This window comes from Sorex fumeus, unplaced genomic scaffold (assembly GCF_029834395.1).
Source record: "Sorex fumeus unplaced genomic scaffold, SorFum_2.1 ptg000002l, whole genome shotgun sequence".
Lineage (NCBI taxonomy): Eukaryota > Metazoa > Chordata > Mammalia > Eulipotyphla > Soricidae > Sorex > Sorex fumeus.
In genome coordinates this window covers 61,850,657-61,922,745 of record NW_026606059.1, presented here as the reverse complement: position 1 = coordinate 61,922,745, position 72,089 = coordinate 61,850,657, and the positions used below count along the sequence as shown (strand labels likewise).

General features: G+C 38.4%; 1 pseudogene; it reads left to right on the top strand.

Annotated features, from left to right (window-relative positions):
- The first annotated feature begins 42,461 nt into the window (after positions 1-42,461).
- LOC130023329 (uncharacterized) lies at positions 42,462-42,570 on the top strand (annotated as a pseudogene).
- The last annotated feature ends 29,519 nt before the right edge of the window (positions 42,571-72,089 follow it).

Genomic DNA, 72,089 nt, shown 5'->3' with positions numbered 1-72,089 from the left:
TATCCTTCTCCTTCTGACTAATTTTAAACAGCATGATACTCATCATGTCCATCCATTTATAGTGACCTTCATGATTTCATTTTTCCTAACTGCTGCATAGTGTTCCATTCTGTAGATGTACCATAGTTTCTTTAACCAGTTGTCTGTTCTCAAGCACATACATAGGTTGTTTATTAATTGTATTCAGTATTGTGAATAGTGCTGCAATTTGACTACCTCGGTGCAAATGGCATTTCTGCAGTCTGCTTTTGGGCCCCTGGGGACCCCCTACTAAAACCAGAAAAGCAAAGTGTTAATTCTAGTTATGAAGGATGGGGGCTTGCATGTGAATCCTTGCTGCCTAGCTCCATTTACCTTCATTGTTTTTCGTTCCTCTGCTTCAGCTTCTAGGTATGTACAGTGGAGACATTAACAAGATTAGTCACTTCTTAGGATTGTTCTGGATTCTAAATGGATAATTTGTGCTACACACATTTGGAAAGCGATAGTATCAAATAATGCTAATCTAGAACTTCAAAAAGATTACACCTTGTTCTATGTATCTGGAGATGGCTAGTCATTTTATAATTTGAAAGAATGTTCATGCTACAGTTACTACCTACTTAAAAGTATAAACTAGTTACTCAAAACTGTAAATTCCCCAGCACCAAATCTATCAGAATATGTATCCTAATATCTGCAATGTTTTTGAAACTTTGCTAACATTCTAAGCAACTGCCAGTGGTGAATCTTCCTTTTGATCCAGGAAAATGTTATCTAGTCTTATAACCATAGCCCCACTGATAGAGTTACATGTTTTCATTTTTGTTTTGTAAAGCTATAAGTAAAAGGATATGTGAAATCAGAAGGACTTGATAGAAGGATGCTATGAAGTCCTTAGAAGTCCTTAGGAGTCCCTAGAAGTCCTTAGGATATAGGAAAAATGCATTTTAAATGGAATTGACAAAGTATTTGGAAAGGCTTCCTAAAACAGAGGAGCTTTGAAAATTTGGCAGGACTTGAAAGGCAGATAGGAGAAAGAACTGGAATCTAGGTGAAAAAAATAAGGTGACCAAAAGGCCTAGAGGTGGGAAAGGATGAAATGTGTGTGTATGGTGTAGCTGCTATAAAAACAGGTACCTTGTGGTGTGTGTTACCAGAAGATAGAAGGTGAAGTACACAGTTGAGAGAGAACTGGGTCATTGTGCTAAAGATACAAAGTAGAACAGGGTTGAAGGAAGAATGTGGATGGTTTTTGATTCCTAGTGTTATTAGATGAGCTGTGAAAGCTTAAAAGGATTTCAAACATGACAAAACTATGCTTAAAGTACTGTCTATAAACCACATTATTCTTTCAAAGGTGCTTTTTAATGCCTTATTTTACTTTGTGCAAGTGTAAAGCAGTGCAACATTTTAATGGGACTGTTATTGCCTGATATTTGCCTAGCTCTGTCATAATGTTGGAGATTAAGCAATAAAATCAATAAATTGCCCTTCTCACACCAAAGAAGGAATTAAAGGAAGAGGACACTGTAATAAAAAATTGTTTGGAAGCAGAATCCACTTTTGTTTCAAATTGTATTAAATTTTTAGAGCAAGAATGATGTCCTTCTACATAAAGCATATCTATATTATGATTTTAAAATATACCACAAAGATTTATAATTGAAGAGCAAGATAAAAATCAAGTATTTGTCTAATTCTTTAAAATCTACAAAGTACTATTTGATTATTTAACGTTTCCAATAATGCAAATGTACATGGTTTAAAATATTGTAAACATTTTTCTTTTGTTAAAATTTTTTGATTGAATAGCCATGAGATAAGCCATTAAAGAGCTGTTTATTGATTGGGTTTCAGTCATACAATGATTTAGCACCCATCCCTTCATCAGTGTACATTTCCCACCACCAATGTGCCCCATTTCCCTCCCACCATCCCCCAACTTTCTACCCCAAGCCCCAACTTTCCTCTATTTTTTTGCATTATGTTTTGCAATATGGGTACTAGGGGGTCATCATGTTTGATCAGGGCTTTCAGTATTTTTATCGGGACAATAAGGCTAGAGTAACTTTTTAACTGGCTGTAACTGGCTGACAGCTTTGGGGTATGGATGTGATTGCTGAGGCTTCTGGAAGTACAGGGAGGTGGGGGGAGGTAGCCCATCTTGACCTGAAGAAAGCCTGGAGATTTTTTTTTTTTTTGCTTTTTGGGTCACACCTGGAGTTGCACAGGGGTTACTCCTGGCTCTGCACTCAGTAATTATTCCTGGCGGTGCTCAGGGGACTATATGGGATGCTGGGAAAGGAACCCGTGTTGGTCGTCGGCAAGACAAATGCCCTACCCACTGTACTATCTCTCCAGCCCCAAAATCCTGAAGATTTAATCACAAAACCCATATACCTGAATTTTTAGCAGATTATATCTTGGTGAGGTCTGTTCTGAGACAGTGGAGTCTAACCCAAGGCATGGTGGTGATTTTGGATTGTGGGAGCAAGTGGCTGCCAGGGGCTCTTCTTGGCCAGGGACCAGGATGACCTGCCCTCCTCTGCTTTATCCTGGTTTGCTTAAGATTAAGGATCCAAAATTAACTGTGACTTTTGATCTCTTTTGAGATTTATTTATGGGTCTCTGAAGCAAGACCAAAAGCTGAGCCGGATGTGGATTGTGAACATGACTCCCACATATCTAACTTTTGGCCATTATATTTCTCAGGAAATTTGGTCCCAAGTTGTTTGGGTTTGGCCAAAGGAATAGTGGCAATATTAGGGTATCAGGCTGTTGATGAACTCTCCCTGCAGATACAGGTTGACCTGCTGGTGGCACTGTACCCCCTCAATATTTTTCTATGGTGAAAATGTAGCTCTCAATTGTATAATTGACCAGCCTAAAGTGGCACAGTTAACAAGGAATGAAATAAAAATTAAACAAAAACTCTAATTCTTCATTCTATTAAAAGTTTTCATAATTCATTTTATATTATCAGATGTTTTTTCTTAATTCAAGCCATTATCCATCATTTATTTTTGACTGCTATTAGGACTCTATCTGGACTTATATTTAAGACCTGTAGTTGAGTGCCAGGATGAAAGACTACAAATGTTTCATGTAATACAGGCTCTGGCTCTCACTTCATATTGTAGAAACTTATTAACAGCTTGACTACATTGCGCTTTGTTGATTTTTGGCCTGCCTCCTTTCTTCCCATCCTCCTCGTCCCTCAATCCCAGGCAGGAGAATCAAGGGAAGTCTAACACTGAAGTTCTATTGTTTCTGGCTGGCTGCCCATCTGCATCAAAGTGGTGTTGGGTTTGGTGCCCGTGTGGATAAACAGGAGACCATCCTTGAGCAGCTGAGATGATTTCTTTCTAATGGTTTCTTGACCTGTGAAGCCAATGGAAGGTTATTTTTGGTTGAGGGCAATGCCCTACTTAGCTCTTGAGAAATGAAAAAAACTAAATCATTTTCAGAGAAGTTACTTTGCAGGCTGGTATGGTAGCTTTTGTGCTTATAGCTGAGCTCAAGCACTTTACAGTACACTTGTCTAAATTAAGCTGAGAAACCAATCACCCCTCACCCCTATTGATTTGTATCACCTAAAAGATCACTGTTCCATGGGTCATTGATGGATATAAATTCTGGCTCCCATACAAAATGTTGAGAAATATTTGCAGTCTCTTTAGAACCTGGCAACATTAGCAGCTTACTACTGTAGGGAATGCTGGAGAGGCATTCTCTAAGAATATCTACCTGCCTACCACAGCGGTGGGAGGTGGGAAGGGGTAGGGGTGGGAGGAGGATACTGGGAACGCTGGTGGTGGAGAATGCACTGGTGGAGGGATAGGTACTTGAACACTGTTTGACTGAAACGCAATCTTGAAAGTCTCTAAGTTTGTAAATGTATCTCACGATGATTCATTAAAATAAAAAAAAATAAAAGAGAATATCTATCTGTAGTAGAGAAGAACTGTGATGTGAAAATCTAAGTCCAAGTCCAAGCACGTGACCTGCATATATGAGTTATTTCCCCATCTTTCAAGAAACAACAATCTTTTTCTCTGAAATTTTGCCAACTAGCACTTAAAAGATTTGTTCAGTGAATGAACTAACACACACTTAGTGCATGTGTTAGCAGGGTGTTAACAAAAACTTTCCTTTTCCCTAACCATTTAGTCTTATATTTTGCCACACAATATTATATGGGCTTTCTGAGTAGCAAATCCTTACTATGAGAATGAAAAAGTCAAAATTTTTGTGCTTAAACAGCTTGTAATCTACTAGGAGAGACAGATAAGTGACAAGTTGAAACAAAAGGTTCAAAAGATAAATACTGAGTTCCATGAGATCTCTTAGAGGGGTAGGAAAATCCGAAACTCTCAAGTAATGGTCAGGGTTTAGTCCTTAAAAGCAACAGAGGAGGGGACCAGAGCAATATTACACCGGGTAAGGCCTTGGACGTGGCCAATCTGTGTTTGATCCCCACACACCTTAAGTTTCCCCTGAACACCACCAGGAGCAATTTCTGAGTGCAGAGCCAAGAGTAACCCCTGAGCATCACAGGGTATGACCCAAAAATCCATTTAAAAAAACCTTGAAAATTAGCAGGCATTCAAAGTTTAAGTTACAAAATGAAATGATAAAGGTAATGCAAACTATCATATATTTAGTATCATCTTCACTATTTATTCATTAACAATGATTTCTGAGTCTTGGCCGCTGATGGGATTACACGGCGCCAGGGGGCCAGGTGGTGGGTTGACCCCCGCCTACTGGAATTTGGAGGATCTGGGTGGAGGATGCTCAACTCCAATCCGAGTAGGCTTGGAGATCTCGGCCCCAGAACCCGCGTGGCTTTGTCCCTCTGCCAGTACCTTCATGTGTGCGGAGAGTGGTCTCGGCATGGTGGTGGCTGGTCCTGGAGGTCTTCCGCTGCCGGAGCCCTGGTCGGGGCGGGGAGGAAAGCTCAACCCGCTCCCCTCCAAGGGACCCCGGCGAGGAACAGCCAGGCTCAGGGGCAGAAGACTGCACTGGTCTCGTCCGGGAGCTGGATTTTGTAGATTTATAGCTGGATTTTTATTTTATCCTCCCTGCCCCGACCAGGACTGTGGCAGCGGAAGACCTCCAGGACCAGCCACCACCATGCCTGCCGAGACCACTCTCCGCACATATGAAGGTACTGGCAGAGGGACAAAGCCACGCGGGTTCCGGGGCCGAGATCTCCAAGCCTACTTGGATTGGAGTTGAGCATCCTCCACCCAGATCCTCCAAATTCCAGTAGGCGGGGGTCACACCCACCACCTGGCCCCTTGGCGCCGTGTAATCCCATCAGCGGCCAAGACTCAGAGACTACAAAATCCAGCTCCCGGACGAGACCAGTGCAGTCTCCTGCCCCTGCGCCTGACTGTTCCTCGCCGGGGTCCCTTGGAGGGGAGCTCCCGGAACCGCGCGGCCGCAAATGCGGCCGCAAATGCGACATATTATCAGGGCATCTTTTTATGACATCTTATTATCTCATTCCTACTTTGGACAAACTTGCAGGCTATCCAATGTAGCCTGCCCACAGGGCAGAGTCTGGCAAACTCCCCATGGCGTACCAAATATGCCAAATACCAGTAACAATGATGGGTCTCATTCTCCTAAAGAGCCTTGAATATAATCTCAGGGCTAGGATGAAAGAGACGTTACTGGGGCCTGCTCGAGGCAATCGACGAATAACAGGATGATGGATGAATGAATGAATGAATGATGATTTCTAATATCACATTTTATAGAATCTGTCTTCCAATTTAGGAAACTGAGACTTCAGACTTGCTCTAACCCACTCGACAAACAACATTCAGGGCTGGGGTAGTGTTCTATTTGCCACCAAACTTACTAAATATCACAAAATAAAATGTTGGTTCTTGTTAATATAGCTGTTCTTTATAGCCACAGACTTAATAGTCTTCTTCCTTCATGGGTAATTTTAAACTATTTCATTCATCTATTCAAGGAACTGTCTCTTTATACCCATATGCCTTTATATCCCTTATACCTTTATTTTTATTGTATTACTTGTCATTATCTTGTACATATTATACTATTTATAATTTATACATTGTACATATTATACTGTATAATATATTGAAATATGTACATATTATACTGTTTCATAATTTCTAAGATATATCCTATTCATATTGGTATATATCTCTGAAATATAATATATTAAAAATTAATAGCATAAAAATGGAACTTTTCATTTTTATATAAATGTAGGCATTTATCTTCAAATTGATGGCATCTAAAATTTATTCAGTATGGAGCATTTTACTTATTTTGTTTATTTTATGTATCCCCTGGATGATTATCATATTACAGACTGCATGAATTTTGCCTGTCTTTTCATCTTTGTAAGCCCATCAACTAGAACTTTATTAAATAAATGAATGATTGACAAACTGTTGGGTATATTTTTATGTCAGTAGGATGTGATCTTCTGAATATAAAGTGAGAAATAAAAGTAAATATTACCTTTACTTTCCTAAAAGAAAGGCAAATTAAACAATCTAATAAATAATCAAGCCCATAAACTAATATGTATCGTAATGTGAGGTATTGGGCAAAGTGAAAATGTTAAAGATACTGTCAAGTGAAAAAATGGGAAGGCTTCCTAATTTATCAGGGAGGATCTCTCCCAAAACTGATCTTAAGAGGGCAAAAGCAACATATCCAGGAATCCTGAAAATCTTGTTATCTGGAATTTGTAATGGCAAATCCATTTTTATTATTTTTCCTCTTGATTCATTGAAGTGCTGTGAGCTACAAGGTTGTTGATGGTAGTTTCATGTGTATGTAATTCTAACACTTCGTCAGTCACCAGTGTACCCACCTCTCTCCACAGGGTCCCAAAGCGCCTTCTCTTTTAACACCCCCTCTTACCCACGAACTTGGTTCTGTAGATCAGCTCTCCTATTCTTCTACCTTTAGCCCTTTATCGAACCCTTGCTGTATCCATTCCTTTCCTTCTGACTCACTTCACTCAGCCTGATAACCTCTATAGGAAATTGTATGATTTTGTTCTCTCTGAGAGCTGCATAGTATTACACTGTACACATATTCTACAACTTCTTGATCCATTCTTTCATAGTTGGGTGTTTACTCATCTTTGTTCTAATAGTCTTTGACATCTAAGCATTTTCCCTTCTTGCAATATGCATGGCAATTATTTTACTTATATGAACTTTAGTATATATTCTGAGAGTTCATGTCCACTAAATTACATCTGTATTCAACCACCTTGCAGAAAGAAAAAGAGCATCAGATTAAAAGATAATTGGCCTGGGTGAGAAACCTAGTTTGGGCCCTTTTTTACAAGTTGGAGTAGTTATGTAAATTGTCCAGAGTTTGATATCTTTACCTGTAAAATTAACAGTTTATACTAAAACATCATTAATGTGTCATTAAGCTTTAACAGCACATTCAATCTCTCATTCTATTTTAATCAGCATGTATTGAGAAGTTGAGAGAATTTTGTCTATAGTAGTAGGGGTTTACACCAAAGAAAAGAAAAAGAATATGTTCATTTGAGGAGCAAGTGCTTTTGAAGAGGACAGTGATTCATTCATGATTTTAATATAATATAATGCATCATAAATTTTCTTTCCCTGTGTCTGAAGTTTCACTGTATCTGCCATTTATCTTGGTCTTTCTTGCTCTCAGCAGTCTTCACCTTAGTCCAGATCCAATACAGTCTGCCACCAACAGATGGGGCAAGTGGCCACACTGACAGCTACCACTGGGTTTAAGAGGTAGAGAGATGAGTCTTGAAATCCTTTGTTGGTTGTAGGAAACTCAGTCTCTGTTAGGCCTACATTACAAGGGCATTGAAGTAAAGATGGATTTGTTCCACCAGAGAGGAGATGTGAGTAACAGTGCAGATAGGCAATGGCATCAAGGCAAGTTTTTAAGGCATTAAATCAGTTGCATTTTGTTGTTGTTACAGTTTGTTTCCATTTTTTGTTTTGTTTTGGGGTCACACTCAACTGTCCTCAAGACTTACTCCTGACTCTGTTCGGGGGTCACTCCTGGCAGTGCTCAGGAGTCCACATGTGTGCTAGTGATCTAACCAGGATGGGTCATGTGCAAGGCAAGCACTGAATTCCCTGTGCTATCTCTCCTGCCTTCACTTACATTTCAAAATAGATTTTTAATTTAAATTTTACTATTAGATCGGGGTTATTATTTTCAAATTTCCCCTTTCCATTGTTGTGATGTCAAATAAGATAGTGATTACACATTTGGTTGCCATGCTGGCTGGTCATGCATTTCAGTTTTGGTGTTCTCCCATACTTCAGTGTCTGGGCTCATCAGTTGTTAGGCATCTTGGCTCTGGAGCTCACATGACCACTTTCTTGTAGATATAGTGTTTGTAAACACTTGGTTGTGGTGCACCAGGAATTGGACAATTTGTTGCTAGGTCAACCTCCAGCAGTGTCTTCAAAACAGAAAACACAGTGAACTGTGAGAAATTACTCATGGTTTAGTGCTCTCCCCTCGTGTCTCTTTCTTTCTTAATTGTTGGGTATTCAAGCAATATTTACTGACCATGAGACCATTGTCCCAGAAATGAAAAATCAATGTCAGGACAGGCAAGTGAGTGGCAAAGTTAGTCATTTGTTTTAGCTCATGGCAGGATAGAAAATAATTTTTAATTTTGTCACTTGAATAAGTGACTGTAGATATTTCTACTAATGGCTAAACTAAAACACCAACTCAACATCAGAAAAGGGAGTGTTGATTTTTTTTTTATAAAAAAAAACATGTCTAATTTGGCAACAGTTCTATAATCTAAAAGCAAAAATCAAGAGGAAAGTTTGGGTTAAATGGAAAAAGACAAGCTCCTAGAAATGAAAGTTTACTGAAAATTCCATGGGTTCTAATGAAAACACCAGTGTTAAGGTGACCTCAGGGTTGTGGGGGGAAAGTTGAATAGGTCCGAATAAAGCATTCAGTGTCTCTAGATTACACATGGCAGCTCACAACAGGGACACAAGAAGATTACCAAAATATTCCATTTTAAAACATTAACTACATATAAAAACAGATGTTAACTTTTTTTTTTATTTCGGGGTCATACCCAGTGACACTCAGGGATGACTCCTGTCTCTGCACTCAGGAATCACTCCTGATAGTGCTGGGAGGCCATATGGGATGTTGGGGTTCAAACTTGGGTTGGCTGTGTGCAAGGCAAATGCCCTACTCACTGTATTATTGTTCCAGACCCCCAGATGTTAACTTTTTAAAAATTTCTTTTGTCCTTGTTACAAGTACAAAAAAAAATACCAGAAAGTCAAAAAAGTTATTTTCTGGCTATAATAGCATCAACAGAAGGTGATTACTAAGTAACTAGGAGATCTAAATCATCGTGTTGGAGGCTTGAGAATTATTTTAAATAATTCATATGAAGAAATGCAGAGAGATTTTGAAATCAGTATGAGCACATCACAGTACACTGATCCTTTGAAATTAGTTTGTTCCATGTCTTTTTTAAGCCAGTTAAGTCCTTTTGCAGATTTGCGGGCACTTGCCCGCAATGGAAAACATTAGAGATGAATTAAAAGGCATGGGGTTATTTCTTACTGCTCATCATTGAATAGCATCGCTCCATTTTTATGTGATTGGGGTTATTTAAATTCCAGCCACAATATGTTTTCAATTTTTTTTAAATTCTGGAGTTTTATTCTTTTGTTGTCTTCTAAATTTCTTTGCAAAAAATCATGCCATTTTATGGAAAAAAAAAAGTACCACGAAGGATTTAGGCAGGTTGACTCCTCCTTAAATGTGTTCCCAGTTTTGTAAGGTTTGTTATAATGTATCAAGCTCAGCATTTCTCTGATGGTGTTTTTTTCTGGACTAGATTTAAAATCATTTTGGGGTTGTACTTTTTTTTAACCAGTCAGCTAACGCCATTTGGAATTCCTAGGCTCCTCCAACTTCTTGAGGGTAATGGTTATATTTCTTATTTCTCAGCGGGTAGGGCGTTCGCCTTACACGCGGCCAACATGGCCGACCCGAGTTCCATTCCTCCGCCCCTCTCGGAGAGCCCGGCAAGCTACCGAGAGTATTCGATATGCCAGACACAGTAACAACAAAGTCTCCAATGGAGACGTTACTGAGCCCGCTCGAGCAAATCGACGATCAACGGGAGGGCCTTTACCTTTACCTTTTCTTAAATTATCTAAATGAACCTGGTACAATGGTAATTCTTACTAGAATTACATAAGTTTTTTTTTTTTTTTGGTCTTTTTGGATCACATCTGGTGATGCTTAAGGGTTATACCTGGCCCTGCAGGCAGGAATTATTCCTGAAGGTGCTTGGGGGACTATATGGGATACGCGGGACGGACCATGGTCGGCAGCATGCAAAACAAACACCTTACTCACTATAATGTCACTCCAGCCCTATAAGGTATATGTTTTTACCTATCTTAAGGGAACTTACTTGCCCTGGCATACTGAATAAATCCCCAGGGTAGAAAATGGCCTATAAACATACCTGGGATCACCTTTTTGTGCTAGTCTAGTGTACTATTTCAAACAATTAGTATATTAGAGATCATTAAATTTACCCTCAAAGACAAAAATCAAAGAGAGGGAAAGGAAAATTGGAAAGAAAATCAAAATCTGTATAGGCAGCATTTGTATTTGGCACCCATGATTCCCAACTGTTTGGTAATACTGGAACTGGCATATTATAATGGTTAAGAGACCAAATCTCTAGATTAAAATTTCTGCTCTGCTCTGCGACCTGTATCTACTATGTCCCAAGATAGTCATTTTTATAATGAGTATAACAATAATTCCTGCAGTAATTTTGGAATTAAATTATATATTACACATAAAATTAAAAATTTACTAAATGTACACTACTACACTGGCATAAATCATGTAAACAATGTAAATTACTATTATTCTCAGGCTGCTCAGAGGATCATATTGGAAGTTAAATAGTATATTTAATTTAAAGAACATGCATAATTATAAATAAGACATTTTATTTAATAGAATATTTGAAAGCCTTAGATCCATAGTGGGATTTATTTCAGGTTCTTAGTGTTATAGATGTTGACTCTGTATTTTAATTCAAATAATTATATTAGAATTGAAAATACCAGAGTCTTTTTTAATAGAATTAGTAAAACCCTTAACATAACTTGATATCGCCTCTAGAAATTTCTGGCTTGGACAATTAAAGGTGGTGTTCTTTCCTGCAGGTCAGGAATATTTGGGCCTTATTACTCCATAAAATTAAGAATGTAATACATGTATTCACAAGAAGATCTCCTAAGAAAATTCCAGTTACTAAAATGAAGTTATTTGACATAGAGATGGATAATTAGTTTGAAAGAATAGTTTAAGTAGTCACCATAGATAAAATTAAATATCTTTTACAGATTTTATATTTATTTTGTGTTTTAGATGTTGTTTTTGTTTTTTTGCTTTATTTTTTTTAATGGAAGCAAGGTACAATATTCTTGTAAGTAGCTGGAAGATTCGTCAGGTTTTAAGCCCTGTCCTAAGTTAGACTGGCTTCTGAGATGTCTGAATGTCATGTCACTCACTCAGGATCCTATTGAAATGCCATTTTAAGAGTAAATAGAAGCTATAACAGACATTATGCTTGTTATCCTCAAATATATGTCCTAAACATTTAAGCATTTATTTCATCCAACAGACAGGGATCTCTGGCACAAATTATTTTTCAGCCACTCTAATTTAAGATAGATATACAAACGTGGTAAATTTTACAGAAAAATGACACCAGGTACTGAGTACCTAGCATCAACAAGAGCACTGAGATCATTCCAAAATTTTAGAATTGACAGGGATCTTATAGTAAACCAATAATTTTCCCCTATACCCATTCACCAGAGCCTGTGAAATGTTAATCTTACATGGTAAAAGGGTCTTGGAAGACTTAATTAAATTAATTATATGGAAAGAGTTATTATCTTGGGGGCAGAGCAATAGCATAGTGGGTAGGGTGTTTGCCTTGCATGCAGCCTACCTGGGTTCGATCTCCAGCATCCCATATGGTCCCCCAAGTACCGCCAGGAGTAATTCCTGAGTGCAGAGCCAAGAATAACCCCTGAGCATCGCTGGGGGTGACCCAAAAAGCAAAAAAAAAAAAGAGTTATTATCTTGTACAATCTGGAAGTTTCAATAAAATCACAAAGATTCTTTGAAGAGAAAGTAAGGCAAAAATGTCAAAAAAAGTAGGAGGAATTAATTATCCAATAGAAACAGAGGTGCAGTGATGGGGTCACGAGCTGGTTAGAAGCAAATGTAGTAGCCCAAAGTACCAGCCCAGACATTGATTTCTAAAAAATCATAAAAACTCATTTTGGCAAAAACTTTGTGCTGAGAGTAGGTAAAGGGATATACATGATAACTTCTCAGTACCTATAATGCAACCATAATGCCCAGAAGGAAAGAGAGAAAGTGAGAGAAAGAAGAAAAGTGCCTGCCTGGGGCAGGCTGAGATGGTGTGTGTGGGGGGGGGGGGTGCAATTGGGCAGGGTGCAGGAGGGAAAGTGGGAATATTGGTGGTGGGAAGTGTACACTGGTGAGGAGATGGGTCTTGGAACATGTATGACTGAAACCCACTCATGAACAACCTTGTAACTGTGTATCTCATGGTTATTCATTAAAAAATGAAAGGAAAGGGAGGAAGGAAGGAAGGGAAAGGAAGGAAGGAAGGAAGGAAGGAAGGAAGGAAGGAAGGAAGGAAGGAAGGAAGGAAGGGAAAATTTCATTTTGAACATGTGACCTATAGAATTATATGAAGATTAGATTTTGGATTAAAAAAAAACTAACATCTGCACTTGTATGTTCATTGTAGCACTCTTTACAATGACCAGAATCTGGAAAACACTCAAGTGCCCAGAACAGATGACTGGTTAAAGAAACTTTGATACATCTACACAAAGGAATCCTATGTAGCTGTCAGGAGAGGTGAAGTCATGAAATTTACATCCAAGTGGTACTACATGGGAAGTATCATACTAAGTGAAATGAGTCAGAAAGAGAGGGGCAGACATAGAAAGATTGCACTCATTTGTGAACTACGAAGTAACAGAATGGAAGACTTACACCCAAGAATAGTAGAGATGAATACCAGGAGGATTGCTCCATGGCTTGGAAGCCAGCTTCACATGCTGGGGGAAAAGGCAGCTCAGATACAGAAGGGACCACCAAGTATGGGGTGTTTGGAGGGTTGGCACGGGATGGGAGATGCGTACTGAAAGTAGACTACAGACCAAATATGGCCATTCAATGCCTCTATTGCAAACCACAACACCCATAAGGAAAGAGATTTAGCAAAAGGGAATGCCCTGCCACAGAGGCGGGGTGGGGTGGGAGTAGTGGGAAGGATACTGAGAACATTGATGATGGAGAATGGGCACTGATGAAGGGATGGGTACTTGATCATTGTATGACTGTAACATAAGCAGGCAAGTTTGTAAGTCTGTAACTGTACCCCACGTTGATTCATTTAAGAAAATAACAACAAATTAATTTAAAAAAAAGAATACAGATGGAAAGTCTGAAAAAAATGTTTTGAATTTAAATAAAATAAATATCAATAGCTATAACTGACATAAATAAAAGTCCTTGGGTCTTCAACAATTTTTATCATGTTGTGGGGATTCCAAACCTATGTTGAGACCAACAATTCTATACCTGGTAGTATTCAGGTGGTCACATGTAGTCTGAGATTAAACTCAGGGAATCACACACACAATACATGTGTTTCACCATTTTTTCATTGGTAATTTTTAAAGTATTTAGGGGTACATTTTCCATTCTTGTATTTTCTCACATCTCAATTTGGGATGAATACTCTTGGCTTTCTCCCCTCTAGAGGCCCATGTTCTCTCATAATATTTATATATTCACAGAATAAAAATATTTTACTTCATTAAAAAAAAAAAAACTACTGATGTTTGGTGCTGACAAGTTAATACAGATAGTGGGACCTTTACTTTGCATGAGATCGTCCTGGATTCAGTCCCTTTTGGTGCTCTGTGTACTGCCAGGAGTGATTTCTGAGTGCAGAGACAGGAGTAACCCAAAGTGTCATTGAGTGCGGCCCCAAAACAATCGACTAAAATAAACTACTAACATGTGACTACTTTAAGTAATAGGTTAAAGCAGTTACTGACATAGAATTCATAGAACATCAAATTTGATCTTTATTTTTTTTGATTGTATGATACAGAATCAAATTAATTTATTCACTCAGACACCAACTTACTGAGCTGATAACATCTGCAAGATACTGTTAGAAGTAAGCATATGATCCATACTATGACTTTGTGAACCTTTCTCTCAGGACCTTGGGACAGAATCTGGAAAGACTCCCGTACTCCTCCTCCCCCCCCCCTCCCAAGGAGACTCATTTGGAGCCAACAAATTCTAATGATGGTATACTTGATCCCCACAGATGAGCCTTTTGTTTAATCTAGAGGCTTGATAATGTTCTTTAATTTTTTTTAACTGTACAGGACCTTATGATAAATCTTTTCAGTTATGGAACTTGGTTACAGTGTATTTCTGCGGCTGTTATACCCCCTTCAGTAAATGATCTAAACAGTAAGTTGATAGCGTTCTCTGATAACCTCAAAATTTTGTAATGATATTTTAGACCAAAGATTTGTTTTTTGGAAGCTCATATTAGTATACAGAAACAGTCTGCAGACCATTAACCAACTGATGTTTCATCCCCAATAAGCTAAGTTCACATCATAATTTCAGCTTTTGGAAAATGTTTTTGCTCTGTCTACAAGGAAAACATGAGCCACAGTCTGAATTGGCAATCTTCTGATGGACCGAATTGTTAAAATTTGTTATAAAAAGAATGATTTTGCCACCAATATAAATTTCCCAATAATTCCTATGAATATCATCACCATTAGAAAATAAGAAAATTACCTTTGCCAAATACTTTAAAGTGTAGTCACAGAATGGATGATGGCAGATGTATAATGCTCTAAATAAATAGCCATCATTCTTCTCAAGGAATAACAAGATTTTCCAAGACAAAAGATAAATAATAGAGCAAGGATACTGATAGGGCATAGGGCTAGATGTTTGACTCAGTGATTAGGTACAGAACTTTGACAAATCTCACCCGGATCACCTGACACTTCCATATATCTCTTCTTCCAGACTTGTCATACTCTAATAACAGCAATATCTGACAGTTTGACTAACTGTGTACCCAGCCTCCATTATTCTGTTTTCTTCACAATCACTTTCAGGTTCAAAATATTTGACTGAAAATGGAACCAATAACATAGTACCTATATTATAACTGTACTTAAAGGCTTGTATGTACTAATATGTGGTGAGATTTTTATATGACTGACTTTGGTTGATGAAATGTAACCAGAACTGATATTTATCACTTTTGGAAGTCTTTGAGGACCAGTATTGACTTACTTCAGTAACATCAGTGTTTCAGATGATACCTTCCCCATCCTAAGAAGTTCTCAGATAAACCTAATATGGGAACTGAAGCAATAGTACAGTTGATAAGGGTGCTTGCCTTTCATGCAACTGACCTGGGTTTGATCCCTGGCACCCAATATGGTCCCCCTTCTGCAGCCCCACCAAGTAGTGATCCCTATGTGAAGATCCAGCAGTAATTCCTGAGAACCACTGGGTGTGGCCCATATCTCCTCCCAGTAAAAAGCAATCCAGTGCAGTATCACCCTTAGACCACAATGGTCCTGAAGAAAGCCTTTGTTGTTTTATACCACTGATCTACTTTGGCAACTCTTTATATCTGCCACATTAGCCAGCCTTCTGGGAATCACCTGCAAAGTACTTAAAGTAATAACCTGTAAAACTGGATGAGGGTTGAGGTTTCGGGGATGATTCATTTACTCATCAAACAAAAATTGTCTGCTCACCCTTTCTTTGCCACATAGCTAATGTGATGGTGAGAAAGCAGATAGAATCCTTAGCAACATGGGGTTGGCATCTAGTGCTAAGCTTACTGCCATTTCAAAATAAGAAAATCAATCAGAAAAGTTTCCCATTCCTGCAGGATCATAAAAGCTAAGAAAATCAGCTTTCCCAAACTCTTCATATCACAGCAAAAGGGCAAAAATAGATAGTCCTAAAAAAGAATCAAAGATTTGCTGGATACAATGGATGTATCCTGATCAAAGTGTGTTCTGGGCATGTCCAAAACAGTGATTTATACCTTCTTGTGACACCTTTATTGATGATTCAGTTACTTGATTTATTATGTTTCTATTTTACCTAACAAAATTGTCCTGGTTTTTAAGAATCCATGTGTAATTCACCCATATGAACAGGCATTCTATCTAGCCACTGTTGTACCAATTAAAACCAGATACTATGTCATCCATCTATTCTGTGTGTGTTAGACTCCTTCAAGCTAAAACACTGGGATGTTTTTCTTAAAAAATCAAGAAGCAACAACTTAAATGTTATTTACTTAGCTCCCATTATGGAAACAAGTAGCATAAGTAATATGGGGATAATTCTCACTAGATTCCTGGAAGAGGATTTAGGCTGAGGATTAGGGCCTTGTACAACTGATTTGGGAAACCAGAGATCACAGAGTTCTACCAGCTCTCACATGAAGAATAGTGTTGGCTCCAGACTTTGAAAATCAAGGCAAAATAACCCTTTGTATAGAATCTGAAGCACAGCAATGTGTGATAGTCAGAGATTCCCCAGTTCTGGATATTACCTAGAAGAATGTGATGCGGTTTTCAGGTTTTCTTCTTGGCATCTTCAGAAGAGAGAGAGATAAGGATTATGAGATAGTGAGGGATAATCTGCTTCTTTATGATCAGGAAAACTCTGAAATAATGCACAGTATGTTTCTAATTTTGATATAATTTTAGGCAAGATTAAGATGATAGCAAATCATTAGTTTGGGAGTCACACTGCTTCAAGTAGAAACCTTGCCTACCCAAGTATAAGATGTAGAATCTAATACAAATGATTTGATCTCTCTGAAACTCCATTTACTTATATGTAAAATCATAATATTGAGATGTATGCTACGTATAGCTTTCAAATAATAAGACCATATGCATTAAACATGTTGCAATGTCTAAAGGCAGAATGGACTCTCAAGATATATGCTTCTTCCCATATTTCTCTGAGCCTACTGTCTTTAGTAAAGAAATAATGGAATTTTTGCCCCTCGGTTATAAAGACTAAAAATCCAAGGTCAAGTTACCATCAGGATTATAATCTGGGGTTGCAGATTGTCCCTTCCTTGTTTTATTCACACAAACTCTGGCATTTCTCCCTCATCTGATAGGAGCACTAATTCTGTAACAGGAGCCCCACATTCGTGAATCATCCCAAAGCATTCACCCCCTAAGGCCATCATATTGGAGATTTGAACTTCAAATTATGAATTTTGGAAAGCATGAAGACATTTAGTTAATTACAGTAATATTATGAGAACAGTAGATTCATATCAACTGAATTGAACATCTCAATTCTACTTCTGGTTCCAACTAGTTCCCTTAACCCCATTGCACTTAAATTTCATTTATTAAAAATAGATGTTTTCCTAGTGGTGTTATCATAAACATTAAATAATTTAATATATCGAGAAGACATTCCTAAAGATGATGTTTTATGTGAATTATCTCAGGAATCCATGGGAATCTAATAAAACATCAGGATTCTCTGTTACTAAAATGAACACGCAGCACTCACTTAAAATGATATGGAAATTGTAGACACTTTGTCAATATGTTAAAGATTATGCAGTATTGCTTCACAAAACATTATACAAATTGTTCTCAAGTGACTTGATATATCTTTGTTCCTATCCCATTTTCTAGTAGCTTCTGCCTGAAAAATATAACACTCACTAGGGAATCTCTGGGTGCCTTATTTAGTAAATAAACCCCAGCATGTCACCTTCATTACAATAAAAACTCTTTATGGAATTGTAACAGGGATTTCAGACATCTCTGTCTCACTCCTCCACAAGTAAAGTGATTTTTGAGTTCTATTTTCTTCATATTAATACTTAAGCATTTCTCATGCCCATTACTAGTTTATCCCTATTAACTAGTTTTTTTATCCCCACTGCTAGTTTGTCCATATTAACTGGCCTGTCCCTAGTGAAATGTATTTCTATCTTGCTAATACAATTTGTATGTTCTCCTCAAACCCATTTCTGGCATCTAGTAGGTGATTTGAAACCAAATTTTGACGCTGCTATTCATTTGTTTATCTTCATTTTACGGTATTTTTTGTTGTTGCTTTATATTTTATTTTTGATTTTTAGTCATCAAAAGATACAATTTTGCAGTTCTGTCAACGATGCGGTTTCATGTATACAACATTTAAACACCACATTCTACCAGAGTGTCCCTTTCCCAACAGCATTGTTTCAGGGTCTTCCATACTCCTCTGACTCTCTCCTCAAAACCCACCTCACAGATCTCTGCTGTGGTAACCTTAGTTCTGCAAAACACTTGCTTTGGACCTTGTGTTACTTCCCTATATATAGGTCCGTAATGGAACTCATGGGCTTCTCTGTAGCATCTTCTGGTTTTATTCACTCTGAGGGAGTCTAGCAAAGTAGTCTGTCCACGCTTTGCTTTGTTCTTTATCCTTCAGAGGCTGAGAGCATTTGCTGTTACTATCTCATACAAGGAGAAAGGCAGGGTTAATCAAGTCACTTCCAAATTGGTGCATCCAACTTGCATCTTTTCCCTAAACCCTAGACATAATGTACTTGGAAGTGGTAAATTGGAGTTTCAACTTGTCATATTCAAAAATCAAACTTCTTCCCCTTACCACCTACCTCTTCATTTCTCAAAAATGGTAGAAATAAGAAAAATAAAACAAAATAAAATCCTTCCCTGCTGGGTTTCCCTAAGTCAATAAATAGTAACTCGACCCTCCTAGACTTCCCTACCTCAAAAAACAGTAACCTGAGTTGTTCTGGCTGGAAATGGTGCCACTCTCCTTGACTTTGTGTTTTATATTCTCCTTGTGATACATCAACAAACTATTTGAGAATCCATTATTTCCCAGAATAATCCCATCCCAGGCCATTCTCTCTCTAGTTGCAACACTACTTTTCTAGTTTCTCTCCCTGCTTCTACCCTCATTTCCTGTACGTCTTTAGTCTGGGTTTTTCTTATTTGTGATTCTCAATTCAAAGACACCTAAAAAACTGTAACTGTTGATCCAGGGCTAAGGTCTCAACTGAAAGAAAGAGTGAAACAAGAAAGGCCTCCAAACTAGCATAATCCTATTCAAGGCCCCAAGGGCTGCAGAAGGGGGGGGGGGGGGGGCGCGGGAGATGCTAATTTTACCAACATTGTTATTCAGTTTTGCTAATGAAGTTTCTAGTTGCCCCCATCAGAGGGCCATTCCAAGTCAAATGAAAGTTACTGCCTTGCATATCTAATCTCAGGGAATCTGTCCTATCACCTTTGCCACAGCTATGCATTAAATGCAAGTCAGAAATCCTATCCACACTTAGGGGGAGGTACTGCACATACACATGAATAGCAGAAATCAGGATACCTTGGGCAGCAACTGAGAAACCAATCTCAAGATATTTACCTACAATTTATTTTTTATGCATTTGGCACAGAGATTTTTTAAAATGCTATTACCATACATCAGCTCTGATTTGCCATTCCCTTAATGCAGGCTTTTGTAAAGGAAGTACCAGTTTTAAAAGCCTTTCTGGGTTATGCTATATAAAACTATATAACGCTATAAAAATCATCATATTTCCTCATTCTCTGATTTTTTTACCATTACTTATTTTTATTTTGGTGTTAATTTTAACCACATAAAATATTATCTATCACTTTATTTCAAATATTTCTCAACATTAAGTGGAAAGTTCTGTGGAGCAAAGACCCTGTGCGTTATGTTCATTTACTAAATATAGAGTCATGTATTTCTGTATACACACATATAGATATTGTATTTAATGAGCTATCTGGTAAACTTAATGAGAAGTTTGTTAAATGCATGCAGTACAGAAATAAAAAAGAGCAGGTACATATTTCTTATAATTATCATCCAAAAGACTGACGGAAGTACTATATTCTTCTAATCACTGGAGAAAGGAATATCTTCTTTAATTAATCTGAAAATTCCTTCAAGAACATTTAGTTCCCTTTATTTCTGTCTCATCAAGCAATTCTCTTGTCATTTCTCAGTTTTCTAATTGTCTTATACCTAAGAAAGAATTGGAAAGAAGGGCTACTGGGCATGAGATTTTGATCACTAGAATTGTTCATTCTCACTGTTCTCAGTATTTCCCCTGGTAAATGGGAAAGTAGATTTTCTGTGCATAATGGACCTCAGAGCTAAAATATAAGTGAACAAAAATTAAGGTTATGAATGTGGTAAATTAAGACCTATTCATTGTCATTTTCTCCCAATGCATGGTAGCCAGGATGAAACATAACTGAAAATTTATCAAACCTGTTTATTGTTATCATCTGCTGTTCCAGAGAGGATCTGCATTTGAGGATAGTTAAATTCAAGTTTACATTTTATTATATGAAAGAATTGTGGATCTTCAAAATAACCTTAACATGCTTAAGATTAATTTGTGGGTGGAAAAAAGGGAGAGATTTCTATGACATTAACCATAATTTTACCTGGAATAGGTTTTCATTTAGTGAACTGCAGAAAAACAAAGCATAAATGCTGCAGATATTTTTCTCTCAGTAGCTACCTAATAAAACTAAAATGGCCAACTTCCATGCCCTTCAGGGTTCCAGAAATACAAAACAGGAAACTAACATTTCCATAGCAATAACAATTCTGTAATGAAAGCTGAGGGGAAACAATAAAACAGAAGGTCAGAATAAAAGCAATTTACATTTTATTAACATCCTAACACTATATCACAATAAGCTTTAAATATTAAAATAGAGAAGAATATAATTTTAAAAGCATCTGTAGTCAAATGATATTTTGCTGTTTTCAGATACAACTTTCCTCTAGTTTTATCGCAACTTAGAAACATTTCTAATTTCCCTTAATTTGTAACTTCTACTGTTCATGGATAATTTTTTCCTGAGCAATTTTCTCTTTTTCTAGTGTAGATTTTCTTTTCAAAGAAAAGTCATGTGATCCATTATATTTACTCATATTCGCTACATTATTGTGAGACACAATGAATATAATCTAAAATAAAGCCTGCACTCTGTGGCATCAAATGAATTTTTTAAGACATACGTAATAAGCCAACACAGTGACAGGCTGTCCTTTGGAAATGGACAGAACTACTAACCTAATGTGATGCAGGTTTTCCAATACTTGGGTGTTTTTTTTTTCTCCAAAAGATTAAGTATTCTTTTTCACTAACAATAAAAAATTGAGGTGATTCCCTAAGATAAAGATCAGACAGATATTTCAGCATTGTATAGAGGGTAGATGAACTGAATGCCAAGGGAAGAGAAAAGGGAACATTTCCACACCTCAGCTGAGATGAATGACCGTATTGTGAACCAATTTAAGAAAAGTGTTTGGGTCTATAAACTGAGTTTTTCATTATAACCTTGTTAAGTAAGCTTTTACAGCCTCTGTGTTTATCATTTGATGGGTACTATAAAGCATATAATGTAACTAATAACTTGGATGTTGATTGCAAAATAATTGTAACACCTCTCATTATAGGAGAATCTGTTTTTGAGCAATTATTATTTATAGCTTAAAAAGTATATGTCCAGGGGACTGAAGAGATGGTACAGTGGGTAAGGGCATTTGCCTTGCACATGGTCTGCCTGGGTCTGATCTTGGCAATTCATACGGTCCTCCACGTCAGCCAGAAGTGATCTCTGAGTGCAGAGTCAGGAGTTAACCCTGAGCATCACCAGATGTGCCGCCCTCCCCTGTCTCCAAAAATGAACATATTCAGTTCCCTTAAATGTTTGTAAATATCATAAAAGTAGTTTCTAAACCTTTCACTTCTTTATCAATACATTGAGTACCAAATAATAAACAAGTAATTCTAGTTCAAGGATAATTTTTTTTCCTTTTATTTCTCCGTGACACCTCTTATGAAAATACTGTTCTCATGTAGATGCAACTTTTAGTTGCAATTGTATTCATTGTAGTTTACGTGTAATCCAGATATTGTAAATATATATTCCAGCCCATCAGTTGAATTGATAAGTGTGTTTTATATCACAATACTGATGAGTACTACGGAGAGTAGTTTTCATTCTTCAAATAAAACAAACCTGAGAGCCAATATTTTAGTAAAGTGACACTCCTTTAATTATATGTGTGATAAACTTAAGTAATAATACTTAAAATATACAAAGTCATTTTCAAAGTAATCCTAAGAGGTTTGAAACTAGCCAAATGTTATAGCAACCTCAAAGCCTTGTAATTTTGATGAACTAGGCACTTAGAGGAACTTATGTAAGAATTTGTGTGAATGGAATGCTGCCCTCTTATGGTTCCATAAAATCTCCTAAAATCAAACAGAAAATCTAGTCTTCAGTTTGGTCAACTAACAAAAGGATTTAAGAACTTGAGGCACCTAAAAATTGTGACACATACTTTTAATTTTACAAATTTAATTTTACAACAAAACATGGAAGTTACTCATTTCACACTCATATTTCTATGTAGCACAGAACCATTCTAGTGTCTATTTAAATTAACTTTAATTTCTGGTTTTATAGTTCAGACACTTACAGGGAAATCATAGAACATCAATTTTAATTAGAGGAAGTTTTAATAGTTACTTATACCAAATGAAATAGATGAAAACTCTCCAAATGTTAGAAAATTGCATTTTGTTAAATAATATGATTTGGATAGTTCTCAAATATCCAAAAGTGTTCTGGAAACTGGAACATTTTTGACTAATATCTCCAAAAATATTTTTATTTCCCATTTGTGGGATCACATAGCAAATTGAATATTTCTCCAACATGGTTTATTTGTTTTTAATATGTGAAAATGTGACATTCTACTGACAAACTCTTTGCAGTGTTGTGTTGTACTCTTTCAGTTCTTACTGCAAGTACTTTGTGCTCAATCTTTTTTTGGAGACTGCCAAACCTGTTAAATCTCAGCTCTGGTTCCTAAATTGGCCAACCATGCTTTCCAGTCAACCCACGTGGTACTGTCTAGGGTCAGTCCAATGCCATCCAGATTACCAGATTGTTTTCTACTTTTGTGTCCAACAAGACAATTGTAATATAGATTTTTATTACTGTTGGTGGTTTTTTCCCCAGCCTATTAAAATCTTAATATGGAGCTATAGCACAATGGGTAGGGCGTTAGCCTTGCACACTGCCAACCTTGGTTGGATTCCTCAGCCCCTCTCGGAGAGCCCAGCAAGGTACCAAGAGTATCTCGCCCGCATGGCAGAGCCTGGCAAACTCCCCGTGGTGTATTCAATATGCCAAAAACAGTAACAACAAGTCTCACAATGGAGATGTTACTGGTGCCTGCTTGAGCAAATAGATGAACAATGGGAGTATGGTGCTACAGTGGATTCTATTAAAAAAATTATATAAAAAATTTCCCTAAAACCTTCCATTACTTGCAAGATAATCATTTGCATTTTAATTTGTTCTCAAGTTGTTGTTTTTATTTGACTAGACACATTAAAATATATTATATTAAAAAATACATACATTTTAGTGTGTGACTGGAGGCACTTTGATAAATAATCTACACCCAAGTAATCACCATCAAAATCAGATACAGAACCCACCCAAGGAAGTTTCATTGTGCTTGATCTCAATCTTCCTCATCAATTTATCTATTTCCAAATAGTGAAGAAAGGTTTGTTTTACATAGACCTTCATACATAACAAACTACAAACTCGGGACCAGAGCAATAGTACAATAGGTGGGGCACTTGTCTTGCATTTGGCCAACTTAGTTCAATTCCTAGTACTGCATATTATTTCCCACCCCTCCAGGAATGATCCCTGAGCTCTGAGCCAGGAGTAAGCCCTGAGTAATGCTGGTGTGGCGACAACAACAAAGCAAAAAACAAATTATAAAGTTTTTAATGCCTGGCTTCACAATAATAGTTTTGAATTTCAGTATTCTGTTTTATGTCTCAGAAATTTGCTTGTGCTTATTTCTGGACAGTATTTCATAGTATGCACGTATCATACCGTAATAGTTATCATCTCACCAGTTATTGGTTATTTGGATCTTTCTCTCTCTTTTTTAAATACTGGTGTGAAAATTATTGTAAAGGTAATTATGTTGTAAGAAGTCTTTATCTTAGGCATATACCTAAAATGCAATTTCTGGGTCATATAAGTTTATGTCTAACTTCATAGAGTTCTGTTAAATTGTTTTACAAGACATAGCTATAAGTAGTTTTCATTTGTGCCAGAAATATTTGAGAGCTGTAGCTGCTTCAAATTCTATCACTTGGCATCATCAATATTTTTATTTATTTTTTATTTTTTTTATTTTTTTTATTTTTATTTTTTTATTTTATTTTTTTTAATCATTTTTTTTATTAGTGAAACACCATGAAGTACACTTATAGACTTATAAATTTTTGTGCTTGGGTTTCAGTTATACAATGATCAAGTACCCATCCCTCCACCAGTGCCCATCCTCCCCCACCACGGGTCCTAGCATCCCTCCCACCCTCCATCCTCCCCCCCACCCCCCGTCCCACCCTGCCGCTGTGGCAGGGCATTCCTCCCTGTTCTCTCTCTCTTCTTTTGGGTACTGTGTTTTGCCAGAGAGGCATTGAGTGGCAGTCATGTTTGGTCTATAGACCACTTTTAGCATGTCTCTCCCACCCTGGGAGGGTCTTCACAACACCCTTTGTTTGGTGCTCTCTTCTCTATCTGAGCTTCCTTCTCACCTAGCACATGTGGCTGGCCTTCAAGTCATGGAGCAAAATTCCTGGTACTAATCTGAGCCCTTCCTGGGTGTTAGTCTCCCGTTTTGTTGCTTTATGTTCCCCAGATGAATGCAATCTTTCTGTGTCTATCCCGCTCTTTCTGACTCATTTCGCTTAACATGATACTTTCCATGTAGTACCACTTGTATGTAAATTTCATAACTTCATCTTTTTTTAATCTTTACCATTCTAATGATTAGTATGGACCTTTCACTTAGGAAGTTTGATTTTCATTTATCTGATAACTCACTATGTTTAACATTTCATGTGTCCTAACTACTCAAATATTTCTCTTAATATTTCTAACTAAATATTTTCTCCATTTAAAAAATTCAGTTGAGTTGTAGATATTCTTTATATATTCCAGATGTTCATCCCATGTGAACTAGATGTATTGTCAGTATTTTTCCAGGTCTGTGCTCATATTTTCAATACTTTATGGGTGGTATCTTCCAAGCAGTGCTTAAGAAGCCCAGAAATCTTTCCAAGCAATTACTTGCACCACCCAGGCAAGTAATTGAGAGGTCTTCAGGGCTGTACCCAAGGATACTCAAGAGACCATGTAGTGTCATTAAACCAAGGTCAGCCACATGCCAAACATTGGCCTTAACCCATGTACTCTCTCTTTGGTCCCACATTTAAAGTTTTTTAATGATGTTCAAGAGACTAACGTGCTATAGATTTCTTATGCTTAAACCCCCCACCCCCACCGCCTCCCACAATTTATACGCTGAGATTGTAACTCCCCTAGATACCATTATAGGTTTGGGGGGATTTCTCATGGTCAGGGCTTTTATTTAAGGGATCAGTGGTCATTTTAAAAGAGGCCTTTAGTAGCTCTCTGCCCTTTTCACATTATTTGAGGATAAAGCAAAGAGACTAAATTTATGAAGTAATGAGTCTCCACCTGACAACAGATCTACCAATGTGTTGTTTTCTAAATTTTCTTAAACTTTTAAATATACAAAACTCTGTGGGAGAAATAAATACCTGTAATTTATCAACCACCAAGTTTATGGTATTTTGCTATACTAGTTTAAATGAAAAAGGTCATAAGTCTGTTGATTAAAGTACTATATTTTCTCACTGATCACAATCTATTTTAAGTTACCATTTGGATATCAACTCTTTCAAAATGAGGGTCTTATAAATAACCACAATCCTAATGGGTAATGTGATATATATATACATATATATAATGCATAAATATTTATTATGTAAGTAGCTACTTAGTCTAAGTAGTAATAACTGTTTAATGAGTATTAAGTTTTTGAAGGAGTGATGGCCATGTTTTGGAATTATATATAATACTATAATATATAAGCCTTTCTTGAATAATCCTGTCTCAATACTAAATGATAGATCTGATCTAATTTTCTAATTGTTCACTGTAAACAGAACAGTAAAATTAACATGGAAGAATATGTAAAAATACAAATTATTTCTCTCCACAAAGTCTTCAGATGTCATATTAGGAGATAGAGTTTCAAAGAAATGTAGCTTATTCCTGGAACACAACATTTTATTTAAACACCATATTTTTTTTGAAGAGAAAACAAATGGGCGCAATTTGACCCCCATGTCCTCATGCCTACTTATGTACCATGAGTACCATATGAAACCATGAAAGGAACCACATCAAGGCAGATTGAACCACTGAGAACTTCAAGGAAATCACATCAGCCCCACACGTCATTTATCTGTGGACTTTTGTTAGAAAAAGCTAGCTGAGTCACCCATAGCTAATGGGAAAAGTCATCAAGTTAGAAGTCATCTTTTGAAATGACATGAAGCAGCAGGAATTTTTTTTAAGTCTGGAAATGTCATCAATTTCACATGCTTAGTGCTTTCTTTAGTTTAAGGGGAAAAAAAGCTTCAGTTGTTGAGAATAATAAAAAAGATATTTTATCCTCACAAATTGGACAGGCATCCAACCTAAGGAAGAAACATTTATCTGTGTGTGTTTACTTTTACATGTTAATAATATTATAAGCATTTTAGTTTTGAGCATTCAGAATTTTTCTAGAACTTTGCATATACCACTATAATCTAGAAGATGGTTTTGTGTTGTCAGGCATTAAGAACTTGACCAGTAAGTCTACCATGTCTGGGATGCCATCTGAGCCACCCCATTTACTGACCAAAGGGACAACTCTCAAATATTTACTTCTCTATGTTCTGGTTACTGAAACTTGAAAATGAACTTGTATACATTTTATCATGTCTAAATGAAATACAATGAGCAAAAGTTTTTATAACCTTCCATGGTTTTAAATTAATACCAACAAAAAATAGCTATAGAAGTCCTCATAACAGCCCCATCAAGTAGCTTCTTATTCTACAAATAAAAACTCAGAGACCAGTAAGAAAGTAACTTGCCCAAGATTTTACAGATAAGGGATGGAAATGATGAGATACAATGCAAGTCCAGAGAAGTGTGGCTTCATAGCTCCTCTTCTAATCACTCATTGTAATAGATGATTCTATAAGCTTCTTGTTTCTTTGGGTTGGAGCCATAGCACAGTGGGTAGGGGGTTTGCCTTGCATGCGGCCAACCTGGGTTCGATTCTTTCACCCCTCTTGGAGAGCCCAGCATCTCCAAGATGCAGATGGCAGAGCCTGGCAAGCGCCCCTTGGCATATTCGAAATGCCGAAAATGGTAACAGCAAGTCCCACAATGGAGACATTACTGGTGCCCGCTCGAGCAAATCAATGAACAACAGGACAACAATGCTACAGTGCTTGTTTCTTTGTTTTGGGGCCACACCAAGGAGTGCTCAGGGCTTACTCGTGGTTTTGCACTCTGGGATTTTTCATTCCCATACGGTGCTGGAAATCAAACCTGGCCTCATGCAAGGTAAATGCCTTACCTGTTGTACTATCTCTATGACCCTATTTTATAAACGTTTAAAATTAAAAGGTGAATCACATTAATTCACCTTTATACCTTGATTTAAACTTTAGGAAATCCAGAACAAAGCACCCTGTCCACCCAGTTCAATCCAATTCAAAGCCCTCAACCTATATGGCAAATACAGTGGAAAGAGGGGATCAACATTTTCAAAGCAAGTAAGAAATATCTGTCCCAAACTATGATCACTTACAGAGCAAATTTTATTTACATTTAATATGTATAATAATCTCAAGTGCCAGACACTATTACCATGAGTTTTTAGATGTTGCCTAAAGAACAAATTTTTCTTCCTTAGGCTGCATTTTCCCCATGGTATGTCACAGTAATTAAAAGTTCTGGAATTTTATCTTATTTTATTTGATGCACTGTGGTTTGCAATCCCTTTCATGATGGCATTTCATGCATACACAGTTCCAGGACCACTGTGTCTGCCAGAGCATCTGCTTCTCTCTATCATTTTCTCAGAGGCCCTTCCCAAAACGTCACCTTTTCCCTAAGCCAAGTTTTTTTAAGGTCAGTTCTCATGATCTCTAGTCGTTAATAATTTGTTATTCCCATAGTATGTTTCTTTGTATCTCGCAGGAGAGATTGCTCTGTATCTGTGTCTCTTCTCACTAACTTCACTCAACATGAGATTCTTCAGTTCTACCTCATCAAAGTACAAAGTCAAACCAGATTTGATAAGAAACTTGATTCTGCTGCTTACCGGAGCGTCTGATTTTCAGCTGTTCAAATTCTCTGTTTATCATCTGTGAAAATTAATGAATAAATATAGCAGATATCAGTGGACAATTAATTGCATTAAGTGGGACAATATGTTTGAAGTCCTTTCACCAGAATCACAGTCAGAAATGAATAAATGTGAGGGAGCAGCAATACCAATTTGAATTTGAATATCATCAATTGAAAGGAAAGGACCTTTGATAAAGTTCAGCCTAACTGCCCGTGTCCTCTTTAACATCCGAAACATCCTCTCTAAAATAGAAAGGCTTTGGAGGTCAATTTTAAGGTAATTGAATCAGTTTAAACAACTCCACTGGGCAGTACTTGTCCAAAATGATCACCGTTTCAATAGAACAGCAGAAAATGGTAGAGAACTTTCTCTTTCCTGGTAGAATGAAAGAGAACCTCCTGGAACCACTGGAGGAAGTACCTGCCTGGGGGAATCACTGCCTGCAACTCATAAGACTAGACAACTGGGAAGAGAGGAGCAACAAGCTTTCCATCTTAAGCTAAAGGATGTGACCTCGAATCAAAGATCAATTCTAAAGAAATGATGTAAAAACTATTGAGTTTTTGTCATCATTTAGTGATTGTACCTCTGAATTTCAAAAGTCCTATGTGCTGGAAAACTTTAGCAACATCATTTTATCTCACTCTGCTTTTCATTCATTTATTATTATTTCATTTCATTTCATTTCATCACCCTGTTAATCGTCGATTGCCTCGAGCAGGCCCCAGTAACGTCTCTTTCATCCTAGCCCTGAGATTATATTCAAGGCTATTTAGGAGAATGAGACCCATCATGCTGAGACCACTCTCCGCACACATGAAGGTACTGGCAGAGGGATAAAGCCACGCGGGTTCCGGGGCCGAGACCTCCAAGCCTACTCGAATTGGAGTCGAGCATCTTCCACCCAGATCCTCCAAATTCCAGTAGGCAGGGGTCACACCCACCACCTGGCCCCCTGGCGCCGTGTAATCCCATCAGCGGCCAAGACTCAGAGACTATAAAATCCAGATCCCGGACGAGAACAGTGCAGTCTCTGCCCCCGCGCCTGGGTGTTCCTTCCCGGAGTCCCTTGGAGGGGAGCGGGTTGAGCTCTCCTCCCCGCCCCGACCAGGGCTACGGCAGCCGAAGACCTCCAGGACCAGCCACCACCATGCTGAGACCACTCTCCGCACACATGAAGGTACTGGCAGAGGGATAAAGCCACGCGGGTTCCGGGGCCGAGACCTCCAAGCCTACTCGAATTGGAGTCGAGCATCTTCCACCCAGATCCTCCAAATTCCAGTAGGCGGGGGTCACACCCACCACCTGGCCCCCTGGCGCCGTGTAATCCCATCAGCGGCCAAGACTCAGAGACTATAAAATCCAGATCCCGGACGAGAACAGTGCAGTCTCTGCCCCCGCGCCTGGGTGTTCCTTCCCGGAGTCCCTTGGAGGGGAGCGGGTTGAGCTCTCCTCCCCGCCCCGACCAGGGCTACGGCAGCCGAAGACCTCCAAGACCAGCCACCACCATGCTGAGACCACTCTCCGCACACATGAAGGTACTGGCAGAGGGATAAAGCCACGCGGGTTCCGGGGCCGAGACCTCCAAGCCTACTCGAATTGGAGTCGAGCATCTTCCACCCAGATCCTCCAAATTCCAGTAGGCGGGGGTCACACCCACCACCTGGCCCCCTGGCGCCGTGTAATCCCATCAGCGGCCAAGACTCAGAGACGATAAAATTCAGATCCCGGAACCGCGCGGCCGCATTCGCGGCCCCGCGACATCTTAACAGAACTTTTTTTTTATGACATCTTATTGTCTTATTACTACTTTGGACAAACTTGCAGGCTATCGAATGTAGCCTGCCCACAGGGCAGAGTCTGGCAAACTCCCCGTGGCGTACCAAATATGCCAAATACCAGTAACAATGATGGGTCTTATTATTATTACTATTATTATTATTTTATTGAATCATTTTGAAATAGATCCTTACAAAGCTGTTCATGATTAGGTTTCAGTCACACAGTGTTCTAACACCCATCCCTCCACCAGTGTACATTTCCCAACACTGGTGTCCCCAGGTTCCCTCCCATCACTCCTCTCACTCCCCTCCCCAATATCCCTCTATGACAGGCACTTTTCTTCTCTCTTTCTCTCTCTCTACCTCTGTTTCTATGCTTTGTTCTCTCTTTTTCTCTCTCCTTCTGGGCATTGTGGTTTGCAATTTTGATACTGAAAGGTTATCAAGAATATCCCTTTATCTACTTTTAACACAGACTTCTTGTCCAGCATAATCATTCCCAGCTATTATTGTCATACAGGTCTCTTTGTCTTACCTACCCTCAGCCCCACACACACTTGTGGTTGATTCCAACCATTGAACAGTCCTCCAAGGTCCTGTGTTCCCTGGCCATGGATATTAGTCTTCTGATATATATGTATATATATTAGATGATATATATATATATCACAATGAATACAGTCATTCTCTATCTGTTTCTCTCATTCTGACTCATTTCACTCAACATGATACTCTCCATGTCCATTCATTTATAGGTAAACTTCATGACTTAGTTTTTCCTAACAGCTTCATAGTATTCCATTGTGTACATGTGCAATAGTTTCTTTATTCGTTCTGTTCTCGGACACTGAGGTTGTTTCCAGAATCTGGCTACTGTGAATAGTGCTGCAGTGAACATAGGAGTGCAGATGGTGTTTCTGCTGTGTGTCTTTGGGGCCCCGGGGTATATTCCCAGAAGTAGTGTTGCTGAGTTAAATGGGAGATCTATTTCTAGTTTTTTAAGGCATGACCATACTGTTTTCCATAAAGGCTGACCTGTCAGCATTTCCACCAACAATGAAGGAGAGTTCTTTTCTCCCCACATCTACACCAGCATTGGTTGCTTTTGTTCTTTTGGATGTATGCCAGTCTCTATGGTGTGAGATAATATCTTGTTGTTTTGATCTGCATTTGCCTGATGATTAGTGATGAAGAGCATTTTTTTCATGTGTCTTTTGGCTCTCACTCTACTTTTAAAAATTAGAATAAACTGTCTTTTCCCCACAATGACTAGCAAATTTAGAGTAGACTATTTGCAATATCACTGTATCACTGTCATCCCATTGTTCATTGATTTCCTTGAGCAGGCACCAGTAACGTCTCCATTTGTCCTAGCCCTGAGATTTTAGCAAGTGCCACATTGGAGGCTCTTTCAGGGTCAGGAGAATGAGACCCATCATTGTTACTGGGTTTTGGCATATCGAATACGCCATAGGGAGCTTGCCAGACTCTGTGTGGGCAGGATACTCTCGATAGCCTGCCAAGTTCTCTGAGAGTGAGAACTAGACAATAAGAGGTCATGCGGACTTCAGTGCAGCTGCTTGCTTCCAGGGGCTTGATTTTCTAGTCTCTGGATCTTGGCAAATGATGGGATTACATGGTGCCAGGGCAGTTGGTGGGTGTAACTGCCTAGCTACTGAAAGATGGGGGATCTGGGTGGAGGAGGCCCAGTCCTGATGTGAGCAGGCTTGGAGATCTCAGCCCCGGGTCCCGCACACTTGTGTTCCTCTTCCGCTTCCTTTGTGTGTGAGGCTCGTTCGAGCATGTGGAGAGTGGTCTTAAGCATGGCTGTGACTGGTTCCAGAGGTCTTCAGCTGTCGGGGCTCTGCTTGGGGCAGGGAAGGAAACTGAACCCGCCCCCCTCCAAGGGGCCCTGGTGAGGACCGCCAGGCGTGGGAGCAGGAGACTCTCCTTATTTGTCATAATGGAATAATATTTATAAATGCCTAAATGAAAAGATACGTTTGCATTACACATTTATAAATATTCTACATAACATTAAACTTTCAGTGAGTTAATTTTGTATTGTTCTAAAGCCACTTTAGATTCTTAGGGTGTCCTAAGCCTGAGAAAATTACTCAAAAGTTTGTAGTGTACGCTTTGTATAAAGCACTCCTAGGTACAATCCCTGTCACTTCATGTCCCCCAAGCACCATTTGGTGTGTCCCCCACTCTAGATAGATTCTTTGAGTACCCAAGTATTATCATTATGAAACTTATGCATTATTTCATTTCATTTCATTTCATCATCCTGTTATTCGTCGATTGCCTCGAACAGGCCCCAGTAACGTCTCTTTCATCCTAGCCCTGAGATTATATTCAGGGCTATTTAGGAGAATGAGACCCATCATTGTTACTGGTATTTGGCATAATTGGTACGCCACGGGGAGTTTGCCAGACTCTGCCCTGTGGGCAGGCTACATTCGATAGCCTGCAAGTTTGTCCAAATTTTGATAAGATGTCGCGCGGCCGCGAATGCGGCCACGCGGTTCCGGGATCTGAATTTTATAGTCTCTGAGTCTTGGCCGCTGATGGGATTACGCGGCGCCAGGGGGCCAGGTGGTGGGTGTGACCCCCGCCTACTGGAATTTATGCATTATGGATGGCACAAATTTCAGCACAAAATAAGGAAGATTTTTCCCATTAAGACAAATAGCATTTCTGAGATGAAGGGGTTGCTCTAGAATTTTGTGGATTCCCTATGTAGAATGATACAAAGAAATGAATAGCAAGATGGCTATACTGGAAGATTGGAAGATTGATGCTGTCAAAAGCTGGGAAGTCCAGAATGGGTGTTTCCCAAAGTCATAGTGGTTGTTTTGTAAGACTACCATAACAAGCAAGTTATCACAAGCTGAGAGTCCTTACATGACAGTCTTTCCTCTATATGTGTCTGTACCTTAATTTTCTTCTTTTGTAAACACACCAGTCATATTGAATCAGGCCCCAGTCTAATGATCTCATTTAACCTTGACTATTTCTTTAAAGTGCCCTCTCAAAATATAGTCACATTTTGTGGTACTAGAGGTTAGACTTTAGTTTAAGAATTTGGCAGTAGCAAATGAATCCTTAATTGAGTTTTGAAGAAGACCCCCTTTTGAAGAATCAGAATCCCTCACTTTCAATGACAAAATATTCAACTCAAGAGAATTGCATTTTAAACAAACACTTTATAGTGAGAATTAATTCTTTCTCAAGTGGCAAAAAGACCTGACTCAAACATAGTCAATCAAAATAGAGAAATTGTCTGCCTACACAACTGAATATTTTAAAAGGAAGATGTTAAGGCTACTTAAATTAATGCTATCTTCTGGCTTCTCCTTTTGACCTTTCTTCCATCTATTTTTTATATTGTTCCATTTCTTAGTTCCCTGTGGCCAGAAGATGACTTGAGCTGGCCCTTCTGTTTTTGAGGTTCAGGTTCAGTAAAGTTCCGGGTAAATACAGTGAACTTTCAAACTGTAAAGAAACAAAATGAATATTAAGTGGCAAAAATGGCCTTGAGTATCAAAAGTTGAGAAGAAATAAAAATAGGTGAATATTTGTACCTTGGGGTAATTTAGATTGTTAAAAAAGCTAAAACAAAAGATAAGGGTTATACAATTATGCAAAATAGAAATAAAAGTTTTCTTTAGGAGTAAATAATACTCAGTGTTGATTTAGCACTTGCTAAGCAGGTAACACTATGTTGAGTGTTTCACACATACACATAATGTTTACTATAGTAAGTGCAACTATTATCTTTATCATATATAATAGGGACTCTTAAACTTTTTTGCTTATAATCCCTTTTTACCTAAGAAATTTTTATATGATCCTGAGTATATAGACACATAAAATAGATATATAAATAATACAAATTTATAAATAACAAAAGAAATCATAATGACTTTAATTTTAAATGAATGTTTAAGATTTATCATGACCTTAACTTTTAGTTATGTGATCCCCTATCGGGATCATTACCCACAGTTTAAGAAAGTAGGATATAGACCGGGAAGGAAGTCTCCAGAGGTTATCACAGCTTAGGCAGGGTAGTAGCGCTATAAAGGCTTACCGCTAAATGCCACTCTTAATCATCTTGTTAACCTTACAGCTATCAGAATTAGCTCTCTTATGATTTATCATTTATTTTCTTTAAGTTTTATTAAGATTATCCATGACTTCTACTCAGATCTCTTTGATAGCCATGTCCACCTGCCCACATACCAAATTCCACAGGATGGATATGTCGTTCCCAATGTTCTCCCTTCCGAAATCCGACACGCCATTTCGTTGGTTAAGAAACGAACAGCACCCAGCTCGGACAAGGTCGACCTGAACACCTGAAGAACCTGCCGTCAGCACTCATCAATACGCTGGCTTGGCTCTTCACTCGCTACCTTTCTGAATGCAAGGTTCCGATCCAATGGAAAACCAGCAGGACTGTATTACTGTACAAGAGGGGAGATATCCACGACATTGGCAACTATTGCCCCATCTGCCTATTGTCTGTCATCTACAAGCTGTTCACTCGAGTCATCCTGAATAGGATTGGCAGAACACTAGATGAAGAACAACCATGAGAGCAAGTTGGGATCTGAAAAGGATTCAGCACCATCGACCATATTCACAGGATAACCAAGCTCATTGAGGTTTCTGAGAGTTCAAGATGCTGCTCTGTCTAACATTCATTGATTTAAAGAAGGCCTTTGATTCTATTGAGACAGAACTGGTCTTTGAAGCCCTAGCCAATCAGGGCATCCAAACTCAATACATCAGGATCCCTCATGAGCTGTATTACAGATTCACTACCAGGATCTCACCATTCTATAAAGAAGTAATCATTGATGTCAAGAGAGGAGTTCTGCAGGGTGATACCATTTCACTGAAACTCTTCAGTGCCACCCTCGAGAACATCATGCTACGACTGGAGTGGAAAGGAATGGAAGTGAAGATAAATGGTCGGCAACTACACCACCTCCGCTTTGCTGATGACATTGTTCTAATAACACCAAACGTTAGCCAAGCAGCACAAATGCTGACCGACTTCGACCGTGAGTGTGGAAAGGTCAGACTATAGCTGAATCTTATGAAGACAATGTTTATGAGAAACAGCCTCGTTCCTGATGCTCCATTTGCTCTCAATGGAACGACCATCTCCGAATGCAACAGTTATGTGTACCTAGGTCGAGAAGTCAACATGATGAATGACCTGGAACCTGAGTTGCACAGGAGGAAGAGAGCGGCTTGGAATGCCTTCAAGAGCATTGAATAAATTGCTAAGAGGATGAAGAATCTCCAGCTCCGGGCACCTCTCTTTGATTCCACTGTTCTTCCTGCATTAACATATGCCTCAGAGACCTGGGCCCTACGCAAACTGGATGAGAACGCTATGGGTCTCCCAAAGAGGAAACAAAAAAGCTATGCTTGGAGTATCACGTTTCACTCAAATGAGAGAAAGAATCCAGAGTTCTGACCTCCGTACATGATCAAGAATCAGGGACACTGTCTTGTTTGCCAAGGCGTCAAAAATCAGATGGGCTGGACACGTAATGAGATTTGGAGACGACTGCTATACTAGAGTCGTTACTGACAGTATTCCATGGGACATCAAAAGACTGCATGGCCTCCCACCTACCAGATGGTCAGACTTTTTCATCAAGATCCTGAATGATTGGTTTGAGTCTCTTCATATTCCTAGAACGAACAGATGCCATTGGGCTACACTAGCACGCGATAGGGACAAATGGAGATGTTACTGGCACCCGCTTAAGCAAGTTGACGATTAATGGGAAGTCAAGTGATCAAGCGATCAAGTGAAATTTTATTAAGACATAATTGATATACAATATTGTATAAACATAATGGGTGCTGCATAACAACTCAGCATATATAATACAGAATAATTACCACAAGTTTAATTATCATGCATTAACTCATAAAGATATCACGATCACGATCATGATCATCTTGTTGTTCATTGATTTCCTCGAGCAGGCACCAGTAATGTCTCCTTCGTCCTAGCCCTTGAGATTTTAGAAAGTGCCATATTCAAGGCTCTTTCAGGGTCAGGAGAATGAGACCCATCATTGTTACTGGTTTTTTGCATATTGAATATGCCACGGGGAGTTTGCCAGACTCTGCCATGTAGGCAGGATGCTTTTGGTAGCCTGCTGGGTTCTCATAAAGATATCAAAAAATAAATTTTAATGCAGTTAATTGGAGGGAGAGGGACAAACACAGAATTGGCTCTCTCATATGGAGGACATACAGAAATATAGTATGGGAATATCAAATTCTCAAAGACAATAGAAACAAAGAGCAGAAGAACTGGCTTCCAGTAAAAAGCATGTTCCTGCGGTGGGGAATAAGTCACGGAATGGTACAATATGATATTGATGAAAGAAGTAGTCACTCTGGAGAACAGATGCTAAAAGGAGGTATTAAATGCCTGCCATAGAGGGTGAAGGGATGGCACAGAGTTGGAGCATTGTATGTCTGAAACTTAATCATGAATAACTTTGTAACTTTGTAATTCATGGAGATTCAATAAAAAACAAGAAAGAAAAGTCTTGTTAGGAGAGCTTTCAGAATCTACTCTCGTAAGAACTTTCAAATATACCAACAACACCACTGATAATAGTCATCCTGTTATCCGTTACACCCCAGCTTTATTTCTCTTTCTCAGAGCTAAAGTCAGAAGTTCTCATATGATAGTAGTATTAGGGATAAATGCTTAGTTCTAGTGTTTGTTTTAATTAGCTACATGAGTTAGGAAGCATGTGTCCGACTTTAGTTTGCAAAGTCATCTTCCAAAGTAAAGAAACAAAACCATAAAAGCAAAAACTAAAAAACCACCTCAGATTCTATGTCAGTTACCCTGGCCACAAGAGTCTTTGCAAGGTGATGACTTGACTTACTAATTGAATTCAATTGTGAGGGAAAGGAAGAAGCCAGAAAAGTATTCTCTTCTCTCTACTGTTATTATCAGTGATGCTTAGGTCATTGGACAGCCCTCTCAACTAGCATGCTATAAAGGTTAAGTAATAATGTCATCCACTGGGCAGCGTGTGACATCCCCAGTTACCTAAGTGCGCTTCATTTGAATTGAAGCAAAGGTGAGGTCTTTACCTGGAATTTTAATAGGATGCCTTTGACCTATTGCTAAAAAATGCGTACACACAATCCTGAGTCAGTTTAGTAGTCTTTACCAAAAATATCTTGGACTCTTGACTCACCCCGGCTGCCAGGAAGCTGTGTGTATTTCCCCCCCTCTACACAGATATGCTAAATCTAGAGCCGTCACGTCAGTGCATTCCGTACTGAAGGCAACATGAATTTGTTTTGGTTTGGGGATCCATGTTATCAGTTCATCCGTTGTAGCAGAGGACATGGATACAGGAAGAGTCTGGCAGATATTTAATAGTCAGTCCAGTCTCAGACATTTGCAGATAAGGAAACAGAAGGCCAGCCAATTGAAATCTTAACCTTCCCCCATCCCCAGCCCCACCACATTGCTAGTAAGTGGCAGCTCTTTAATAACTCTTGAGTTCCTGATGCATGAAGCCATCTGTCAGTTGCCAGCGTCTCAGCAGGAGGCTTCTTGGGTGGGATATGACAGGTTCCCTCAAAAGTAGTTCAGGAGAAGAGTGGAAAGGTGTGAATGCCAGCTGCCACTGTATTTGCAGACTCTTCAGATTGTCAGGCACTGCTTTAACAAGAAGGAATGTTTGCAGATTAAACACACAATCTGCAGAAAAGCAAACATATATTTTCATGCTCGGTTTGGCTGGGGGTGACTTTCTGAATGGGACCTGGGGAAGTTGCTCAGAGACCTCTTTTAGCACCTGAGTCATCCTGGGGATTGACCTTCTTAGGTGGCCTGAGTCAATGGCTCTGAGCAAGGGTTGGTGTGAGCCTTCTTCCTCCCTGTCAGCAGTCAGACCTATTGCTAAAAAAATGGAATATGACTTTTTTCCAGCTGGACCAAGCTTTTGTTTTCTTAAAGACCTCCTTTTGGGGGGTATTTCTATCATCTGTGAGGATTGCAGAATGGGTTTTTATTGTGTTTTGCTTTTAACTGACAGGGATGTAAATTGTTTCAGTGTCAGTTCAATTGATAGACCTATTTGTAATGTGAAAATGGAAACTGTAGTTAAAAGGTAAAACTTGGTCACATTGAAGAAGGAGAATATGTTTTTAATGAGTAGCTAGAAAAATGACTCTTTCAGAAGTAACGCTGGAATAAAATGAAAATTTGTAAAACAAATGTCTTAGTTTTGAGTAAACTAGCAGTAGATCATGGAACAACATTGATCATGCACGCCCATTTCATGGATAAAGAATAAAATACAACACAGGAGGACAGGGGGAAACTGAGAAGTAATAAATGAAGATTTGGACCTCAAGCTGAAACTCACCTTCTGTTCTTTGCATTTTGTTGACCTTCAACCTGTACCACATCGCTGTCAAACAGCTGACTTCAGGAGCTAAGAAATAAAAAGCTGGTACAGTATCTTTATATTTCTTATATCTTTGGATCTTTATGAAACCTTGAAGAAAGTACAATGACATCGCCCCCATTTTAAGAGAATGTATCTGAGGTAAGAAGTTTCTTGGCATTCCCCAGAACCTACCTGGTACTGACTAATGTTCATCTGAGAAGTGTAAAGTGAAGGAAACAGTGAAAAATATCAAGTACGTGAGCTCAAGCGGCAGGAGAAACTCAATTTCTGGATATGTACTCTATTTAGTTGAAGAGTAACTCAGACATGTTCCAAAAATCTTCTAAGATTCTGGGAAATGAGCTTAAAGATAATTATCTCTGTTGCTGGATTGTTTACTACATTGAATTATAAGCCTAAAAGTCTTTGTAAAAGACTTTAAAATGTAAATGTTTTAGCTAAGCTATTTTTAAAAAATTAAGCTTTCACCATTTGAGATATAAAGTTATTATTTATATTTTGAATCCATTGATTTTATTATCAAGATTTCTGTGCTGGGGGGCAGGGTAATAGTACAGAGAATAGGATGGGCTTTTGCCTGATACACAGCTAACCCGGTTCAGTCTCCAGCATCACATATACCCCCTTGAGAACCACCAAGAGTAATTCCTGAGTGCCAAGCCAGGAGTAAACCCTGAACATTGCTGGGTATGGTCCAAAAACTGAAAAGAAAAAAAAAATCTGTGCTTCATGATTTCCTCTCCGATCAGGCTTATAGCATTCCTTTTTGTTATTTTATTTTTATACTACAATACTTTTCTACTACAACAGTATCAAAGTTGTGCTTATTTTGTTTTGGAGCCACATCAAATTATGCTCAGGGATTTACCCCTGGCTCAGGGATCACTCCTGACAGTGCTCTGAGGTATGGATTATATGGGGTGCGGGAATTGGCCAGATTGACTGCATGCAAGGCAAGCGTTTGACCCTCTGTGCTTTCTCTACAGTCATTGTTGTATGGTTGCAGAGCACTACATCAATCCCTCTGTCATTGTTTCAGTCAGCCTCCACCACTATCCCATACCTTCTTCCCCTTTCCCTCTCCCTTAGTCTCGTTAAATCACGGTCACGGTCACGGTCCTCCCGTTGTTCATCGATTTGCTCGAGCGGGCCCAGTAACGTCTCCATTGGCGACTTTGTTGTTACTGTGTCTGGCATATCGAATATGTCACGGGGAGTTTGCCAGGCTCTGCTGTGCGGGCGAGATACTCTCGGTAGCTTGCCGGGCTCTCCGAGAGGGTCGGAGGAATTGAACTCCAGTCAGCCATGTTGGCCATGTTGGCTGCATGCAAGGCAAATGCCTTTCTGCTGTGCTATCACTCCAGCCCAGTCTCGTTAAATATAATTATAAAATGACTAAAAAGTGAATAGTATATGTGTGATATAAAGATGGAAACTTTGTCTTGCTGATACAGGTTGTTAAGAATTTTTAGCCATTTTATCCTCAAAAAGATAATCAGTTACTTTATCCATTATCTACTCCTGTTCGATAACATACACGAGAAATAGAAATAATCTCTTTTACTCCCATGATAACTGTAAAAGCCATAATTGTAGATATATACCTAAGATGATTTTTCAGTTAAGTTTATAGGCTCTTTTCTTCTGTCTTTTTTAATATTTGGGGATTATTTGTGGAAGTCAAAAACATGATGTGGTTGAGTAAAAGATAACATTCTTTGAAAGAATGACAGGTGGATTTCGATCTGTGTTTAATACATGATGCTCTATTAAGTAGGCTGAAAAATGCAAATCTATAATACCTTCCATGTTGTTTTCCCTGTATTGGAATTTGCAATTTTAAAAACAAGATAAAAACATTCAAAACAATTAAGGACTAGAATAAAAGACCACATTTAATTTGAACAGGCCTCCACTGTACTTGACTGTGAAATGCTCAGTTGGAATTGGTCTTCCTTCTTACTGCATGGTGATACATTTAACTAAAACTAACTAAAAGTGATTTAAGGGGTATCAGTGGGTAATTGCAATGGAGAGGGTGGCACTTTCATATTCATGCTGTCACTGTCATTGTCCTCCGTTGTTCATCAATTTGCTTGAGTGGGCCCAGTAAAATCACCACTGTGAGATTTGTTGTTACTGTGTTCGGCATATCGAATATGCCACGGGGAGCTTGCCAGGCTCTACCGTGCAGGCAGGATACTCTCGGTAGCTTGCCGGGCCCTCTGAGAGGGAAGGAGGAACCGAACTCAGGTCGGCAGGGTTGGCCGCGTGCAAGGCAAATGCCCTACTGCTGTGCTAACACTCCAGCCCATATTCATGCTAATTCTGTATATTAACTTTTGTGTCCTTATTTTAGATCAGAAAAACAGAATTAATGTATTTGCTCTGTGAATGACATAGCAGGGTGGTGATGACCCGGTTCCCAGTGTGATTTTGAGCCTGTTTTCTAGTCTGGTTTTTGCCATAGACTTTTCTGCTTCATCAGTCAAACTTTGTAACTGGTGAGTGTTCTGGTATCTTCTGCCTAATGAAAACTTTCAAGTGTTATCAGACCATGTGTGGAGGCATGTAAAGTTATATATGCACAGCATACACAGCACAGATAGGTATACTTCCTCACTGTAGGTGTATTAGAGGTTTTAATGACAAGAAAACAGATGCATTGGCATTATTAAGTTAAAAAATATTGCTTCATTTCATTTTCATTCGTTTCATTTCATCATCCTGTTATTCGTCGATTGCCTCGAGCAGGCCCCAGTAACGTCTCTTTCATCCTAGCCCTGAGATTATATTCAAGGCTCTTTAGGAGAATGAGATCCATCATTGTTACTGGTATTTGGCATATTTGGCACGCCACGGGGAGTTTGCCAGACTCTGCCCTGTGGGCAGGCTACATTCAATAGCCTGCAAGTTTGTCCAAAGTAGGAATGAGATAATAAGATGTCAAAAAAAGATGTCCTGATATGATGCCGCGCGGCCGCATATGCGGCCGCGCAGTTCCGGGAACTGGATTTTATAGTCTCTGAGTCTTGGCCGTTGATGGGATTACACGGCGCCAGGGGGCCAGGTGGTGGGTATGACCCCCGCCTACTGGAATTTGGAGGATCTGGGTGGAGGATGCTCGACTCCAATCCGAGTAGGCTTGGAGGTCTCGGCCCTGGAACCCGCGTGGATTTGTCCCTCTGCCAGTACCTTCATGTGTGCGGAGAGTGGTCTCAGAATGGTGGGGGCTGGTCCTGGAGATCTTCGGCTGCTGGAGCCCTGGTCGGGGCGGGGAGGAAAGCTCAACGCGCTCCCCTCCAAGGGGCCCCAGTGAGGAACAGCCAGGCGCGGGGGCAGAAGACTGCACTGTTCTCGTCCGGGCACTGGATTTTATAGTCTCTGAGTCTTGGCTGTTGATGGGATTACACGGCGCCAGGGGGCCAGGTGGTGGGTGTGACCCCCGCCTACTGGAATTTGGAGGATCTGGGTGGAGGATGCTCGACTCCAATCTGAGTAGGCTTGGAGGTCTCGGCCCCAGAACCCGCGTAGATTCGTCCCTCTGCCAGTACCTTCATGTGTGTGGAGAGTGGTCTCAGCATGGTGGGGACTGGTCCTGGAGGTCTTCGGCTGCCGGAGCCCTGGTAGGGGCGGGGAGGAAAGGAGAGAAGGTTATTACTCCCCTTGACAAGGATGGAAGAGGCTTCTGCCTGCAACACGCATTGCTTCATTTAATGAGAGAAATTCATAATAATTTTGACCAAGGCAGTAGTGTAAAAGAACAACATTCAAATGTTCAAAAGATTAGCATGCAAAACCAGCATTCCAAGGATTAGGAATGAGGATTTGCTTGGCTTCATTGTGTTAATCCAAATAGCCCATACCTACTACAAGTAACATTCACTGTTTTGTTACCAGTTATTGAATATTTCCTATCTTCCAGGAGAAGTTATGTTGTGAACAGTTTGTAATAAGGAAACAGATCTCTATCCAGCAAATGATGGGGGTCAGTTTTCTTTTTTTTTTTTGCTTTTCGGGTCACACCTAGCAATGCACAGGGGTTACTCCTGGCTCTGCACTCAGGAGTTACTACTGACGGTGCTCAGGGGACCATATGGGATGCTGGGAATCAAACCCAGGTCGGCCGCGTGCAAGGCAAACATCCTACCAGCTGTTCTATCTCTCCAGCCCCTGGGGGTCAGTTTTCTTAAGGTTGAATCCACTTTTACTAAAGTCAGATTTTGTCAATGAGTTTCTTTCTATCTACTTCTTTTTTTTTTTTCAAAAATATGAGCTTAGTTTATTGAAACATAGACTCAGCTCTATTTCTGCATCTTAGAAACTATATAATGTTTAGTACACCACAAAATTAGACTTACATTTATGAGTAGCTTGGGGGGAAAATCAGCCCATTTAGTTTAATTCTATTTCATAAATATTAATACTTAATTATATATTTGATGTGATTGCATGAGTGTGCATATATTTATTTTTAGGGTGCATATTCATATAATCTTAGCACATGTATCAAATATGTATTTTTTAGTAAATTCCATTAATAGAAAAGTCTTTTAAAATAATATTGACAAGATATTATTAGCATGCTATGTCTTGAAGTGATTGCTACAACAACAGTACTTAACAATTTTCTAGATCCAGATAGATAGTACAGCAATTGGGGCATTTGCCTTGCTCATGGACAAACCATAGTCCCCTGATCACAGAGTCAATACTAAAATACATAAAATTTAAGATTATAGACATATTTTATATCAATAAAATTTAATTCTGTGAATAAATTACATTTTTTATCAAGATGTTAAAGGTGACAGAGAGATAATACAACAGATAAGGTATTTGTTTGCATGCAGCCAACCTGTGTTCAATCCCTGAACCACCAGGAGTAATTCCTGAGTTTAGAGCTAGTATTAAATCCTGAGCAGTGCTGGGTATGTTCCCAAAATCAAAAAGAAAAAGATATTACAAAATATTTGCTATCAAAATGAATTCAGCAACCATAGATAAGGTCTGTGTCTAAACATATTTCACCAGTAGCAAATATGGACCCAAATAAATGTGATCATGTAGACCATCTTTTGGGATAATAACATTTTTTTATAACGCACGGATATTTTATTTTGAAGTACAAATGCCATTAAATCTCTATAGGTTCTTATCTGAACAGGTATGTTGTTTCACAAAGAGATCCAAAGGAAAGGGTAGGTGAGCTTGGAAGTGGGATGGTAGTCAAGAAAGCTTTGTTGAAATAGTCAAGAAGTACGATCTCAGTTTACCAAGTTAGGCAGGGAAGTGGAGTGTGGGACACTTAGTAGAAGGAGGGAAGAGGGCATTCTTGTGAAGGGTACAGTGCTGGATAATTCTATGCTTGAAACCCTATCATAGACAATATTAAAAATTATGGTGTCTTAACTACAAAAAAAAAACACCTTTGGATCACGTGTGTTTTTCAAAAAAACGTTAAGATAAAGAAGTATCAATTTTCCGTTAGGACTATAGGAAAACTAAACCAGAAACAGAATGTGGTTTTAGATTAGGGAGAAGCTGACAAATTTTATGATGGTCAGAAAAATACCCCATTGTAATCAGGATTAGGAAGATTAAGAAGTTAGGAAGTCACAATTAGGATAGGAAATGAAAATAAGAAAGGTGGATCAGTTCTAAGGAGTTGATTTTAATGAGAGTAGAAATCCAGGTGAATGGATATTGAAGGCAGTTGTCCAACTATGTTTTTCTTTGAAGTCCTTAAATCTGGCAGATTCTTTATTCTGCAACTAAGTACAGTTAGCCATGAACAAGTTAAGGTAGGGAAAGTTCTCTATGTAGTCATATTTGATTGAATGTTCTTTCTTCATTGATTTTGTTCTAATTGAATTTGAACTTTGCAAAGAAAAATATCTTTGCTAAACATCATGAATCATTTTGGAAACTGAAATGTATAGGGAAATATTTAGGAGAAACTGTAACAACAAATCATATCATAGAGAGATGACTAAGTCTTACTAGAATATGTATTTCAATTAATTTTTGCAAATATTCTAAATTAGATGAATTTAAGAGTGGTCTTGAAAAGAAAGTTGCTTCAATGTGATTTGAAGATTCAAAATCAGGAATCACATAAATGGAAACCTTGTGAATTGTGCTTTCAGGGTCTAGTTCACTGGTTTTAAGACTCCTCTGAAATATTTGGTGGGCTGCAAATGATATAATTGTTTTGGGTAAGGAGGAAGAAGGATTTCTTTGACATAGTTTTAAAAAGTGAATACTTTTGATATTATTATCACAAAATTATTTACACATAAATAAAATATCCCTGAGCACAGAATAAATTACCTGGAAGTCCACTTATAGAAGGACACTTAGAAATCAGTGCAGAATCATTACTGATCTAGAATTATACACACATACATTTATGTGTGTGTGTATCTAGATAGATAGATAGATACATAGATAGATAGATAGATAGATAGATAGATAGATAGATAGATAGATAGATAGATATTTGGGGTTTGGACCACATTCACTGATGCTTGGGGTTACACCTGACTCTGTGTTTAGGGACCTGGCAGGCTCAGGGGACCATGTGGGTACTGGGGATCAAACCCAGATACAAGACAGATGCTCTTTTTGCTATACCATCTATCTGACCCTAAGATTTTTTTCATATTTCCTTCAATGTATGAGGCTGAAAAAGTTGAGCCTCATACATATTGCTTGAATTTCCCAATTATTCTAAACTATTCAGCCTCCTTGAAAGGATCAATATCAGTGGAAATTGATGGTATTGAATATCTCTTGTGCGGAACTTCAAATCCTCCTAAAGTACTTACAGGACACATTTCATAAGTCATCAATAATGATCCTTGGATTTAAGCAATAGTTAGCTCTGTACAACCTTGAACAAACTCAACTCCTTTTTTTCTATTTTAGTTTACTCTGTTCATCATTTCTGTTTTCTGTGATTACTTTCTCCAAAAACTATCTTTACTCTGGAATTTGTCTTTGGAAGTATTTTGGAAGGAACTTTTGCCAAGATACCCATTTTCTAAAATGTTTATTTTTTATTAAATTTTTATTGAGGTATCATAATTTAAAGTACTTGAAACTATTGTTTTACAATTGGACATGCTGTGCTCTCATTGGATCTTTGGTTTGTCTAATTCTTTGCTAAAGTTTCTTACATTTTTGTGTCAAAAGTTTTTATTAAATTATGATTTCTAAAATTGTTGCTTATTAAAAAAATTATCTCACAACGCTGCTATGTAAATCCATCAAGTTTCTGTAAAAAACATAATACAATTTGTTTACCCAGATAACTCTGGTTAATTCCCCAGAATTCCCAGCAAATGCTCGTGAGCATATTTCCTTGTACGTACAAACAAAGTTCTGAATGTACTAGGGCAGTTTGTTAAGTTCTACCCAGGAAAATGAGTTCAGAGGTGAAATAAACCATGAAAGATTTTACATTGTTCTTTAATTTCTATTTATGCAGTTGAAAGTAGACTGCTCAGAAATGGCACTAGGATAAGGTAGAGCCAGCCTGGTTTATGCCTCATCTCTAGGACGAAAGTTGTCTAGGAATATTACCAAGCCACATAAGTGGAAAAACAAACTTGTTTTGCAATAAGTTATTAAAATGTCATATTTTAAATTTTATTTCTGTGTAATCTAGCATCCCACAGCTAATAAATCCCAGATATACAGGATTTTCCTATAATCCTACTAAACTCCAGATCTAATTGTATTAAACAAATATTTAATTCTAATCATCTCATTTCATTTTCACCCAGAGCTGGTCCTGCATTACATACTTGCTGACTGAGGGGATGAGTGGCATATGTTTATTCTATAGGAATGTTTGGAAATTATTGGGAAATGCATATTAATTTACTTGGAAAAAAGAAACTCCAAAACATTTTAGTCATGGGACAAGTGGCTGAAAGTCTGCTTTTTGAGAAGATGATTAATTTATCATTAGAGTGGTGTGTGTGTGTGTGTGTGTGTGTGTGTGTGTGTGTGTGTGTCTGTGTCTGTGTCTTTGTGTCTCTCTGTGTGTATGTGTGTGTGTGTATGTGTGTGTGTGTATGTTGCTTGGAATTCAAAATCACTAGTTGAATAGTGAAATAAATTCAGGAAAGTCAAGCACTTGCCCCAAACCTTTTAATAGCACACTGGAAATGAAGCTGAATCTTTTGTCTCTAATGCGGCTACTTTATTACACCAAATTCAAAGAAAGGCTGAGCAACCAGCACATTAAATATGTATCATATCTGAGTTGAAATCCCACTGATTTGCAAATAATATGTCTTTAACTTGATTTCTTAATCAGGATCAGGAAGGTTTTCTCATTTTGAAATACGGGATAGATACTTTTATAAACTTTCATAAGATTTTATTGAAAACTGAACCTGATTAAAGGTTTCTATTACCATTATTAGGTTTATTACAATTGTATTAATTATAATAATGATTTATTATTCAAGTCTATAATTTTCTGGTATAATATTAAGTAAATTTCAGTTGCATTACAGATCAAGGTTTTGAGAGTCAAATTGAAAACGCAAATATAAAAATATCTAGTTTGAGACCCTGAATCTAGGTGAACATAGAAAATGATGATTTCCTCAATCTGGAAATTCTGTGGAAAGACGTTTGCATAACTGTGACTCCTATTAATCGGAAGTAGTGAGTTAGAAAGATAGTAAAGAACTGCTCTGGGAACTCATTGCAAAGGTTGGAAAGTCCCAGAAAACCATTGCCTCCTTGGATTCCTAATTTGCATATTACCTTTAATTGATCTTTATTCATGGTTTAAACTAAAATGATTTAATATTTCCAAGAAGATAGTTCAAAGGCTGGAGTACATGATTTACATGCAGGAGTCCTGTGTTTAATCCCCTCCACTGAATGAATCCCTGAGCACTACCAGGAGTGATTTCTGAGAAGAAGTACTCAAAGGGGAGTAGCACTCAATCACTGACTCCCCAAATAAAACAAAAGGACAAACTTTGTACATATAATGCTATAATGCCAGGAAAGGGTACCTTGATGTACTTACTATTAAAATGCTAATAGTTCTGCCCTTGGTTGGCATTCAACTTGTGCTTAAGTGTAGAACTCATGAGAAATGCGTGGAGGAATTTGCATTTGTTCAGAAACCTAGTGCTGCTCATGATTTTGGTGTCACCATGCTGAGGTAGTGAGACAGATGTTTATGGTGTCCTAGGATCGGGCACACCTAGACAATAGATTTGGGTTCTGTCTCAATATATTTTAATGTTGAGAAAGTGATGCAAATCCTGAGATCAGTTTTCTTGTGTGTAAAATGGATATTATAGTACCTCATGATCACAATCACAATCATCCTGTTGTTTGTCGATTGCCTCGAGCAGGCACCAGTAACATCTCCTTCCTCCTAGCCCTGAGATTTTAAAAAGGCCACATTTAAGGCTCTTTCAGGGTTAGGAGAATGAAACCCATCATTGTTACTGGTATTTGGCATATTGGGTACACCACGGGGAGTTTGCCAGACTCTGCTGTGTGGGCAGGTTACATTCGGTAGCCTGCGGTTGTTCAAAGTAAGAATGAGATAATAATATGTCCAGGAGCTGGGTTTTATAGTGTCTGGGTCTTGGCTGTTGATGGGATTACACAGCGCGGGGGGGGGGGGGGGGGGGGGGGGGGCGGGGAGGCAGTTGGTGGGTGTGATCCCCGCCTACTGGAAGATGGAGGATCTGGGTGGAGGATGCTCAGCCCCATCCGAGCAGGCTTGGAGATCTCAGCCTCGGGACCTGCATGCCTTTGTTCCTCTGTCTTTACCTTCATGCGTGTGGAGAGGGGTCTCCCAATGGTTGTGGCTGGTTCTGGAGGTCTTTGGCTGCCGGGGTTCTGCTCGGGATGGGGAAGGAAATTCAACCCGCCCCGCTCAAGGGGCCCCGGCAAGGACAGCTAGGTGCAGGGGCAGGAGACTCTGCACTGTTCTCTTCCAGGAGCTGTGTTTTATAGTCTCTGGGTCTTGGCTGTTGATGGGATTACAGTACCTATCCCCATCTAACTGTGTGATGGTTAAATGGGAATATGTGTACATGTCCTTTACACTGCATATATCTAGTAGTCAATAACCCCTCCTTCCCTTCTTTTGGGGTCACACCCAGGGGGTGCTCACGAGCTATTTCTGGCTAACTCTGTGCTCATGAGTGACCCATGGTAGTGTTTAGGGGACATATGCGATGCCAAGGATTTGAATCAGGGTCAGTGGGATACAAGACAATTGACTTAATTCCTGTGCTCTCTCTCTGCCAATCTTTCTTTCTCTTTGCTGTTTTTTCTCTTTGTTCTTTTTCTTTCTCTTTCTTTCTTTCTTTCTTTCTTTCTTTCTTTCTTTCTTTCTTTTTTCTTTCTTTCTTTCTTTCTTTCTTTCATGAAGCAATAATTAAAATATATGGAATTTTTTATTGTATCCAATTGGAAAATTTATAAAAAACAAAATTAGGGTTCTTGAACATGAACATATGTATAGTTCCAGTTGTTTCCTTTAGGCAGGCAGTGCCTTTCATATTCTGACACATGCTTCTGCCAATGTTCATCCTTATAATTCATTTTGAAATCTAAGTAAATAAAACCCCACACAGGTAAGTAATGGAGATGGGACCACAGGCTCAGAGTCTCCCATGAAAATCATATCCTCATGAGGAGGGAGTTTGTGGGAAGTTGGAATAAAGCAATAAAGATGAGACTCACTGGACACAGCACAAAGCGGGGGCTTGTTTATAATCGCTACTCTTTTTCTTTGAGAAGTTGAGCAAATCAACTTTGATCTGCTTATTTGTGGATTAAGAATTAAATTCATTTCAGGAAGAAGTAATTATTATTTGATTCCTGAAGGTTGTAAATCAGTTTAACAATTTACTCAAAAACAACAAAAAAAGAAGTTTATTAACATTGCCTTTTCATAGCTAATAATAACTAAGCCTAGAATACATAGCATATGTCAGGGAATTTTCTAATACTCACAACCTCCTCATAATAGGGGCGCACTATATTTAAAGGTGAAGAAACGGAAATATAAAATGTCTAATATATCAAGACACATTTCAAGAGAATGTCAGAGTCACTTTGAAATGTGATATAGTCGTTAATCATTATGCTCACCAAACTGGCATCTTTTTATAAAGCAGGCACCATCTTTCAAACCACCAATTTTGGGTATAGTCTTGATCTTTTCTCCCAGACTGGAAAAAAAATACCTTTCTTATAAAATAAATAGCTAGCTCTGGGATTCAGCATGTTGGGGTGTTGTTCCAAAACTCAACAAACCTTGGGTTTGATGAGAGTTGTGAGAAGTAGTTGCATTCTTCTGTTGATGGTACCTAACAAATATTCAATAAATTCCTCTTTAATTCACAGAAAACATAACTCATGTTTAGTGTATCCTATGTTATAGTGTTTAGTCTATAATGTTTAAACATGCTTTCTACTTTGAACCTCACAGAATTATTATAAAATAGATTATATTATTTACTTATTTTAAAAATAGATTTATTACTTAATTTACCCAACGTTACACAGTGTCAGGTGCAAGATTCATCCCCAGATAATCTGAACCTCTGAGCCCTCGATCTAAAACACTAGACTATTACATAGGAAATGACCCATCTCTGCTCTTGTGAACATTTTAAGACTTTGTTTCCTTTGGAAGGATAGCTTTGAATTTCGTTTTTACATGTGTGTTTGATTTTGCAAACTCAAGGTAGGGTGGGAGTCATGCAGTTGGAAGTTTCCCAGAATACTGTGAAAAGATTAAATACTAGCTTGTGAATCCAAGATTGAGCTGAAGAATAACATTGTGATAACTCTACTCACTTTTGTCTAGCTCTGCAATTTTTAAGGTGCTCCTATGCATTATATTAATTTTTTTGCATTTAACTCTTTGTCGATCTTTCTAAGTAGCCATTATTTTCCCACTACTGATAAGGAAAGAAATGTTGATGTTAAAGTCGCAGTCACCAAGCTAGAGCATGGATTTGAATAGTTTCATTCTCAAACCTGCGTTGGTTGATATTCTTTGATCATGGGTGACTTAGGTGAGTAATTATCCCCCCAAATGTACTAATAGAAATTTTACTAACAGCAATTCCCTGCCTAAGTAAAGAGAAAGAGATAAGCAAGTAGGTTTTTTACCATCTCTTATGTATGGTAAGTGATCTGGTAAGTGATCAACCATGTTGAGAAGGATCCTAAAATGGAGACTCTGTTCTGTGGAAATAATTGATCATGTATGCTTCTCAGGCTGGAGTGATAGTACAGCAGGTAGGGCATTTGCCTTGCACGTGGCCGACTGGGTTCTATTCCTCCGCCCCTCTTGGAGAGCCCGGCAAGCTACCGAGAGTATTCTTCCCACACAGCAAAACCTGGCAAGCTACCCATAACATATTCAATATGCTAGACACAGTAACAGCAAGTCTCACAATGGAGACGTTACTGGAGCCTGCTCAAGCAAATCTATGAACAACAGGAGGATAGTGCTACAGTATGTCAGAGGTACATAAGCAGTGACTAAGGAAACATCTCCAACATATACACTGATCCTCTTATAAGGTTTATGCTTTGAAAGATACTGTTGAATTTTGCAACTTTTAGATAGAGTTATTTTTCTGGGAATCCTCCAGATCTCTGTTCATAATTATATATTTATTTTTTTAACTAATGGCTAATTAGTAACATGTTTCTCACTCATCCGTGAGGTAGAGATCTCATGTGTTTCAATATTTTTCAGCTTGACAAAAATTCTGGCACATACTAGGATTCAATAGATAACTATTGAATAATTTATGTAAAAACCAATTTTTCAGACAAACGTTATTGCCTGCCTGGTAATAACAGAAAAGTCTGTTAAGTCTGAAAATTCATATTAAAAAATATATTACAGATACCGCTTAAGTGTCTACGTTAATAAGTAAGCGGTTGTAATACAAATTTCTAGGATTGTTAAAAAAAACCCTAATCAGACATGGAAAATTCAATATAAATGAGAGGTTAATTTGTTATCAAAAATGCATAAAACCCCTTAACAAGCTAAGAGTGTAAACATTTAGTGAAAGTTATCTTATATAGACAGAGTTCATGAGCTTTTCTTCTAAACTATCTTTTACTCCCAAGATGTAAATGGCTTACCTCATGACCACAGGGACTCTTCAAAACCATTAGTATTCTAGGAAGGGTCTAAAGATTTCTAAAATCGCTCCCTCTCACTGACCTACTGTACTTTGTTTGGAATTAAACTGCCTGTGTTTCCTGCAAACTTCATCAGTTCCCCACAGACATGAAGAGAAATTGTATCCAGTGAGCCATCTTGCTAGGAGACCTTTACTAAAAATGGCCTAAAGAAAAAATTACTCTTCACCCCTGGGGTCACTTAGTAGCTAAACAGACTTCTTTTTCCTTTAATCTGTTCTACTTCGTTGCTCTCTTTTTTGTGTGTTCTTAAAGGTATTGCCTTATTTACTTTGATGGTTTCTCCACTAATTGAATACTACTGCGAGTTCTTTCTTCCTTGACACTTCTGGAAGTTTCTTCTACCCCAAGGGGAAAGGGCTGTGTCAGACAGTTTGAGATGTCTGCTTCTTTTTGAAAGTGCTTTAAAAGTTGCTCTGTACAAGGCCATTAAATGTTTGTATATTTGCCTAAACTTAGAGAACAAAGGGTTACCACACTTGGTTTAGGGTGAAATGTTTCTAATTTATCAAAAGGAGAATTATCTCTAAAAACAAAAGGGAAGATATATCTTATGAATTCATTTTCATGGCGTGTGTATTGTCATCTAAAAAAACTGGTAGAATTTTTTTTAATTCAAGAATTATTTGATTATGATGATAAGGAACACAGACTATGAAGTCTAAGTCATATAGAAACTTATCTGGGAGAAATATGTCTCAGAATCGAATTCTTCCTTTGACATAGAGCCGGCTTATTTCTGATCACACATTTACAAAATATTTTCTGTTTTTTAAACATGTACACGTGCACGTACTTACACACATGACAGAAAAGGAATTATTCATACCTGTTTATCAGAAGTATATTTTGTCACCCTCCTTCCTCTATCCTTATTCTTGGCCTCATCTATTAAATCCTTCTACGTCATATTCTCCAAAACATTTATTCCAGATAAAACTTTTATGTGACGAGCAATAAGGAGTCTATGAAAAGATTCCTACAACCTTCTCTTGCACGCTGACCCATCCCCAATGACTCCCCAGGGCTCAGGGTTTTCCAAGGTTCTATATTTAGCTGGCTGTATGTGTAATGAATCATAGTGTCCACCTGTAAGTGTCATAAACAGATGGTATAAATATGCTTGCATAATGTGACTCAAAACACATGGCCCGTTTTAGCTGGAGTTCAAACAATATTCGCAGTTCCAAGAAACCTGTGGCTTCCAGCTTCAGACTCCGTGGGAGGAGAATCCCGGAAAACTGAAAGCCCGCCGTTCCCTGCTGCCTGTTAGTCCTGGCCGTAGGGGACGGGTCTGGAGAAGATGAAGCGGGGCAGAGAAGAGAGGAAACCTGTTTTCCATTTACCCTGAAAGCCAATGATTTTGAAGGCTCCCAGGAACCTGCTCGTTGGAGCCTCCGGGAGTGGGTGGTTGCACACAGGTTCTTTCCTCTTCCTGGAATGTCCTTTTCACTCCCCTCCTATTTCCCTCTGTTTGTCTCTGCTTTACTGAGTTTCTAATTGCTTTCCTGTGGGAAGGAGAGGAGGTCTTCCCAGCCCACAGGCCATGTCATCAGCGTCTGCTCCCTGAAGCGTCTGAATGGAAATCCTTAGGGCAGGGACATGTTGCTCATACATTCATCAGAGAGCTCCGATTCTTGGCACTGAACAACACCGCCTGTTCTCTGGAAGGCCTTCCCCAACAAACAAACATGTAAAAAAACAGTGCAGTGAAATATCCCTAATGATGGTCTCTGGCTTCATAAAGAGTGAAAATGGTTAACTTCGGAAGAAAAAATGAAGTTGACCCATTCTTCGTGGATTCTGTGAAGTATCATTCATTCCTCACTATTTTGCTCCCGAATCTGGACCAAGTTTCCTAACCTGATAAAGTCCTGTCTAGGGGGTATGGTGCCATCAGCAGGTCAATCTGTACCTGTGAGGCGAGTGCATCAATAGCCTGGTTGTGCCTTCAGACTTCCAGATACCCTCAAATTGCTGTTGTGCCTTTGGCCAGACCCCCAAAACTTGGGGAGGAGGCAAAGTTTACCAAAAAAGTAAACAGCCAAAAGTTAGGTGTGTGGGAGACACACACACAAACCACCTTCGGCTTAGCTATATAATTGGAGGCATGGCCTCTCTGGTTCCTGATCGAGCTGCTTAATGGCCATGATCCCAGAGACTCAGAAACAAATCTCGAAACTCAACGGCTTTTGGCAGAAATGCATCCGGTCCTTGCAATAGGTTACCGGCACCGGGCCATCCGAGGGGACATAAGGTGCTGTCCCTCCACATACTTCCCCTTGGCAGCTTGGTGGCTGCCACCCACCAGAGGCTTGGACAGTCAGGTTTAGGCCTGCAGTGACAAGACACGTGGGGCATCAAGGGAATGGGGGTGGAGCTGACTCTTTCCTCCCCATCTCAACAAGACCCCGAGTCCCTGCCTATGAACAGTCTCTCTGGCTCCTGATCAAGCTGCTTAACGGCCATGATCCCAGAGACTCAGGAACAAATCTAGGAACCCAGCAGGTTTGGCAAGAAATCCCTCCAGATTTAATTGTTAAAATTTTGGAATTTCAAAGTTGTGTGACCTCTACTGCAGCTGCGTAACATCATATGTTATTTATAACCAGCACTAGAAAACAAATTGTTTACTGTTGCCTTTTCAGCAGATCTGAGTGTTGGGGTAAAATCCCAAGTAATAATGGTGGGTCTGGTGTCAAAATATTGAGTGTAATCAAAGTAGAGAGAGAGTAATGTGAAAATCATCTGCCCCACAGGTAGGGGGAGGGTTTGGGATGGGGGTATACTGGGGTTTTTGGTTATGGAGAATGGGCACTGGTGAAGGTGAGGGTGTTTCATTGCATGGCCGAGACTTAAACCTAAAAGTTTTGTAACTGCTCTTATGGTGATTCAATAAATAAAATTATAAAAAATGGGGAAAAGAATAAAAATATGAATAACAAGGCCGGAAAAAAAAGTCCTGTCTAATCTCCCTAGGTAGGCAACCGCAATCCTCTTGCAGGATTGCACTGTTCCCATTCACAGCCTCACTGTATCAATTTCTTTTTAGTTTATTTGTTGGATTGATGTGTCACATTGCATGATAACATTATTAAATAAAATTTAGGCGCGGATCATTGAAAATCCACATAGGTTCATACCACATTGAGAGAACCATTGAAAATTCTAGCACAGCGGTAGGGCGTTTGCCTTGCACACAGCCAACATGGCCAACTCGAGTTCGACTCCTCCGCCCCTCTCGGAGAGCCCAGCAAACTACCGAGAGTATCTCGCCGGCTCCAGAGAGCCTGGCAAGCTACCCGTGACGTACTCGATATGCCAAACACAGTAACAAGTCTCATGATGGAGACGTTACTGGGCCCGCTCTAGCAAATCAATGAACAATGGGAGGACCGTGACCTTGACCGTTATTCTCTGTCATTTGTTCTTTTTTGCTTAACCACCACTTTCTTTATCACTTTCATCTGCCTCTATTGGTCTTTAGCTACTTATAGTTATAAACTGGCTCTCTGGTTCTCCTAATACTCCTTTCTTTCTTTCTTTCTTTCTTTCTTTCTTTCTTTCTTTCTTTCTTTCTTTCTTTCTTTTGTCCCTGGAGCTTAGTGCATTGCTTAGTAAAGGGTAAGTACTCACATTTGTTGAAATAATTGAAATATTGGTGAGATGCATAGAGCACCTAATATTGTATTTAACATTTATAAAACATTTAATGCTAACCAACGTTAATAAATATTTACTGAGAGTCCAGCTATTACCAGAAACTGATTTAGGTACTTGGAATACAGCATAAAGTGTTCCTTATTCAAACAAACACTTTGCAGGTTTTGAACTTTTACAAGAACTAGTTTCATGTTTTCCAGATTTATTTTGCAACTCTGTTTACCTAAGAGATGCACACAGATACATACTATAAGTTGCTGAAAAGTAGGAACAGAATTCTAAGTGATTCAAAATCAAATTTAATAATACCTCTTCAGTTATAGATGAATCTCATACCTGAGATATAAATTTTACAAGGGGAAATAAAGTAATAGTTAAGTTAGCAAATAATTATTTTAACTAGAGCACAAATAACCTGCAACGTTAGAAGTTCTGTCCACATGCTCATTATAAGCATCTTAAAATGTCCTGAAGTCTGAAAGGTTTGCAATCTAGATTAGTTCCTAAAATTGTACTTAATTAAATTCGAAGTTTAAAAAAATGACTAGTCCTTCTTAAGAAAGTAATCTTCTCTTTATTATATTTAAATTAAATTCACCTAGAAATAGATTGTGTATGCTTGCTTTGAGCTAGTTCCATTAAAAATGCATAAAAATTTCGTGCTGTGCAATCCTTATTTTTTCTAATGAAGCCACTTTAGTTGAAGAGTGTTAAACAACTAAAACTTGATCATTATCAGTCATCTTGACATTGTATATGATATATGGATATAGTAATCATGTCAAGTTTTTTCCACTGTCTCTTTTGAGCCAGTTAGCAAAAATTTTAAGAAACAAGCTTTTACTGTTTATTGTAAAATCAATGTACTTACAGAATAAATTTTGTGCCTTTTATTTTGCTAATTTTAGAAGCTATTCCAACTTAACTTGAGGCATTAGCCCCACTACTATTATTTTCTAGAATGGCAGATGGTAACTTTTTGTTCTTAGCCTATAAAGGAGACACGTATAGACTTATTTCCAGATTTATAAAGCAGGACCTAACATTTTTAAAGGGCATAGGAGCACTGTAGACTCCATAAATAGGTCCTAAAACTTTACTCCTTGTGGGTAAACTGTGACAATGAATATATCTATGGCAAGAGCATCTATTGAAACTTAAGAACTGGAAATGAATATCTTCTTTAATCAAAGTATGGGGATAAGGAAGGATTGCTCCTCAAGATGCTGATAGAAGCTGAAAGCTTTCTTCTGGAGGGAAATAGACTAGGCAGTGTTTCACCTTGGCTGAGTCAGTAGTTCAAGTTAAGGCCTTAGAGATCACAACAACCCTTTTTGTTTCCAGAAATACAAATTCTGAGCAAGATTGTTAAATGGAACAATAATTAACAGGGAAACTGGAAACATTAGTGGCCAGAAATGTACACTAGTCAAGGCATGGGTGTTGGAGCATTGTACGACTGAAATTCGATCATGAACAATTTTGCAGCTGTGTATCTCACAGTGATTTAAGACATTAAAAAAATCACTGTATCACTGTATCACTGTCATGCCATTGTTCACTGATTTGCTGGAGTGGGTGCCAGTAACATTTACATTTGTCCTAGCCCTGAGATTTTAGCAGTCTCTCTTTACTCGTCCTTCCCAATGGTGCTGCATTGGAGGCTCTTTCAGGGTCAAGGGACTGAGACCCATTATTGTTACTGTTTTTGGCATATCAAATATGCCACGAGGAGCTTGCCAGGCTCTGCTGTGTGGGTAGGATACTTTCAAGCTTGCCAAGAATTCTCCAAGAGGGAGAACTAGACTATAAGAGGTAGCTTCCAGGAGCTTTGTTTTATAGTCTCTGGATCTTGGCCCCTGGTGGAATTACATGGTGCTGGGGGCTAAAAGGTATCAAAAAAAAAAGTTACAAAACATTTTGCTTATTATCAAATACCTTGCATTATATGCCTGTTCTATTGTTAATGATGTAATAATAAACAACATTTGCAATATTGAATTTTCTAATTTTTTCTTTGTAAGTTTACATCTTACATGTAAGATGTAAGATGTAAAGATGGGTCTCATTCTGTAAAGATGTAAGATGTAAAGATGGGTCTCATTCTCCTAAAGAGCCTTGAATATAATCTCAGGGCTAGGATGAAAGAGACATTACTGGGGCCTGCTTGAGGCAATCGACGAATAACAGGATGTTGAAATGAAATGAAAAATGAAAGTTTACATCACGTGATCAATCAAAACCTAAGATGCCTTTGTATGTTAAAATTGGGAGCAGAGCATATTTTCCAATTAAGACTTTTTTATTTTATACTTTATACTTATTTTATACTTTGTTGTGTAAAAATAGGATTTTATTCTTTCTATGGGAATCTAGTTTCCTTGCATTTTCCTTTGTAGTTCTAATTCTTTCTTTCTTTCTTAATAAACTCTACTAAAAAACAAAACAAAACAAAACTAAAAAAAAACAGCACAATCAGTTGGGTCCACCTTCTCCTTCCAGATCCACAGATTGAAATGAGAGAGGCTCTGCCTAGATCCCATTGCAAAAAAAAATGACTGGAATTAATTTCTAACACCAGTTTTATGCCTGGTTTTGTCATTTATTATGACATGACCTGGAGAAATCAATCACCTTCTTGAAGCAACATGTAAAGAGCTTCCCACAATGCAGTCAAAACCACATAGTTCACATGTTTGCTCTGGAGATCATAAGGTTAATATATAAAGCAGCTTAGTCAAGTAAGTAGCAGTCAGGTGATGTTGTCATTACCCATAAATCTGGTTCTGGGACACAAACTGGCAAGAGCCTCTTGTAGTTGGTGTTCCTCTCTCCAGTAATCATATTGCTCAAATTCCAGCATTTCCCTTGCCTTTCTCCTAGCAACTCTAAGTATGATTTATTAATGTTTCAGGGGGGAGTGAAAAACTGTAACTGTCATATTGTGATAGAATTGTCTAACATAAATCATTTTCATAAATTGTGAAACAAGTGTATATTCTATTTGTTCTCTGACAACCTAAACACCAAGCAAGTTTTCTAAGAGAAAATGTAAAACAAAGGTTTTATGAGTGCCATCTCTTGGAGAAACAGGCCACCCCCATAACAAAGTAACTGTAGTATTAACTGTATACTCAACTCTTGCTTTTTCTTTGCTAGGGTCGTAATGGATTAAACATTAAAGAAAATAGAGAAGAGCTCTCAGCATTGTAAAAAACATTTTCAATGCTCAAAATAAGCAGAAGAAGGTGTTCAAAGTGTGTAAGACAGCAAGTAAGAACTCATTGTTCACAAAATAGAATAAAATTAAGAAGGTAAGTCATATGGCTTGCAAAAATAGATGCAGAAAGTGGCCACATGAGTTCTTCTGTATCACCTCTTCTTCTACCTTTGTATTAAGGGTCCTGAGCTCCCACATAGAACTTTTTTAATTTAAGCAACCCTAATGATGAAACCCTAAAGGAAAGACAAAGCAGTTGAAGTTAACATGCTGCTTGAAAACAAATTATTTATCTCTGTCATTTTCTTTGTATTTACTTCTATACATTTTGTATTTACTTCTTTACAAAAGGTATTGCTACTAAGTTATTCATAGTTGAGTTTTAGGCACCACTCCCATCACCAGTGTGACCTTCCTTCCAACAATGTGTCAAGGTTACCTCCCACCCCTCAGCCTGCCTCCTTGACTGGCACATATTTAACTACAAAAGGATCTATTGATTACAGTATTGTTTGCTCTGTGATATAGGTAAATATGGGAGGCTGGGAATCGAACCCAGGTTGGCCGCATGTAAGGCGAACGCCCTACCCACTGAGCTATCGCTCGATAGCACAGTGGGTAGGGCGTTCGCCTTACAAGTGGCCAACATGGCTGACCCGAGTTCGATTCCTCCGCCCCTCTCGGAGAGCCCGGCAAGCTACCGAGAGTATCTCGCCCGCATGGTAGAGCCTGGCAAGCTCCCCGTGACATATTCGATATGCCAGACACAGTAACAACAAAGTCTCCAATGGAGACGTTACTGGGCCCGCTCGAGCAAATCGACGATCAACAGGAGGGCCTTTACCTTTACCTTTTATAGGTAAATATGTATACAACACCTCTATACCATCAATGTGTCCGAGGTCCTTTATCCTTACCTTGTTATCTCCCACCCATCTCTTCTTATTCTCCTTTGTGATTTCTTCCCTTCCCTGTTCTCTCATTTCTATAATCTAGGAACAACAATAAGCTAGATATCCCCCTTTGAATACCTCAAATTCCCTTGTTCCATTATTCTATGTATCACAGATAAGTGGAGTCAGCCAGTATTTTTCCTTCTCCTCCACGCACTTTATGTAATATGATATCTTCCAGTTGCAACCAAGGTGCAATAAACTGACATTTTTTGCAGTAGCCCCTTAGCTAAACCTTTTCCCTGTCACTGGTCCTGCCCTTCTTTTCACCCAACAGCTAGAACAAACCTTTTCAGTGAAAGCAGTGTCATACTATTCCTCTGTGAAAAATAGTCCAGTGGATTCCTTCTGATTTGCATAAAAATGCCCAGGAGACCCTCCTCTTATTTCCCCGTTTTCCCCATTTTTCTCTCACTGATGTCAACCCCTATAGGTCTCCTTTACTTCTATGGGTGTCTGGGTAATCCTCTTCCTGAATAAAATCTTCTTTCTTCTTTCTTCTTTGGAGAGTGGAGAGGAGCACACCTGGCAATGCTCAGGGCTTTCTCCTGCCTCTGCATTTAGGGAATCTCTCTTGGTAGGCTTGGGGAACCATATGGGGTGCCTGGGATTGAACCCGGGATTGGCCACATGTAAGACAAGCATTTTTCCTGCTGTACTATTGCTCTGTCCCCTAGGTACCTTCTTTTTTGCTTGATGACCTTTACTTGTGGCCATTTTCAGACCTAGAAGCAACTGCAGTAACTAGGGTTTGTCCCCAGAATATGAGGTGGGTTGCAATTCCACCTGCCTGAAACTTTGGCCTAAATTTTAATATCTTAATAAAACCCACCCTGAATATTATACTTCAACTACAACTACCCATCAAGCACTGCTTCCTAACACTGCTGACTCCGCTGAATTTATCCTGAAGCACTTATTACCATGTAGTGCACCATATAATTTACTTATTATGTTTATTATTTATGGCCTATCTTCTATCCATTTCCACAGTACAAATAATAAGAATGCAAAGATTTATGTCTTTGTTTCATTTATGCATGCCATTTGTAGAATAAATAAAAGGATGATGTCCCTGCTGAAATATGGCTGAGACTGATATTTTTTTTCAGGGAAATATTTAGAGAGAAGCACAGACTCAGGCATAGAGCACTGCAATGGGGAAAAAGGAGAGTGAATTATATAATGAGAAGTGGAGAGATGTGCATTAGAACTTAATGAACAGAACCAAAACTGAAATGATATTTGTTCCAAAGAATTGTTTTAAACTCTTGGATTGTAAACATGCTAACTACTCAGATTAGTTCTCTCTTGGCCCTTTCTACATAAATCAGAAAAAATTTAAATTTTAGTTAATATGAAAGTGTGGCTAATATTGAGTGAAACCGAGCACTGAAGGATTCCTCTTAGAATTTGTACCTCACTCATCACATCTTTCATTCAAAGGCAACATTCCAATATGCATTTTTCTTTCCATCAACTTATCTGATGCCAGTATTTTCTGTGAAAGCTCTTATTGTGTACTGTCATTTGAAATCAGAAGAATAGATTTGTAATGGGTAGAAGCAGGATTTGGGGGCTGCATTTGTTTTAGAAGACTGCACAGCAATTTTGCACTCCAGCTGCTTCTGTCCAGAGTCAGACACTCCAGAAGACTGTTCCTTCTGCAAGTTTTGTTTGCCAGAAACACGTTCACATATCAGTACAGTAAGAGCTGGATGAAGAGATGAAGAGCACATGACACAATTTACAAGATCCTTTTTGTTTTATTTTCACACTTTTCAGTTCTTTTTTCTAGGGGAGTATTAAAAAGTTTTTTCTTTATTAAGATACTGTGGTTTACAGTGTCATTAATGATGATTTTATGCATACATCAGTCCAACACCACCCCCCCCACCAGAGTGCTGCATCAAGACTAAAAAGATCCCTCCCATGAACACTCCACCACCTCCACTGAGTTCTGTGGACCCATTCTCCTGTTTTGTTGCCTTTGACTTTTTATTGCTTCCTTACTGTGTATCTTTAAATTTAAAGATACTGTGTATCTTTAAATATGAGAAAGATCATTCTATGTTTCTGTGCATCTGGTTCACTAGGGAAAATCAGTATCAGCTTCTGACCAAAAAGTAAATACATAACTGTCACTGTCCTCCCGTTGTTCATTGATTTGCTCGAGCGGGCCAAGTAACGTCTCCATTGGAGACTTTGCTGTTACTGTGTTTGGCATATCGAATACATCACAGGTAGCTTGCCAGGCTCTGCCGTGGGGGCGAGATACTCTCGGTAGCTTACCGGGCTCTCCAAGAGGGGCGGAGGAATCGAACTCGGGTTGGCCATGTTGGCTGCGTGCAAGGCAAACGCCCTACTGCTGTGCTATTGCTCTAGCCCAAATAAATAAAATAAAGGAAACAGAGTTTAAAGATACCTATTTCTCAAGCATCCCTGAAACATTCTTTGGAACTTTTTTGGTCTCACATTTTAATGAAGAATTTTTTCAAAGATTAGGAAAGTTAGAAATAGAACAAATTAGAAAAAAAGTTAGGATTTCCCATCTTTGTTTTCTCTAACGGTGGGAACTAGATTATGTGTATGAACTTTGGTGGAAATACTCTATGGAACATCTTTGGATGCTGAGAACTTTTGTCTTGGCCTAGTTCTCAGAGTGGAATCATACTCTCCACCCACCCCAGTCCAATTACACAAGCACACAGGCACACATACACAAATGTGCACATGCACACAAAAGCACTCATGTGTTAATAATGATATACACCATCTTCCCTTAAGAGAAATGAGCAGATAAGAATTATTTATTTTCAGGGAAGTGGATTAAGTTTCCATCACACATTGGAGAGAAAAGTCTAGGCCCAAAGATTGGAAACAAATGTTGGCAAGGATAAGAAGAAAAGAGACCACTCTGACAATGATAGTTGGAAACGGTCACTCCAAACAAGAACTGAGTGCTGAAAGGAGGTAAAGTGATATACATGATGTCCATTCAGTAGCACTATTGCAAACCACAGTGCCTACAAGGAAAAATAGGGGTGGGGGAAAAAGAGAAGAAAAGTATCTACCTTAGAGGCAGCCTTGTGTGAGGAGGGATGTGAGGGAAACTACAGATATTGGTGGTGGAAAATGTACACCAGAAAGGAATGGGTGTTAGAATATTGCAAGAGTGAAAATCAATCATGAACAACTTTGTAACTGTGTATCTTACAGTGATTCAATTAAAAAGATATGAAAAATATTTGAGAAGTAGGAGGAGGAGGAGGAGGAGGGCAGGTGGAGAAGGACAGCAAGAGGAGGATGATGGAAGGAGGAGGAGGACAAGAAGAAAGAGGAGCAGTAGAAAAAATTCTGATATGCTGTTAATGGAAATATAAATTGGTAATTTTTCTTTGAAAAACAGTATGCAAACTACTTTTGAAAAAATTATTCAGGGCCAGAGATAGTTCAAGGGTTAGGGAATTTGCCTTGCATACTGCTGAACCAGGTTCAATTCCCAACACTACAGATGTTTCCCTGAGCACTGTCAGGAATGAACTGGGTGCGCCATCAAGTGTTGTTCAACCTTCCCCAATAAATAAAAATAAAATTCCATATTTTCCAGTTGTATAATCCTTATGAAAATATCAAAGGCATATGAAAACACCAATTTAAAAAATTTATTTGTACTCTTATCTTTATAGCAGCATTGTTCTCACTATCCAAAATATAAAAACAATATAAACAATAGGGTATAGATACAAGAATAAGAAGTGGATACTTTTTGTAGTCCAGAGGTCAATGGGATCAGTGACATTTACATTTATAAAAATGTGTAAATATAACCCCCTTAAATTCTTTAATAATGTGAACTAATAATAAGTCCATGAGAAAAAAATGTAAAAGGAACAAAGAGAATATTTTACAAGACATGAAACTTCCACAGTTCTTGCCTGGCACAGAGAAGAAGGTGTCATAATAGAGCCTGGTTCCATTTTCTCACTTTTACTGAAAACATTAAGGCTCACAGAATAGGTCATCTGATTTGCTAAAAAGAGTTATATGACAGTCTTTGATTCCAAGTTTTGTGAAATAAAAGGTACACTTGTCTCAATGGATCAAAAGGGAACCTGAGGGAAATTTATACTTCATCAATTAAGAGTTCTCAGACTATTCTTTAAAAAACCAGAAGAAATTTAAGCCAGAGAAAAGTAGCTTCTAAACTTAGTTATAGTGAATTATCATAGGTAATAAAAACATCCCACTTTCTAAAAGGCATTCATACAATTTTAGTTACACATATTTGTGTCTGGATAGTAAGGACCATTTTTCAGAGCCCGATCTCCAGTTATTTAGAGTGTATTACTTCTAGAATTGTGAAAATTGACAGCAAGGTCATGCATTTGATCTTTGCTTTCAAAAACTAAATGGAAAGAAAGTGATACTGAAGTATCTGGCAATTTAATCCACTGAGTGGAAAATCCGAAATGTTCCAGTCTTGAGCATTTGCTTTCCAATTTACCACAGAGATTTTTTTCTTTAATTTTAGCTGCTATCGCCTCTCTTACGTAATATTTGGTACTGCACTCTGCTGAGAATAAACAAGCACAGAGAAACACCAGCACATCAAACATGAATTCTGTGCTCTGTGGGTTCATGGGAAATACTTCCTGCGGTTAATTCCCCTGGGCCATCCACCCCTGTGGCCTGAGGTCAGGAACTTCATTACCTGAAACAGTTTCTGGTGCTCTTCACATTGAAATGCAGGGCAAGATAGATGTTAGGGGGAAAGCTGGACTTCAAAATATCAACAGTGCGGACACTGGGCACAACATGACTAAGCACGCAGTGGTTTGACCACATCACAGTGTGGGATTTGAGAATTCACTTTCGGGAACCCTAGTCTTTGAGAAAGGAGACTCTGGTGATGTGAATGTGTGTTCACAGAAGTTCAGATGTTTGGCCGACTATTTACTGCAAGTCGTATCAGTCTAGGTTTTCTGTGTGTATGAGGCAGGCAGGGGCCCAACAAACCCAATCGTGAGAGATGAAGATATTAGAAAACTTGAAGTCTCCATCTTGTCTCCCTGGAAACTCAAGTTCCTTGAATTCTTATCTTTATATGCTCATTTCCCTGATAATCAGTGATGATGAACTCATCCTCTCATATGTCTGCTGACCAACTATATGCTCTGTATGTTCTCTTCAGAGAAGAATCTATCAAAAATCTTCTCACCCTTTTGGTGTGTGTGTGTGTGTGTGTATGTGTGTGTGTGTGTGTGTGTGTGTGTGTGTATGAGAGAGAGAGAGAGAGAGAGAGAGAGAGAGAGAGAGAAAGAGAAAGAGAAAGAGAGAAGCCATGATTTTCAATATTGTTCACTACAGGGTTTCCTTCAAACATCATATCAACACCACAGCCTCCACCAGTGTCTCCACTTGCTTCCACTATTATTCCAGGGTTGGGGCCCCATCCTGACTTACCTTTCCCCTTTTTCATGCCCTTCTTATGCCCCCCATGCTCCTTTTGTGGGCTCAGGTTCTCAAGTTATGTTGCCTCCGGCCATTTGTTGTTTCCTCACTATATTTCTTCATATCCCCCATATGAGAGCATGTATGACTCATATAATTCTATCATATATCCCCCATATGAGAGAATTCTGTCTCTCTCCTTTTGACTAGTTTCACTCAGCATGATACGCTCTAGTTCTATCCATGGAGCAGCAAATTGCATGATCTCATCTTTTTTTTTTATTGGTATGGGGGGTCACTGCCAGAGGTGTGCAGGGTATACTCCTGGCTCTTTGCTCAAGCATCACTCCTGGCAAGCTTGGAGGACCATATGGACTGCCAGCACTGAATTTAGACTGACCGCGTGCAATGCAAGCATCTAACTTACTTGCTATTTCTCTGACCCTAATTTTAAAATATTTTTATACTATATTAAGTTGGAGTAAATAGCTTTTTAAACTCAATAAATTAAGCTTATGTTTTCTATTACTGAGAAATTGCCATTCAGTTGAATGAAGGTCCATTTGCTTATCTTTGATTTCATTTCCCTTGTGGTTGGGATCAAGTCCCTAAAGACATTTATAGCATACATGTCATAGAATGTTTTTTATGTTTTTTGTCTACACACACTTACTTAATACATTTTTAATTGATTTTTGTATATGAGGTTGATTCTTTTAATATTTTTCTTATTAGCAAATTAACCATAAGAACATTTGCCTTTGTCAAATCTTCATTTGATGCTATTTGAACTATATGTTTGTCCCCAAATGATTCTTTATAAATTGATAATGGTATTTTATGACAAATTCAGATATAATTACTATTTTCCCACTTAAAATCCCATCGCCAATAAGATAAAATTCAATTTATCAGACTATAATTTCATTTCTTGTCACACTTTTATGTATAGTCTTTCAGAAACAACTCAATACTTTTAGCTAATCTTATTAGGCTTTTGCACTGCTCTGAGACTTGCACCAATTATTAGATAGGCTTAAATCTCTGCACAGCTAAGATATCATTGCTTCTATGAAGAAGTCTCTAATTTATATGTTAGCATACAGATGCATTCAGGTCTTCCCTCTTTGCTTATAGAAAAAAAAACACTCTCTGTGATCTCTTTTTATCTCTCTCTCTCTCTCTGGTCTATCTCTCTCTGCCTCCTATGCTCAGGTATGATTAAAGCGGCTAACCTATTATAACTTAGTATTATATGATGAGCCCTGGAAATGGATAGTCCAAGGAGAGAGTCATAATTTAACTCTCACTAGTGGAATAGTCCTGAGCATATTGAACTTGAATTTTTTCAATTTACCTTGAAAATCTGAGATTATTATAAAAAGTTGTGTCAGGATTAAATCACAAAATATATATAGGGCTTATGAGTATTATTGTATTTATCTGTCTGTCCCTCAGGTTTAGTATGAGCTCCTCCTGAGAAGGAGCCTTGTCTTATATATCTTAGTTCACTTGACATCTTGAAGAATGTCTGACATAGTAAATGAATAATTGCTGCATCCACAGCTAAGGAAAGGTTTGCAACATATCATATATCACATTGGAATTGCAAAGTAGCATAAAGGACAGACTTTTGGAAAAAGTGAAATGTCAAGTGTTTGACATGGAAACGTAAGGAGTTGTTAGCTCTAAAGTGAGAACGCTTCATAATGTTCCTTTTGAGAAAGTACAGCTGTTTCAAGAAGGCTGACTCATTTGTGTTTGTGTCATCTCAGGTTGATGAGTATTATTTCCTCCTGTGGATGAGAAATAAAAATTAGTAAAGGCTAGTTAATGACAGAGTATTGTTCATTCAGTCATTCAACAATTATTTGTTGAACATCTACTAAAGGTTAATCATACAACGTGTAAGCAATGAAAATAAAAACAAATACTAATATGATTCCTTCCCTGAGAGCCCCACCCTGATTAGTGGGTGGAACTGTTACAACAGTAAGCAATAATTATGGGGCAAACCTTCCCACTCAGAATGTGCAGGATGATTTACTATCCTGTAACAGGGCCATCTAAGTAGTCTGGATGGAATCTAGAGCAGGGAAATTAAGATGCCTACATAGCAGATAAGAACACAGAGTCTTTGAAAGGTTTTGTTAGCCTTAAGACTTCATGCAAAAGCAATGTGCAGGTGTAAACAGAAGTACAACATATTTAGTTTTCCATTTCCTATAAAGGTTAAAATGAAAGTTAGATTTAACAAGCCAAAACTGGACCTCAGAAAGTTTATCTAGGAGACCATCAGCTATCTAAATAATCAGGTCTTCTCTCTGAATTTAGATTTCACTATTATATTTATCTTTCATTGTATGAATGTTATGATACTAGAATAATAAGGAATATATTCCACAGATATGATTACAATTAGAGTGTTATGACTATACCAAGAAAAGCTAGACTGTGTGGAATATCCCTAAGCTACCTTAGATGCCATTTTTATTTTTAAATAAAGAAATTGTGGCTCATTAAGATACATAAACTTTATGTGCCATTCATTATATAGAATCCATGTTCTTTGACATTTACCACATTTGAAAGACAGAAGACAAAGAAATAGAGGATCTGTTCCATATTTCCAAGAAAACATAAAACTAGTTAAAGAAAACAAATAGTTCTACAAAGTAATGTGAAGTAAAAGATAAGGGATGGATAAAGATAATTATATTTCTATTTCTCTGTCTATGGATTCCCCATGACCTTGATGACTAATGGGAGAATTTAAGGTTGTTCAATTTTAAATAAACTTCAATAAGCATAAGTAGATGTTGATCAGGAAGGCCTAATGTTTTTCAACTTGATGATATTCTGGTTTCCTTCTCAACTGTATGTATAGCTTTTACTACGTATAGGGAACAGTTAAAAATGTGTTCCAATTTATATTTCTGTACTTCTCACAGTGTGGATGCAAACATCTCATTCAGAGAACTGATTGCTTGTTACATCGCTGTCACTAGTGCAGATAATTGAATATGAAAAGCATACAAAAGTCAAGACATGTGCTTGGAGAACATTGGTCTTAATTTGTAATAAGACCTTTTAGAATTGCAAATATCCAGTTTTTGGACATAAGAGTTTACTGAAATGAAACAGTAATTTTAAAGTATAGTTTCCAATATTTTGCTCGATTTGCTCGAGCGGGCCCAGTAACATCTCCATTGTGAGACTTCTTGTTACTGTGTTTGGCATATTGAATACTCTCGGTAGCTTGCCAGGCTCTCCAAGAGGGGCGGAGGAATCGAACCTGGCTCAGCCAAGCTGGCTGCATGCAAGGCAAACGCCGTACCGCTGTGCTATCACTCCAACCCTTCCAATATTTATCACTAATAATTTGATACTTATGTGGTAGTTAAAACATGCATAAATGTTAACAAATAATGCAGTCCTCATTTTTAAACTTTTTGTAATACTTTGTGGTATTTTGCTCTGAAGTTTGAGTCTTGGTCTTACTACTGAAAATCAATGATAATATGCACAGATTGCTCACTGTTCTGTTCTTCAATTTCCAACACCTGAGAGTGGCAATAGTCATAACAGCAGTCACATCACTGAAGTACTTAATAGCATAGTGTTCTTCTGAAACTTTTTGAGAAAATTTCCATTCCATAATACATCCTCATAAAATTATGAATATATGAAGTCCTGTCTATGGAGATAGCCATATTTTGTTTTGAAGACAATCAATATCACATGAATTATGTGGGAAGATATTCATAATCATCAATCCTCTATTTCATAGGAGCAATACAAAATTCCCATTGATGACTTTGAAATGGTAGTTGTGAGAAAGCATGATATCATACTGAACTCCAGTCATTCCAAGGAAACCATATCTAAAGTTCCTACGTATTCTTTGGAAGGAGAGATGTGGGGTGGTGCAAGTATTTCATCATCTCCAGACCAGATTAAAGGTCTCTGGAATTGTGGTTGTACACACCCTGTCATATGACTATGTGAATCTACCACACAACCAAGGGCACATGGGACTTCCTCCAAATTTCTATCTCTAAAATATATAAACCATGTCAAATATCACGTGGCAACAAATAATACTCAGTTATGCATTCTGAAAGGTTCTCATTCATTAAAATGACTCTATGAAACATACACACTCATATAGATATTAGTTTAGACATGAGGGTTTCAATATGAAAAAAACACCATTTCACAAACTAATAAATTTCTGATTATAGAGGAAAGAGACCAATGAAATTGTCCAATGCAGAACTGAGAATATTAGGAAGGAACTGATGAGCTTTATTGGAAATAACGCATAGATGGTGAAGGGTCTTAAGCATATTAGTAGTGTTAAATGATGTAACGGTATACTACGAAAACATAAATGTCAGCAATATTGTTAACATACAACTTAAACTATAATAATTTTTAAATAGTGATGATAATCAACTATACAAATGCAAGGAAGTGAGAACAGGAAAGGGGCACTGTTCACTTCAGAGCAGTTACCCTGGAGGAAGAAACTGAGTTAAATCTTGAAAAATAGTGATTCAATAAATATATTAAAGAAAAAAACAAATAAATCTTGAAAAATAGACAAAACTCTATCATCAAACAAGATATCTTGAAAAAAAGGACCATTAATAGAAAAAAAATAAGGCAAAAAGTCTGGATTTATTCAGGAAACAAAATATTTCCTGTCTGATACACATAATTTAATCTGAAAATTGTTGGGAATTGGGACTGGAACAGATTTTCTTGTATGTCTTTCTATGGTTTTGACTTTGTTCTGTAGGCAGCTGAGGAACTCTAGTTTGTAATAAGTAACAGTGCAACCTTTTCTTTTTTGCTGCTGTTTTAGTAAGACCTGATAGCTATAGTGTACAAAATAGAAGTGAGGTGGCTAAAGCAACAGAAGATTCTTATATAATTAAACTGACGTGGTGGCCATCAAAATTTATGTCATAATAATGAAAATGAGAGTGCTAGGTTAGATGCAATATCACTGGTAAAAGTTTCAGGATTAAGTCATGGATTAGCTTAAAGATTTGAATGTTTTGAAAAGGAGAAAAGTAAGAGTCAAAGAAAATGAAAATCACCATTGGATTATGTAATTCAGGTATAACGCTCTTTGGCATGGGACAGGAGGATGAAGGTAGATGGTAAATTGGGGAAAGGGCAAGAAAATTTTCAATTACTTATTACTTTTATTTGTTTTACTGGAAACATATTTTGGTTTTATAAAACCAAAGTTTTATAAACTTTGAGTTTCCCTTCCCACCCTGACCAGGGCTCTGGCAGCCGAAGACCTCCAGAACCAGCCACCACCATGCTGAGACCACTCTCCACACACATGAAGGTACCGGCAGAGGAACAAAGGCACGTGGGTCCCGGGGCTGAGATCTCCAAGCCTGCTCAGATCGGGGCTGAGCATCCTCCACCCTGATCCTCCACCTTCCAGTAGGCAGGGGTCACACCCACCAACTGGCCCCCTGGCGCCGTGTAATCCCATCAACGGCCAAGACCCAGAGACTATAAAACCCAGCTGCTGAAAGCACATGGCCGCATTTGCGGCCTCACGACATCTTATCTCATTCTTACTTTGGACAAACCTGGCAGGTTACCAAATGTAACCTGCCCACATGGCAGAGTCTGGCAAACTCCCCGTGGTGTACCCAATATGCCAAATACCAGTAACAATGATGGGTCTCATTCTCCTAAACCTGAAAGAGCCTTGAATATGGCACTTTTTAAAAATCTCAGGGCTAGGACGAATGAGACGTTACTGGGGGCTGCTCGAGGCAATCGACAACAGGATGGTCGTGATCGTGATATTTTGGTTATTTAAAATTCTGTCTCTTCATTCTATTTGAAGATAATTCAAGAAAAGGTTAAATACAGGGCTGGAGAGATAGTGCAGAGTGAGGGCACTTGCCTCGCATGCTTAACATCTGATCTTCAGCATCCTGTATAATCTCCCAAGCATTGCCAGGAGTAACCCCTGCCCATTTCCAGGTGTGGCCCAAAAACAAAAAAGAAATGAAAATAGAAGAGATTTATATTTTTGTGATATTTGACTATAATTTTGCCTAAAATAAAAATAAAGTATTATATAGGATAAATCTAAGATATTAAGTTTCTATGTCAGGTGTTAGACAATGTGACCTTGATTTAGAAATCAGTATATTATTAATAAAAGAATAACTAATAATATCTATAGTTAAATGTATTAAATATTATCTCAACTTGCTTTGATTATGCTTCACAAGAAACCTAAGAGTACATTATGTCTCTCACTTTACAAATGGTAAAATTTGAGGCTAAGTACTTGATCACTGTTAATGTCACTGTCCTCCCGTTGTTCATCGATTTGCCTGAGCGGGACAAGTCACATTCTGAGACTTGTTACTGTGTTTGGCATATCAAATACATCACGGGAGCTTGGCAGGCTTTGCCATGCGGGCAATACTCTCAGTAGTTTGCCGGGCTCTCTGAGAGGGGCGAACATGTTGGCTGCGTGTAGGGCAAGCGCCCTACTTTCTGTGCTATTGCTCTGGCCCTTGCGTACTTGATCAGTCACTATAAAATTGTTAACCTGAATTCAGTATAAAATCCTTCCACGTGGGAAGAACAAAGTTTGGAAATTCAAAAATATGATTCAATCTTAACTTATTTACCGGTATGGCAAGAGTTTTGTTACCTTCCATAAAATATATGTTGAAGGCAG